The 70,763-nt window shown below is 48.5% G+C and overlaps 2 protein-coding genes across 7 annotated transcripts; one reads left to right on the top strand and one right to left on the bottom strand.

Moving 5' to 3' along the window:
* Positions 1-4,078: 4,078 nt before the first annotated feature.
* PIGG (phosphatidylinositol glycan anchor biosynthesis class G (EMM blood group)) lies at positions 4,079-50,600 on the top strand. Of its 6 annotated transcripts, none has more exons than XM_036094293.2 (13): positions 4,082-4,406; positions 5,267-5,472; positions 11,500-11,709; positions 12,977-13,165; positions 14,256-14,397; positions 23,544-23,756; positions 27,634-27,851; positions 28,218-28,499; positions 29,905-30,362; positions 33,015-33,206; positions 36,371-36,680; positions 40,419-40,582; positions 44,947-50,600. In XM_036094293.2, exons 1-13 carry the CDS (start codon positions 4,253-4,255, stop codon positions 45,158-45,160), a joined length of 2,952 nt encoding a protein of 983 aa, XP_035950186.1. In that variant the 5' UTR covers positions 4,082-4,252; the 3' UTR covers positions 45,161-50,600. The 6 variants fall into 6 exon arrangements, 5 of the variants coding, with proteins under 5 accessions (XP_077924393.1, XP_077924394.1, XP_077924392.1 ...); XM_078068265.1 differs by having other exon boundaries at positions 44,950-50,600; XM_078068266.1 differs by lacking the exon at positions 40,419-40,582 and having other exon boundaries at positions 4,081-4,406.
* Positions 50,601-61,692: 11,092 nt separating this feature from the next.
* Positions 61,693-62,871, bottom strand: TMEM271 (transmembrane protein 271). Its single transcript, XM_036094309.2, has one exon. The coding sequence runs from the start codon at positions 62,821-62,823 to the stop codon at positions 61,693-61,695; it is 1,131 nt and encodes a 376-aa protein (XP_035950202.2). The 5' UTR covers positions 62,824-62,871.
* Between the last annotated feature and the right edge of the window lie 7,892 nt (positions 62,872-70,763).

Raw genomic sequence — 70,763 nt, forward strand, 5'->3', positions numbered from 1 at the left:
GTAAGTATAGGAGCCAGGATAACCTTGATGTATCAGAAAGTAAGGAAGTACCAAGAAAAGAGCCACAGAGATGGACTGATGTCAACGGAAAACAGGAGCCAATGGAAAGCGCTCTCCATCACCAAAGCAGGAATGAGCCAGTGACCAAACACTGTAGTACTGGAGCATAACCTACTCTGGTGTCCACACTGGTAAAAATAAATAATTTTTTAAAAAGAACCCACAGGCCCAAAATGGAGTCACTTATGTCAAGAGACCCAAGCCAGTAAACCAAGACTTACTACCTGACCTAACTACAGTTCCACACACCCTTGCCTCCACGTAAACTTTAACCAGTCAACCTGGAAAATGAACTGAATGGCCCCTTCCGTTCCCCTTAGGAGGGGGACATTGCCTAAAATAGTGCATCCTTTTCTAGTAATTTCTTTTTTTCAATCCCCTCTCTGCCTTTAAAATCCTTCCCCTCCCTGCAGCTCAAAGGAGCCCCTTTCTTTTTGCTAAATGAGATGCTGCCTGTTTCATGAATTGTTCAATGAAGCCAATGGGATTGGGTTCTTTTAAGTTACTTGGTTGCATCTTTATTAACAAATTACATAGTTTTTTATGAGCGGGATTGAATAGACCTCTCCTATAAGAATTCCAAATAATAGATGTAGATACTCAACCATTCATCAAGGAAATGGAGCTAACTCTCCTTTCCTAAAGTGGGGGCTCAGAGCAGTGTCTTCCTGCACATGGGAAAGAGTAACTTCCTGGTGGGGAAGCCTGACCAATGCTGCCTCAGCCAGGTGACCAACGTTAACACGGACAGTGACAAGTGTTCCCTTGTTATAAAGTAATGACAAAGCACTTTACCTCCCTGATCTGCTTCCTCAAAACCCGTAATCCCAGTCTAATCAGGAGGAAAACAAATAAATCTCAATGCAAGACTTTCTACAAAATGCCTGACCAGTCCTCCTCAACACTGCCAAGGTCACTGAAACAAAGCTGTCTGAGAAACTGTTACAGCCAAGTAGAGCCTAGAGAGACATGAGCAGGAAAAGGGACACTGGAGCAGGAGAAGAGAGAACAGAGGGAACCTGAATAAAATATGGACTTTAGTTAAAAATAACACATCAATATTTGTTCATGAATTGTGACAATTCTGTAGAAGACTAGAAAGAAATTAAAGATCAAATAAAAGAAACTTATTGTACTAGACAGGAAACCCAGAGGAAATGGGTGATTCCTAGTAAAAATACACATTAACAAAAGGACCCTAAAATAAGGAAAAAATAAGCAGACCAATTATCCATCCAGGGGACTGCTTCCTCCTGCTGGTTCTCCGTTCACTCTTCAAGGGTTTTCCTCTCCCAGGACAGAGAAGGAACAGGGACAGAGCCGTTCTGGAGCTCTCCTGAGACCTGACCCGACTCAGTTTTCCTCTCCCCAGCCATGCCATGCCCAGTGAAGACACCGTGCACAGGGAGTCTCAGGGATTGTTGATTCTGATATGTCACCCGGGACTTTTTGGCTTGAAAGGAACTGGACACACTGACTGAAGTAAAATAAATTAATATTTTTAAATGGTTGGAAAAAAATTAATACTTGGAAGAGGCAAGTTAAGAGTGTGTTTGGACTTTGTAGGCCCAGGGGCTCACAATTTCAGAGTGTGACCTGGACCATCTCCAACCCTCCATCCTGCTAAGTGCTTCAGAGTGGGCCCATTCACAGGCACAGTCTCTCTCACTGCATCTGGGACCTCTAGCAACTCTAGGCTGACACCCACTCACTGTCCATTCTACTGGGAAGGGTTTCTCTTTCCCTTGGGTTCCATGAAAAGTCATGGCTTTAAGTGTCTTTGGCACGGCTTGGGTCACACTCTCATCCTTGAAGCCATCAGAGTATCCAGAGGACAGAGCATGGGGTTGGGTAGACTTGGATCATATGCCCATCTGTGAGGTGGGTGGAAAGTGGGGTCTGACCTCTGAAACTATTTGGATGGGAGGCAGGTGAGATGTGGTTCACAAAGGCAAGCTGAGGTGCTGGACTTGGACATGAGAATAGATGCCGGGCTGGGAAAGCAGCAGATTCCGCATCACTGCTGACTGACTGCGCGGCTGTGGAATCTGAAGCCCAAGGAAGGGAGGGGTCAACTTAGGGTCAGAGGCTGCAGCCGCCCATCCAGTGCTCTTGCTGTTCTCCCATAATGGCAAGACGCTCTTCCACTTGCTGAAAAAGCAACTTTGCTGTTGGTGGGAAACTCAAGCCTCCTGCCTTGGACATTGGGTCCTCGCATCTCAGAAACCGGAAGGCACACAGACCTCACTCGTGTCCCTGGGAGAAGAGAGGCCAGGAGTCACACCTGCCCCCCCCCACATTAATCACCCATCCCCAAAGAACAAACAGGCTCATTCTACAGTCTCTTCTCTCCTTTACAAAGAGCAGAGACCAAATACAATGATGGTTAGGAAATTATTGCTCAGTGAAGCAGTGGGAGACTCAAGATTATTCCACAGCACGGAATCCACACTTGGCAGGCTGTTCAAAGGCCACAGACCCTGGGTCATGCCTCTCTGAGACCATGCAGCCTCAGTGAGAAACTGCCTGCTGGGAGACACAGGTTCTCCTATATCCTTGATTCTTAACAAGTATGTATATCGAAGGTTTACATTATAACCAGGAGGCCAAAGGACTGCAGGGCCAGTTTGATGTATGGCTGCTGTAGCCAGGGCTACATTCTACGTTTGGAGGGTTATGACCTCTTTTGGCAGGCGGGCAGGCTGTGAGGGAGAAGGTGCTTGTCTCAACCACACAGATGTTGGCAATGGAACCAACCCAAGGGGCTGTCTACACTGTCCATGGACCTGTTAAATTGCCAGGAGCACAGTCAGCTTAAAAATTGGCCATGGGGGTTGTCAAGACCCAGGCTGGCCTGAGCTGGAGGACCACAGATGCCTGTCTGGACGGTCGGAGGCCAAGGACTGTCCTGTCTGAGACCTGACTGTCTACTGCTGATCATTCGGATGGGATGAAGGATCCAGCCAGTGCCAGGAGAGCCCCACCAGCCCCCAAAAGGCTGCACATGGGGGAGGGTAGGCCACTGAAACCAGACCTGTATAAACCCACATGTCTACCAAGTGCCCTTGTGGGTCAGGGCTGTACTAGAACCTGGGGCTTCCCAGGCAGTGGGGGGACAGCAGGACCCTTCCCAGATAGGAGAGCAGAAGAACTCTGCATGATCTCCGAGACCTTCCAAAATCCTTGACTGGGGTTGAATTGGAATTGAAATAGTCAGTTGCCAGGTAGATATTTCACTCTTCTTTTAGAGCCCAACACTGAGGGGCAAAAAAGCAATGCTCTAGCTCAACCTCTAAAGCAAGTATGACCACAGGTGAATCCTGTCCATCCTAGAGGTTCACAAACACAGAGGAGAGACAGAGTATCTGTGAGTTCAAGCCCTGTTGGGCTCCACACTGGTGGAGCCTACTTTTAAAAATCATTAAATAAAAATAAAAGAGCCTCTCTATAGTTTTGCTGCACCTTGCTGGTCTTGCGTTACAATTCTCTGCTATTTCCGAATAAACCTACTTGGCTGGTAAGATTACTGGCAGTTTTATTTTTAAAGTTAATACCTTATTTTGACTTATGTCTTTAAAAGCCCTATCTTCAAATACAATCACATTCTGAAGTACTGAGGGTTAGGATGTCAACATATGAATTTTGGGAAGGACAAAATTCAGCCATAACAAGGGAGGACGTGTTCTTTGTTTTTAAAAGTCAACAAAGTGTGGAGATTCAAAGCACAGGCGTCACTTAGCGATGGACTGGCGGCGCAGTTTGAAGGCGCCCTCGGCACACACGGGCCCATGAAAGGTGAGGACTCTGAGGGCGACGGCACCCGACTCAGCAGGCTGATGCGACACAGGAGAAAGCTTCTAGCAGGAGGCATGGCACACAGTAGGTTCAGCCACCGCCACAGACCCAACAGGTCCGACTGGAACGCGGGGGCGGGGCCTCGCGGGCCGGAGGGAATTCGCCACGGCACGCGCCGGAAGTACTCCCCAGGGATGCGGGGACTGTGGGGACTCCCAGCACCCGCAAGCGCCCTCCCTTTTGCGTATTTCCGGCGCGACGGCGGACGTGGTGACACCCTGAGCCGGCGCTGTTGTGGGGACCCGTTCACGCTTGTTCAGGAGCAGCTCCCGAAAGCAGCCCGGGCCGGGAGAGGCGGGGTCAGGGAATCGGGACCCTGGCCCAGCGGGGGGGCACGATGCGGCTGGGTTCCGGGACCTTTGCCGCCTGCTGTGTGGTGATCGAGGTGCTCGGGGTCGCGCTCTTCCTTCGGGGATTCTTCCCGACTCCGGTTCGTTCTTCTTCCAGGACGGAGCACCAAGCAGAGCCCCCAGCGCCCGAACCCTCGGCTGGTACGGACCCCTCCCCGGCCGTGTCCGCTCCCTGGGCCCCACTTTCGCCAAAGGACCCTCCTTCGGAGCCTCGCCTCTCGGACTTCTCGAGGCCCTCGAGTGCTCTCCTCTTCTCTTCTGGTCCCCACTCCCAGGAGTCCTCTTTTTACCGCCCCAGCCTCTTTCTGTATCCCACAACTTTGTGGCAACCACCACTACCAGCCACACTTCGATCTCTTCCCTGGTCGCCGCAGAGAGAGCTCTCCACACCCAGGCTCCCGCCTCTCCCGACGTCTGCTCTTCCAGTCACACCCCCTCCCCCTTCCCCGGACAAGCCTTGCGTCACTCCCTTTTCCAGACACCCTTTTTGCTCAATAAGACACAACAGATAAGATTCCTGCTGACCCCCTCCACCGCGTTTTCTTCTGTGACATTCTTCCAAGACCCGCTTTTTCCCCCAGTAACCCTCACCTGCCCAGCAGTACACACTCGGTAAAGGCTCTCCCGTTTTTGACCGGGTCCACACAATACCAGCCACCGACCTTGCAGACACAGTTTATAGACGCTTGCCCATCCCCTACCTGCTGCACTGTGTTTGGAATCAAGCTCCCTAAATGTCAAATACCCAGGAATCTCACGAAAGGATTCCCCTTTCCCAGTACTCACCATGCAAAGGGCAATTCATGCTTAATACTGGGGCTCCTTGAGCTTCCTTGTCATCCCCGCACTGTCTACCATTAACAGGTCCTTTTCTTTGGGTTGGGAGAGGTAGATATGACAGCATATGTGCTGGAGAAGTAGGCCAGAAGTAGTTTATAAGGTGCTTGGGTGCTAAATACAGTTTAAAATTCAATTTCCTTTTTCCTCTCAAACATTTTCAGGAGCCAGTTCCAACTGGACCAAGCTCCCACCACCTCTATTCAGAAAAGTTGTTATTATGCTGATAGATGGCTTGAGAGATGATTTTGTGTTTGGGTCAAAGGGTGTGAAATTTATGCCCTACACAACTTACCTTGTGGAGAAAGGAGCATCTCACAGTTTTGTGGCTGAAGCAAAGCTGCCTACAGTTACTATGCCTCGAATCAAGGTAAACATTTTGACTGAATGTGTTGTAAGTCGTGGTTTGGCTTTCTGGGAGGTTCGAAGGGGCTCTCTGTACTCTTACTTGGAGTCCCAATTTTAACTTGGTGGAAATTAGTTTAGTGCTGTCCATCTGGCTAGGGCAATAAAATGCTGATGAAGCCTCACAAGATAGGATAGAACTGAGACCCATGATTTGTGTCTCTGGTCAAGTAGCCCAAAGTTCACACTTGATGGAAAGCATAAAGTATTTAGAGCCCAGATCATTCAGGTCGGCCTAATCCAAAAGATAGTGTCCTCCTTGCTAACCTGGTCTCTTCTTTAATCATCAGTGGGTCCCTTACATTCCAGAAAGGAGCCTTTAGGGTTAATCTAGTTCAGTCTCTTGACTTTATAGACAAGAAACAAATTCAGATAAGTTAGATGACTTGTCCCCAACTGTGTGGTGTAAATAATAACCAAACCTGCATGATCTGGCCTCAATAGTTATCACTGTTTCTACTGTATAACTCACTTTGAGGTGTTCAGCCTAGTGAGTGTGGCTTTGAAGTGCATAGTGCTTTACTCATGAACTATGAGTGGGGGAAAAAAAAAAAGAGTAAGGCTGTATTGATTGGCTCAAGAACTATTTATTAAGCAACTACTATGTGTCAGTACTGTAATGGGTATGCAGTTGGGGCCAAATAGTATCTGCCTTCATGGAGCTTTTAGTCACTTATGAGATACATAGCCATTAAGCAAATGAGCGGCAAATTAATTTGTAGTTTTAAAGTGTGATTAATGCATGATGATGGGGAAGAGCAGGATGTGATGCTCATTACTGGGTGCGATGGGAGGGGGCTCAATTTAGCTTGAGGGTCAGAAAAGCCTGCCTGAGGAAATTATACTAGAGTTTAAACTGGAAGGATGAGTAAAGGGGAAGAGGCAAAAAGGGACAGAGGAGCTTCAAAGTTTGTGAATATGTTGCTGGCATGGTAAAATCGTCTCTGGTTGAGCCTTACATCTATGGCTGATTGTGTGACACCTTATTATTTGGTGAGAAGGAGCCACATCTTGATTCAGTATTTAGTAGGTACTCAGTAATTGTTTACTGGATGAATAAAACAGTCTGGGATTCAGAGGATTAATACTGCATCTTTCATTGACTTATTTTCTTGAGTTTCCCACTCTCTGCAACTTTTGGATGTCATGTGTCCTTCATTCAGCAGTATTTATTGAGCATCTTCTACGTATCACACACTGTTTTCAATAAGAGGGATTCAGTGAAGAACTAGACAGCAAGTGTCCTATCCTCATGGAGCTTAATTTCTAATTGAGGGGACAGAAAATATGTAAGTATGCAAATAATCAAGATAGTTTCGGAAAGTGGTAAGTGCTGTGGAAGGAATCAGGGAGGAGACTATGACAGTAATGAGGAACAGGGAGGAGTGGGGCACCTTTAGTCAAGAAGCTCAGGGATGGCCTCTCAAGAGTGCTCATTCTGCTGAGACCAGTCTTGTGAAAGCTAGAAGAAAGGCATCCAGGCTCCTCACCATCAGGAGCACTGATTGGTCTGTTCTAGCAAAGGTGTGGAAGGAACCCATTCCTCCTTCCTTCTGGTAAGGAGTCTGAGTAGGTTTATAAGAAAGCATGTAAATGGGTGTGCAGGCTCCAGGCTGTGTCCAGACCTGCATGTCGGCTGCTGTGCTCTGTCTCCAGCTTGTTTGTGTCCTTTCATGACACCAGTATTGTGCTTCATTTTGTTTATTTTGTTTTCAGGCCTTTGCAAGTTCTTGCTTCTCATTCCGCAGCAAGAGGGGAGCTAGAACAGGAAATACATGCTGGAGCTGGGGTTACACAGCTCTAGAATCTGGCGGGACTGGGTGGTGTTGGCTAGGATGTGCGTCCCTGCCCTGCCCCCGGCTCGGGAAGGGATGTGTTAATCCTGAGGTGTCGGTGCAGGTGTCACGAAACGCTGATCTTGACGCCTCAAGACTAGCAGCACTTTCGTAGCACTTCCTCGTGTTAACTGATTTGTGAACGCTTTTCCTTTCTTCAGGGGATGTATAGTAACAGCAAGGAGCAGGTACTGACCAACTGACTGCAGTGAGCACAGAGCACAGGCATTCTGTCATGTGCTGTCCCAACAGCCCCATGACCTAGGCTCCACGAGGCAGGCACTGCCGCCTTCTCCATTTTCCAGAGGAGGAAACAGGCTGGAAGTGGTAAAACCACACAGCTGGCATCAGAAATGGAACCTAGCCTGTGTGTGTCCGGTTCCAGAGCCTCTGTTGGTCACTGCTGAACAGGGTGACCAGGCCACATCCTCTTCCAGTAGTCTCTGCAGAGCCCTCCTTCAATCTCAGAAGGCAAGAAACCACTGTTCCCAAGGCCACAACAACCGCAGGACGACCTCCAAGGTGATGGCAGACTTGGGCTCTCACTTAGACTTCCTAGGGCTCCCAGCTGCCTGCATGCTTCCTGGGCTGAAGGGTACCAGGTAGTCCCCGCCCTCCTCGAAAATGTCAGTGGGAACACAGCCTAGTGTGAGAAGGAGGCAGGTACCTTATAAAAGCCCCTGGGAAAAGGATGGACAGATTAGACCACATGGAAACCAAAACCCTTCATATGGTAGAAGACACTATAAACCAAGTCAACTGACAAATGATAAACTGGAAAAATTATTTACAGTTGACATCACAAACAAGATGGTGAGCTCATGATGTGTAAAGAGAATCTGACCAAGGACAACAATCCAATGGCAAAGGATATAAAGAAATCCACAAAGGAAGACACTGAAATGGCGAGTAAACATACGAAAAGATTCTGTACTAGTAATCAGGGCAAGACGAACTAAAGCAATCTGTAAGCCCAGTTTTTGTCTATCACATTGTAAAAATGTAAAGGTTGATGATGACCTCTTCTTCATATGAAATGAGGTAGACAGGTACTCTCAACACTGAGCCAGCCCCTGCACTGCTGCCACCCTGGTCCAGTGGGCTATGGTCTCCAGCCAGGAATGTAAAAGTCTCCCAGCACCTCCTCGTACCCAGGCCCCGTCTTCAGACCCTGCACTAGTTTATATCTGCCTACTGACTCAGGCCTCAAGGCTGCATGGGCCTGTCCCTGTTTACCTCTTCATCCTCATCTGAGCTGCTTCCCTCTTCCTGTGTCATTCATCCACATAGATCACACATCCTGCAAGCATGCTGCCCTCTTTCAGCCTTGGGGCTTTCACAGTTTGCTGTGTTCCCCTGGAGAGTCCCACTGTACCTTCCTTCTCCTCCCCTAGACAACAGGTCAGCCTTCAGGTCTCAGCTCAAATGGCACTTGCGTTGCAAGCTTGTTAAAATTCATGTCCAATAAAATGGTCTTGGTCCAAATACTGGAGTACTTTGTAGCTGCTAAAAAAAAAAAAAAGAAAAGAAAAGAAAAGAGGTAGCTGTGTGTTTTCTGGGAAGAGAAGTTCAGAATATGTTATTGAAAAATAAAAGCAAGTTGCAGAATTGTTTATATAGTTTATTACCATTGTATATTTGTGATTATAACATACAGGAAAAATATGAAAGGGTACTTACCCAAAGTAACTGGTTAACTATAAGTAGTAAAATTTTGGGGTGAAAGAGGCTCACATTTAAAAAAAAATAATTTCATTGAGATAGAATTTTCATACAGTGAAGTGCAGACATTTTTATGTGTACAGTCTGGTGAGATTTAACAAATGTGGTATATCCATCAACCCCCCACCTCAACTCTGGATTCTGATCCTCCACCCCAGGAGTGGTGGTTCTTGCTATCATTTTGTTGGTTTGTCAGTGAGTTACTTGCCTAAACTCGTTCTGTAGAGTCTGTCTCCCCTGGAGTGCACAGTAACTGGTATCTGCTTATTTTTGTTTTTTAAATTCTGGTTTTTATTTTTAAGCTGGTCTTGCGAAAGGTCACCCCTGGGTGAGCATAGTTAGTGGGTAGCCAATGACTGGTGAGAGGTTGTGCTTAAACACCTAGGCCTTCCACCCTTTCCAGGGGTCTGTGTGTGGTTCGTACTCACTGTTCAGGCACCTAACACGCCTGCCCTGTCACTTTCTGTGTGAGTAGGGCCTCCTCTTCGGCTGGAAGGAGTGAGTTACTAGGCACGGTCTGATCTCTCCCGAGTGCACAGTCAGCCCCATGTGTGCACGCGGCTCTGTGGGCTCTTACAGAAATCTGGTATACCTGTCTCATTCCCAGACCCCATTTTTTTTTTTTTATTTTTTTTTTTTTTTAAGTAGGCTCCATGCCCAGCGTGGAGCCCAATGTGGGGCTTGAACTTACGACCCTGAGATCAAGACCTGAACTGAGATCAAGAGTCAGACACTTAACCAACTAAGCCACCCAGGTACCCCTAACCCAGATCCCTTTTTTTTTTTTAAAGATTTTATTTATTTATTTATTTGAGAGAAGGTGAGCGAGAGGGAGAGCACAAGCTGGGGGAGAGGCAGAGGGAGAGAGAGAAGCAGGCTCTCCACTGAGCAGGGAGCCCGACGATGTGGGGCTCAATCCCAGGACCCTGGGATCATGACCTGAGCTAAAGGCAGACGCTTAACCGACTGAGCCACCCAGGCACCCCTAACCCAGATCCCATTTTTTTTTAAGATTTTATTTATTTGAGAGTGAGCAAGAGAGAGCACAAGCTGGGGGAGAGGGAGAAGGAGAAGCAGACTCCCCACTGAGCAGGGCCTGACGATGCAGGGCTCGATCCCAGGACTCTGGGATCATGACCTGAGCTGAAGGCAGACGCTTAACCGACTGAACCACCCAGGTTCCCCCCAGATCCCATTTTTAAATGTTGGGCTTGTCTCTTACACAAACAGCATTGATGCCTTAGGCAGCTGTGATGTTGGCCTTCCTTGTTTTCAACACATCCCTGGCATGGGACTTCTCCGTGCAGCTCCAGGTCAGATGGACCCCTCCGGGTCCCCATGGCCACTATGTCACAGGGGGAGGGGGAGGGGGGCAGCCTCTGTTAAAACACCACAGATACTCACAGCTCTTACTGAGATTCAGTAGTTTGTCTTAGATAAGAACTTCTCAATTTGTTGTATATCCTTCGTAAGTTTTCAAAGTCTTGAAATGGTTGTTTTGGGCAGTTCTATCCCATTTTATCATTGCTCTTAGGGGAGAGGATTTGCCGAGCTCCTCTGACATTGCAGAAATCAGGTTAATTCCTATTTGCTATTTTTGCTGTTAAAGAGGACCTGGCGAAATTATGCCTATTGGCATGATACAGATTTCTGTTTATTTTCATTGCACAGGTCGGTCCCTGGATGCCAGTGTCATGGGTTGTTGGATAACTCTAGATCACAGGAGACACATGAACCATTACTATGGCCTCTTAGACTCTGTGCTAAAGCGAGGGAGGTTGTTGACAAAATTCTATGTCAGAAAGGTATGGGGATACGTCACACCCACCCTTTCCTCCCAGAAATTACGGTGCTGTGTCTGTGTGTGTGTGTGCATGCGGAGCAGGGGTGTCCCACCAGCATTCCTGGGCCAGTTTACTGTGAGAATTTCTAAGAGTTCTTGCTTAGAGACTGCTTTCCTTCCAGTGTGTGTGAGAGGCTGCTCGTTCACATGGCATGGACATTAGAATTGCTAGGTTGTGAGATGAGTACATGGAGTCTGCTCGTCACACAGAACAGATTTGAAGCTTAGGTGAGGACCTGATGGGAAGTGGAGTATACAGGTTTATGTTTTCAGTGCAAACCACACTTTGCCATTTTCTTCAGTTGCTATAACCTACAGCTTTTCTGTCCATCACGGTCGTCCAGCTGCCCACAGCCTCCACCTTCATCCTCTCATTGGCTGAAATACAGTCAAGTCTTTGAGATCAAGTTTGCTAGTTTGCCAGAATCTGTGTGCAGCTTTCCCCTCTGTCCTACCACTGACCCAGCTTCCAGTATTGGGGGTGTCCTAGTTTTATGCTCTCCTCTTTCATCCGTAATATGATCTTCGGTGCTCCTTCCCATGCTACGCTTTGGATTCCGTAGTCTAATTTCTTGAATGTTTCCTCCTGCAGGCGTTGATGACAGGGAGCCTCCCTGGCTTCATTGATGTTGTCAGGAACCTCAATTCCCCTGCACTGCTGGAAGACAATGTGATCACACAGGCAAAAGCAGCTGGGAAAAGAATTATCTTTTATGGAGATGAAACATGGGTGAAATTATTCCCAAGGCATTTTGTGGAATATGATGGAACAACCTCATTTTTTGTGTCAGATTATACAGAGGTCAGTTTTTTAAAATAAGAAAGCTTTGTCATACTAGATAGAGTCTGATACCCTGTCGGTGAGAGGCAACATTGTTTTGTATGTGGCTTTTATTAGTATACTGGGAGAGGTATGGAGAGATTGTAGACATTGTTCATTCACATAATCAATTACAACCCAGAGACATGAACCCTGATGGAGACGTGAGCAAAGTTCTCTTGGAACAGCTGAGCACCTGTTGATGGGGTATGGAGGATCAGGAAGGGCTTCCCAGCAAGGAGCCATTTAAGCTGTTTTGTTCCCAATGGACAGAATGGGGGTGGCAGCATCGGTACGAGGCAGAGCCTGAGGACTCCAGAGGATCCTTGAGGCTATTGGTTCTCCTGTTAGTGCAGCAGTGTCCCCAGTGGGGAGGTGGGAGGACAGATGGTGAGCTGGGTGGAGTCAGGTCCTGAGGGGCATTGCGCTGTGCTGGGAGTGCAGTCTCCAACAAGGAAAAAGGGTGTGATTAGACCTGTAGTTAGAAAATTGACCCTGGAAGCAGAGGGAGGCCACCCAGAGGCGCCGTGACCTCCTGTTAGTAGTAACAGGAGCAGAGACAAACCCACACCAGCTCAGTTTGCTGGGCCTGGTAGAGCGTTTGCAGTCTTGCTTACGTTAAAACCCTTTGCTAAAGCTGACCTCTGTACACGCAGCAGTTAATGTCCCGGAGTGAGTTTCCCCGTCCTCTGTCTTATCACTCAGGGACCCTTCCCTTTGCAGAGACTTTTCAGTGGGAGGGAGATGGGCCAGCTGAATGGTCAGGGCTGACCAGGCTCATGGCTCTGTCAGGGGCTGCTCGACCACTAGTTGCTCAGAGCTGTATCTCTTTCCTCCCAGAGCAGCCTTCACATAGGACACACTTAGATGCCTTCAACTTGACCCCACCGGTCACCTGAACATCTGCTTAGTGTTAGTTAATTCCCAGTAGGGGTCCCACAGAATGTTTTTGTCAGAACAACACTTCTCATTTAAGTTGCCTGTATGGTATCTGTACCTTAGAAACATGAGGACGGTATTAGTGACAGCTTAAACTAATGCTAATATTTGTTTACCTTTTTTATGACAGGTTTTTCTGTTTGTGTTTAGGGCTTTTTTTTGGCGGGGGGGGGGGGGCTGTCTTTTCAGATGAGTCCTGTTACCTAAAACAAACGCCTAGATTTTAAAAGGACTGTATCACTTTTCCTTGGAGAGTATAGATCAAGGGAAATAAAGGAAGCTATTCATACGTACTTTTCCCCCTTTACAGGTGGATGATAATGTTACGAGGCATTTGGATAAAGTATTAAAAAGAGGGGATTGGGATGTGTTAATCCTCCACTACCTGGGGCTGGACCACATTGGCCACGTCTCTGGGCCCAGCAGCCCTCTGATCGGCCACAAACTCCGGGAGATGGATAGCATCCTGATGAAGATCCACACCTCACTGCTGGCCGAGGTGAGGCTCACTGTGGTGCGCTGCGCGTCACCATGCCAGTGTCTCCTAGGAGATACCAAGTTTCTGAAGTGGACTTGAGACCTCTGTGAACGCCACGCCCCCCATCACTCAGCTCGCCCGTACGCACAGAGCGCAGGCCCAGCCTCGCAGCAGCTTTGACTGTGTCCCCCACTGACCCCTTCATCCCACTGCTAGTTCCTGAGTGCCCGTCCGGGCATCTGTAGAGCTTCTGCTGTAGCCAGGAAGGACAAATGAGGATAATCAACGAGTACGTAAGCATACTAGGAAAAGGGAACAGCAGCTGAGAGAGTTGTGATTTGAAACAGAATGGTGAGAGCAGCTGTCCTTCAGGACGTGTGACCTGGGAGCAGAGCCTTGAAGGGAAGGAGGGGCAGATGTGTCCTCTGTGAAGGTGCCTTCTAGGTGAAGAAGTAGCAAGAGCAAGGCAGAGCCTGCCCGGCACATCCAGGAGCAGCAGAGGCCCTTGGCTGGAGCCCCAGGCTGAGGGGCAATCCCACTTGACACATAAGGAGACAGGTGTGACAAGGCATGTGTCTAGGCTCTCATGGCTCAGCAGTGGCAAAGACAGAAACCAGGCCCAAATCCTCTGCCCTGAGAGGCCCTAAATATAACCCTCCTGTGCTCCATGACCTCATACGATTCTATTTGTTTTATTTATGATATTATTTGCCTTTCACCCTTTGATCTAGCTGTAAGCTCATAGGTTAAAAAAAAAAAAGTCTAACTCATTTATAAAGAGTTACTAATGGGGCGCCTGGGTGGCTCAGATGGTTAAGCATCTGCCTTCGGCTCAGGTCATGATCCCAGGGTCCTGGGATCGAGCCCCGCATCGGGCTCCCTGCTCAGCGGGGAGCCTGCTTCTCCCCCTCCCTCTGCTTCTCCCCCTCCCTCTGCTTCTCCCCCTGCTCGTGTTCTCTCTCTCTCTCTCTGTATCTCTGTGTCTCGAATGAATAAATAAAAATAAAAAAGTTACTATTTATAAAGGTTAAATCTAAAGTCATTTTCTCAACAAGATCATGTGTTCTCCTCAGTCTGAATGCAATTGAAATATTTTTCCTTTGCCTTATAGGAGAGAGAGACTCTTGTACCCAATTTGCTGGTTCTTTGTGGTGATCATGGCATGTCAGAAACAGGAGGTCACGGCGCCTCTTCCGTGGAGGAACTTAACACCGCCCTGATCTTAATCAGTTCTGCATTTGAAAGAAAACCTGGTGAGGATTTAGGAATGTTTACTATTTTAAAACTGTATTTTATGTATCTGTTTTCTGTAGACCAATTTTAATTTTAAAATCGTTTTTTGGAAGCTGTGTAAGTTTGAAATATCCTGAGCAATGTGAGGATGAAAATTAATGGGGCGAGGGGCAGCCAGGATTTGGAGTTTACATTTCTTGCCCCAATTTTTAAAGTACAAATATTCTTTTTAAGAATGTTGTTGTATGAATGTCACTGCCTGGGTATCTGGAACTATTGATAAAAATTACCAGTAGCTTCAAGACATCTGAACACATGTGAACTGAAGGAAAGAAACATTAAAAATTAAATTTTTTTTTTTAAGATTGTACTTACTTATTTGAGAGAGAGACAGAGAGAGAAAGAGAACACGAGCAGGGGAAAGGGGGAGTGGGAGAGGGACAAGCAGACTCCCCGCCGAGCAGGGAGCCCGATGTGGGACTCCATCCCAGGACCGCAGGATCACGACCTGAGCCAAAGGCAGATGCCCAACAGACTGAGCCACCCAGGTGCCCCAATAATTAAAATTTTTACAAACGGTCCATCTTTTGAAACTCTGCGGAGTCCTAGGATCAGTCAGCGCAGGACTAACTGAGGGCCTGTCTGTCGGCATTAAGACAGCCCAGCTCTCCACCCCAAGCACGGGCCGGCTTGCCTCACAGCCATGTGCCCTGTCTCCCTGTCAGCCTGTACTTCCTCGCCTCCTCACTTTGCAACACGCCCGCCTTCACTCGCCAGTTACTTCTGAGTTGGACACTCTCTGGCCCCCTCTCACATGACCCTTAAGTACCATTGGGCATTTCTGAACCCTAGTTCTGGTAGCTCCCATTTGTCTGGTTTTCTTCGCACCTCTCGCTTTGCTATCTAGTCTTTGCTAGCTTAGCTCCTGGTCCTTTCTGGACTGCCTCCTAGTTTCATTCTACATTCACTCCTAAGATGATCTCGTCCATTCCCATAGTTTTAAATGCCATGAATAGGCTCTGCACTTGTCCGATTTATCCCTCTAGCTGTCTCCTCTTTTTCGATCTCCAGACTGTCTTTTCAGCTGCCTGACGCCTCCACTTGAGCCTCCCAAAGGTAGAGCAGCTGTGACAGCTTCACGTCTAATCTGCCCTCTCGTAATGCCCTGCTAGCAAATGGCACCTTCATGTGATTCTTCCAGGTGGAAATGTGGACGTCCCACTTCACCCTCCTTCTCCCTTGCTCCCCACATTCCAGACCATCCCCAATCTGTACATAAAACCAGTAGCTGAACTTTGGATCAAGTAACAACCCTACGTGAGGCTTCTTTCTCACTTCGCAGCTTCATCCTGAACCATATTCACCATTACTCACTGTGTCCTGGCCTCTGCCCTTCACACAGGTCCTCCAGGTGACAAGCTCTTCCCCATGTGCCCAACTCCGTCATCGTCAGCCCCTCAGCCTGCTTGTCCATTCATCCCTGGTTTCAGCTGACATCACTGGCTCATCCGTGAAACTAAATTGCCCTCCCTCTGTTCGTCATTCACAGCAGTCCACGCTTACTGCCCTCCTTCTTCGCTTAGATTTTAATTACAGACTTATTTGTGTGATGCGTGTAACAGCCGCCTCCTCTCTGCACTTCAAGCTACAGTCAGGCGGCGCCAGATCTTTTTGGTCATTGGTACATGCCTGTCTCGGGCCTAAACATTGCCTGGTACGTGCCGGGTGCCAAAAAGGATTGTCGAATGAACGAATCTCCCACTTGAGCGAGGACTGGTTGAGGAAGAATCTCCGTTGATTTCTGTCGATCTTTTTGCCACACTTCCTCCTCTCAGACATCTCATCTCCTAAGATACGAGTCATTAGCTCTTGGGACCTGAGCCTTCCTATTCTAGGTGTCTTACTGAAGCCTGTCTTCCAGTGAGCGCACACACTGCCCACCAGAGCACCTGCCTTCTACACCTGGCTTTCCCACACTGTGTACCCAAAGCAGGGTCCCACGTGGCTCCCCTACCTGAGCGAGAGCCCCATGCCAGAAACGCCCTTTCCGCTCATCATCCAGAAGAGGTGTGCTACCTGCCGTGGGCCAGGCACTGTGCTGGGCACTGTGGGCAGCCTCCACCCTCAGGGAGCTTGTAATCTGGGGAGCAAAAGAGACAACTAAGCCGATGGTTTTTATTATAGGAATGTTAGGGTCGTTGTTGAACTAAAGTGCTGATGTTTCATCTCCAAGACGGGTACTTAAGAATGTCCTCCTTGGGAGGCCTGACTGTGTCTTCAGTGCCAGGAACGACCAGGGAGGCTGCAGGTGCAGGACACCTGACAGGGTGGTTCAGGTCACTGACCTCAGTGCCAACAGTGAGTTCCAAGTTTTTTGTCACTTGTTTACTCGTGTCAAGAATGGTTGTGTTCAGTTGTCTCGTTATGCTTATTTTATGAGCCAGGACGGCACTGCGAGTAGCTCGCTCAGAGTCAGTATTAATTTCAGGACAATATACCCCCACTTACCCCCCTACCCCTAGCTGCCAGCAACTGCTAATCTTTTCTCCATCTCTGTCGATTTGCCTCTTCTGGACATTTCCTGTAAATGGGCCCTGTGGCCTTGTGTGACTGGCTGCTTTCATTTGGCGTAATGTTTTCAAGGTTCATCCAGGTTGTAGTGGTGTCAGGACTTCATTCCTTTCTTTGGCTGGATTATGTTCCACGTGATGGATAGACCACATCAATGTATCCATTCATTAGCTGATAGACATATGGGTTGTTTCCACTTTTCAGCTGTTAGGAATAATGTTGCTGTGAACATTTAGGAAGTTTTTGTGTGGACAGTTTTTTTTTTTTTTTTAAGATTTATTTATTTTAAAGAGAGCCGAGAGTGTGTGTGCAAGCAGGGGAAGGGGCACAAGGAGAGGGAGACAAGCAGACTCCACGGTAAGCGGGGAGCCCGATGCAGGGCTTGATCCCAGGACCCTGAAATCATGACCTGAGCTGAAATCAAAAGTCGGACACTTAACTGACTGAGCCACCCAGGTGCCTCTGGACAGATGTTTTCATGTGGTGGTGTTTTCTTTCTCCAGTACAGTTTTGCCCCACCTACCTTCTCTGTGCTGTTATTCTCACATATGGTACATTTCTTTTTTTTTTTTTTAAGATTTTATTCATTTATTTGAGAGACAGAGAGCGAGCGAGCATGACTGAATGGTATCTGCTTCTCCCTCAAGAGAGATCACTGAGCAGGGAGCCCAGTGCAGGGCTCGATCCCAGGACCCCAGGATCATGACCTGAGGCAAAGGCAGATGCTTAAGCAACTGAGCCACCCAGGTGCCCCAAGTACAGAACATTTCTACTGTATATGTATATTTTATATAATGGCTTTTTAAATGTGTTCTTAGGCTGTTTTATAATTGTATAATTACTGATGCTCTTTGCTCGTTTTATGGATCAAAATTAACATCTAGAGTCACTTGTTTTCAGCCTGAAGAACCTCCTTTAGCATTTCTTACAGTGCAGGTTTGCTAGCATTAAATAGTTTCTTTTTTGTGGCTGTTCGTTTTTAATCTGGGATGTCTCTATTATGTCTTCATTTCTAAAAGATAGTTTTGCTGGGTAGAAGATCTGAGGTGACCGTTCTTCTCTCTTTCAATACTTTGGGTGCTCTGTCCCGCTGCCTTCTGGCTTGCCCGGCTTCTGATGAGACGTCCTCTCAGTCTGGCTGGGCTTTCCTTGTCTTGGCTGCCAGCACTTTCATTATATGTCCGTGTGTTTTGTGTGTATCCAACTGGGAGTTCACTGAGCCTCTTGGATGTGTAGATTAATGGTTTTCATCAAATTTGGGAGAGTTTCTGTTTTTTCAGATTGTGTAATTTTATCAATCTGCCTTTAAATTTGGTGATTCTTCTGCCAGTTCAGTGCAACTGTAGCGAATTTTTCATTTCGGTTACTGTATTTCTCATCTTCACAGTTTCCATTGATTATTTTCTTTATAATTTCTGTCTCTTTGTTGATGATCTCTATTTGATGACACATTGTCATCAGACCTTCCTTTACTTGTCTATGCATAGTTTCCTGTAGCTCTTTGAACGTATTTGCGGTGGCTGCTTGCAAGTCCGTCTGTTACCTCTAGGGGTCTGGGCCCTTTACTGGAAGGTTCTGTTGCTTTTTCTTCTGTCTGAGTCATACTTTTCCTATTGCTTTGCGTAATTGCTCATAGTGTTCGGTGAAAACTGACCATTTCAAATAATATATTGCAGCAACTCTGGATTCTGACCCCCAGCCCCCGCCCCCGGGGCCGTCGTCATAGTTGTTCCCTTGCGTATTTGCTGAGCAGCAGGGCTAGGCCACTTCGGTGCAGTCTCTCTCCCGCAGCACGGAGTCTGCTGTGGCTCTCTGCTGGCGCAGCCGCCCTGGGGTGACCGCGGTCTCACTGACGCCCTGTGCCTGTCTGTCTCTGTGATGGCTGTGCCAGGCTGATGCCTCTGCTGCCGTCACACCCAGCTTCAGGCTCCACTCATTGCCAGCCGATTGCCTTATTTTTGACAGCTTAGAATAAATGTGCTCCACAGTCTGATCTTGTGTTTGAGCCCCTTTGCAGGGTCATTTTCGAGGCCATTCTCCGAGGTGGTTCTGACCCTTCTCTCCTGGCGCTCTCTGTGAGCACCCAGCTGGCCTGTGGTTTAGCTTGTGGCTGTCATGAAGCTACCAGCCTCCTCTCTGCCGCCCACCTCCAAAATCTCCATTGTTCTCAAGAGCATTCCTAGGCTTGAATTCACCACCTGTTTCAGACAAAGTCAGTTCTTTTGTGGGGAGCTTTGCTCTGTTCTGCGGCCTGCCCTGGGCTAAATGAGCCACCGTTTCTAGTTATGGGCAGTGACAGTGGTCCCTTTCTCTTGGGGCCTCTGTGTAGTAGCCTCTGATCTTTTCCACTAGCCTCTTCTGGGGGCAGCCTCCACCCTGCAAGCAGACTGGGGTAGAAATTCTTTATGGGGCTGGGCAGAAAAAGAGAGTTCCCAGGCACTCAGCTGGGATTGAGCCTCTACACCACATAGCTGAGGAGGATGGGCAATGCTGGCAGCCTGTTCCTCCCCGGGAGAGCTCAGAGCCCTCACAGGGACCCAGGGGTGAGGGAGCCCCGTGTTCTTTGCTGTATCCTCTCAGAGCAGAGTGTGTCCCACGGAGCTACAGGGGGGAGGGAGGGAGTCGTGGTTCCTCAAATGCCTCACACTCCCCTGTTCTTACCAAGCTTTCAGAGATTTTCTTGAACAAAGATTTCTTCATTTGCTGTATGACCCTAGATGGTTTCCAGAGGCTATAAATCGTTGTGATGGTGGTGGTTTTTATAATTTTTGCCAGTTATGCTTGTTTTCCTGGCAAGCAGGCCCACAGAGCTACTCAAGCCACCCTTCCTGATAGGTCTTTGAAGGCTTATTTGTATCCTACAGATTCATGTAAATTTTTGTTGCTTATTCTAATAAAAATGAATCTTAAGGTGTTTATTATTCTGAAAAATAAGCAGTTTTGAATTGTATACCCTGTGATTTCAAGTACCCCCATCCTGCTACTATCCATCCCCAGAGTTCTGACCTCATGCCTCTGCTCTGCCTCCACACAGGGCAGAGCAGGTATATTTTATGGTCTTCCTCCTGCTAACAGGATGTAAGCTCCATGAAGGGAGGGACTTTGCCTGTTCGTTCATATTCTATCCCTCAAGCCCAGAATAGTGGCCTATAGTGGCTGTCTCATCAGTAATGTGTGAAAGGTGGCTTAGCTGGACAGAGCACATTGCCAGGGCCAGTGGAGAGGAGACAGGTGGGAGAAGACCTGGGTGCTGGATGGGGAGAATGATTTTCTGAAATGCTTTTCCTTCTTCTACAGGATAAAACCCGCTGGGTAATGTGGCCTCCCTTGTATTGGTATTACCGAATTACAGTTCTCAAAATATTGCTGGCAAGAGCTAGTCACACTAATCAGTAGAGCAAAATCAAGAGACCAAAAATAGACCCCAGTAGATCTGGGCATTTGGTGACGAATGTGGCATTTCATATTAGTGGAGAAAAGACAAGGCATTCTGGAAGTGATGTCAGGACCTTCTGGAAAAAAATCATGCTGGGAATCCACCTCATTCTTTGAACCTGTGTAAATCCCAGATCAAAACATTTAAATGTTTTTTTAAAGACTCCTTATTATGTAAATTTTCAGACATACAAAACTAGTCAAAACAGTGTAATAAACCCCCAAGCCCACCACCCAGTTTCAGTGGTTATGGGCCAGTTATGGCCAATCTTTTTATCTTTCTTTCTTTCTTTTTTTTTACGATTTTTATCTATTTATTGATTTGAGAGAGAGACAGAGTGTGAGAGGGAGAGCATGATACGAGTGAGGGGCAGAGGGAGAAGCAGACTCCCCGCTGAGTAGGACCAGGCTGATCCCAGGATTCCGACCTGAGCCAGAGGCAGACGCCCAACCGACTGAGCCGCCCAGGTGCCCTTGTTGTGGACATTCTTACATCTTCCGTCCTCTGGCTTGTTTTCCTCTCCTGTTTCACTTGGAAGCAGGTCTCTAGAAGTTATGTGCTTTTCTTACTTTCTTAATGTAGTCTTGATCCTGTTAGCACATTTAAAATACGCTATTAATTAATTCCTTGATTCATCAAATGGTCAGTGTTCAAATTTCCAGTGTCTGTCTCCCTTTTGAGTTGTTTGAGTTAAGATACCAATAAGATCCATGCACTGAGATTGGTTGATGTGTCTCTTTATGTCTCCTCTGTCTATAGGTCCCCACTCCATCCTCTTCTATTTTACCACAATTTATTTGTTGAAGAAACCTGGTTATTTGTCCTGGGGAGTCTTCCTCTGCACTGTCTGCTGTGATGTCCTCTGTGAATCCTCTCTGCCCAGGAGGCAGATTCAGATCCCTTTGGTTTGGTTGGTTTTCATAAGGCTGTTTCCAGCAGGATGCACACAGGATGCTTGCTGGACTGTGAAGCCAGGAGCCGTTGATGACCAACTAGTAATTCACTGGAGCTTGCAAACAGTGATACTTTAATTGTCTAATTCTTTTTTTCATTAACTGGACAGACTAATTCTGTAAGGAGCATCTTCCCCAATCTACTTTATTACCTAGCAGTACCATTTTTGTAACAGAGATAGGAGTAAAGATGAGTTATTCTTTCCACTTAATTTCCAGTTTCAAATCAGTGAATTAGTTCACTGTGAGTTCACTAGTGTGCTTCAACTATAACCAATTAGGGTTTTGTGTTGTTGGTGTTCAGTAGCATTGTAAACTCATGGATTTAAGCATAGTTTGTTTCAATTCAGTATAAATATTATTCTTTTTAATATTCAGATTGTCCCATCTTTGGCCAGTAGGAGCCTCTGATTCAGATTAGCTCCTGAGTCCTTCCAACTTGGAGGTCTCAAACACCTTCGTATCTCTGAGGGCTCTGTTGTTGCCAGGTCTGAAAAGTTGTTCCAGCCTCTCGTGCACAGTTCCTTGCCTAGACCTGGAATCAGCTGCTTTTCCAGGATTCCCTCGTTCCTTTCAGTGGAAAGGGATCTTTGAGGACCACCGTCTCAGAGCTAGCAGTACTCATGGGTATTTGCATAGTTATCATTTCTGGACAAAGCAAGGAAATCTTTTTAAGATAAAATTGGTCTTGAGCTTGTCTTATTACTTGCAATCCACATTCACTACTGTAAAATGAAATTCTTAGATCTTCCGTCTGTTCTCTCTTTCTCCCAACCTTAGAATCCTGGTTGTCTACAATAGCCTGGATATGAGTATCATATAATGACCCACAATAGTCTCAGTATAACACCAGCACCACCACCTTTATCAGTGCCAAAAGCAGTTTAAGGTGGGCTTTTTGCTTTGGGTTTTGTTTTGTTTCAGATCAAAGCTTAATCTTTGATTAATATAAGAAAATACTAGAAGAAAACAAATGATAATACTGGAGTAGAAGGTTCTTTCTTTTTTTTTTTTTAAAGATTTTATTTATTTATTTGACAGAGAGACACAGCGAGAGAGGGAACACAAGCAGTGGGAGTGGGAGAGGGAGAAGCAGGCTTCCCGCGGAGCGGGGAGCCCGATGCGGGGCTCGATCCCAGGACCCTGGGACCATGACCCGAGCCGAAGGCAGCCGCTTAACGACTGAGCCACCCAGGCGCCTCTAGAAGGTTCTTTCTAAGTATAACCCAGAAGCCATCAGTGGAGGGTTGGTCAAGAAAAGATTAATATATTTGACCAAATTAAAAAGAAAAATTCTATACAACCAAAAAGTACCATAATCAAAGTAAAACCTCTACAAACCCATACTAGAGTGTCTAAGGTACTCCCACCAAGCACCAGCTCCCCTGGGTAGACTTCCCTGGTGGCCCCCTCAGTTCCCCTCAGACCTATATTGTAGTTGCGCAGGGGGGAGGCGGGGGCGGCAGGGCGGGGGGATGCTGGGTGTTCTCTTTACAGATGAGAAAAGTCTAACAAAGTCGAGTTCTTGTCCAAGGCATCAGCTAGATAGTGGCAAAGCAGGAGTGTGAGCCCAGTGCCCTGCTGTGACACCCATTCTCCTTGCAAGGGTTAGTAGGGAGGCCAGCCATTGCTACAACTTGAAGCCCTTCAATTGCTGGGGCCATCAGTAGGCAGATGTCTTGTTTGTTGGAGTTGGTTATAGGACTCGGCCCAGCTGAATCCAGCCTCGTTCTACTCTCCCCAGTTAGAGGTGCCTTCTACTGCTCAAGAGCCGCTGAGATGCCTGTGTTCATTTCTCAGTGCTATGTAGACCTCTCTGAACCCACGGGGGTGGGGCCGCCAGAGATCCCACCGTCATCCTGGTTCAGGAGGTTGACTGTTGGCCTCACCAAAGCGACCATCCCTCAGCATCTGCAGAGCTCCCTTCTCTCTGCATGCCCAGCCCCGGCCCTGAAACTCAGGCCATATTGAGTTTCTTGTGCTGGTATCTCTCCCACATATTGTATGCTACTTTGAGGAAGGCCCCGTGCCCACACAGAATGAGTGCTTAGTAAGTTTGTTGACAGAAACACCAGTGAGGTGATTTCTTGATGAATGTACATGGAATGCTTTGAAGAGGTGCGCAATTCATCATAGCAGGTCAAGGGAAGGACCACCATCATACACATTTGAGAGCCTGTCACGTAAACCACTTTGTTTTCTCTAGGTGACATCAGACGTCCAAAGCATGTTCAACAGACTGACTTGGCTGCAACCCTAGCAATAGGGCTTGGTCTGCCGATCCCAGGGAACAGTGTCGGCAGCCTCCTGTTCCCTACCCTGGAAGGGAGACCGGTGAGAGAACAGCTGAGGTTTTTACATTTAAATGCAGTGCAGCTCAGCAAATTGTTGCAAGAGAACGTGCCGTCATACACAAAAGGTAACTCAGTTAATAGACTATTTCCACTGCACCTGGTGTTTTCCTGTGTTCGTCTCAGTCTTTGACTGTACTTTGGTTTTCTTAGAACCCTGATGGTCACCATTAGCAGCACCCACAGATACAATGATCTACATCAAGCTCTTTCATAAATGTATTCGTTCAACAAATACGGAATTTTTTCACTAAGTTCCTATCTGGCTGAGAACTGTTAAAGGCACCTGAGACATAGGGCTCTGCCCCCATGCGGAGAAGCGGCAGCAGCTATCAGATGGTGATGAGTGCCTCAGAAGAAGGGTGGAGTGGCGAAGGGATGGGGAGCACAGGTGGCTGAGGACTGTCGGGGCAGAGGCCTGGCCTTTGAGACTCGGAGTGCGTGGCAGATGCAGGACCCTACAGTGGGGACGTGTCTGCACATTCAAAGGGTGACCAGGGGACAGAGTGGCCGGAGCAGGGTGAACTGGGGCAAGGCAGAAGGAGATGAGGTCAGAGGGATATGGGGGCCTTTTAGGCCTGGAGGGGCTCTTCTGTCATGAGCCAAGTGGGGAGCTCATGCAGCCTTCCGTAGAGTCTGAAATCTTCGAGCTGCATCTTCAGAGGCTCTCTCAGGTGCCCGTGTGGAGGGTTCTGCCTTGTGTCGTAGGAGAGTCTGAAGGCTGCTGCAGTACCCCAGTGAGAGGTGTGGTGAGGGCCCAGGCAGTGGCGTGCTATATCCAGGACAGATGGCAGCATTCCAGGTATATTTTGAAGGCAGTGCAAGCAGGATTTGCTGATGCCCTGGATATAAGGTGCAGGTAAACCAGAGGCGTAAGGAACAACTTGGCGTGTTCAGCAGCGCAGTGGAAGAATGGGGTGACCATTACTGAAGTGTGGGAGTGGGGTACTTGCGGGGTGAGGGGATTGGTGTTGAGGAAGCCAAGTAAAGAAAGAATTTTAGGAAGGGAGGAGTGAGCAGCCAAGTTGAATGCTGCTCAAGGTTAGATGAAATGAGGAACCAAGACTTGACTGTTCATCTCGCAGGTGAGGTTACCAGCGACTCTGTCAGGAGCGGTGCCCGTAGAGTGCTGGGGGAAGGCTGGGCTGGAGTCAGGGCAGGGAAGGAAGTGGGGCGTGGAAATGGGTGTTGTGTGAGGTGGACGGAGGCCAACGCAGGGTGTGTTGTTTATGTATCTATTTTAAAGATTTTATTTATTTATTTGACAGAGAGAGACACAGCGAGAGAGGGAACACAAGCAGGGGGAGTGGGAGAGGGAGAAGCAGACTCCCAGCTGAGCAGGGAGCCCGATGCAGGATTCGATCCTGGGACTCCAGGATCATGGCCTGAGCCGGAGGCAGATGCTTAACGACTGAGCCACCCAGGCGCCCCTGTTGTTTATATTTTTAAGCTGGGAGAAGCTAAGGGGTATTTATATGCTGGTAGGGATGATCCAGAACAAGAGAGCACATCTCCCCAGGACCATCTTTTCAAACAATTTATCTGACCATCAAGGTGCATCAAGGACAACATGTTTGGTGCTGGGACTGGGGCTGGTTTCAACGCCTAGTTTGAGGCAGCATTTAATGTGATGTTGGCAGCTTTTCCTACTTGAGAAAGTGGAGTACTAGTTAGTAGAGTGAATGCCCATGAGTTTGAGCTGAGATGTAGGCTGGTCTTGACTTGCCTGTGAAGACCAGCAAGGACTAGTGGGGTGCCGGGTGTCCTGAATGGTGGGAGAGCTTAGGGGGACAGCCCCTTGTCGGTGAGGTGGCCCCTGTGAGAGCAACTGTGTGAAAAGTGAGGCTGGCCCAGTTGCACATTTCAGTCCAGGGGAGAGACAATATTTACTTTATTTGTTTTCAAAAGTAACTTGTGAGTTTGGTAGCTTTTGCAAATTTGTTATTGGTAATATGTCCTTTTTCCTGTACTAACAACCAATAAAACACCAAACAAAACCACAATGGGGGTTTTTTGCTTATTTCAGGAGGATCAGTAGGGAGAATGAAGCGCTGCAGTGCATGTGGCCAGAAAGAACCCTATGAGATGAGCAAAGGCCAGTCCCTGGCATGAGAAAGCCCTTTGTCTATACTATCAGTGATCCTGTTTCCTGAGACGAAACTGGGTACATGTCTGACACTGAAGTCAATTTCAAGGCCTCCCCTGATATCCAGCCCAATCTGATACAACTCTTCCATCGCTCCCCTGACTTTTATTACAGTTGTACAGACTTTTCTCACCTCAGGACCTTTGCACATGCTCCTCCCATAGACTGGATGCTCTTCCCCAGTTATCACCTGATGGATTTCTGGGCCACCTTCCACTTTAGCTTCAGTGTCAGACCTTCTTGTCCCCCACCCTCAACCCCGGATTTCAGTTTCTTCAGTGTTACCAAAAGTCACCCCCATTCCCCTACTTTCCTCCACAGCATTTTTCAGGATTTGTACTTACACACACATGTGAGAACCCAGCTAGATCACAGGCCCAAGCAGGCAGAACCGTACCTGTTTGCACGTAGCATGTAGTCAGTGCTCAGTAAATACTTGTTTGGATATGTACGCAGGCGTCCACTTCTTGCTGGTTCTGGGTGGTGGAGTATAGACATTGCTGCCCCTATGTCTCTGTGATTCTGGGCACAGCCACAGGTGCCCCTGCCTCTGTGACTTCAGGGTGGTGGGGTGTAACAAGGGTTCCATCCTAGATCCAGACTACTTGAGTTTAGATCCCCGCCGTCACCTGCCAGCCCATGAGCTGGTGTCTGCGTGCCTTCTCTCTGGGGTGGGCATGGTCGTCACCCCTATCTCGGGTCATGGGGAGAGAACAGGCGTGAGGGGCTTGGAGTGATGCCGGCCACCAGCACTGGGTCACCTGGTCTCCGCAGCACTGGCAGGGCTTCCGGCATCTGGGCTGTGCTCAGGGTTACACAGCAACCCTAACCCTAGTCCTGCAAGACGTGGCCTAGACCACCTCGGGATGGCTCTGCTGGAAGTCGGAAGAGCACAATAAATACCATGGAGTCTCAGAAAGGAAGTTCTTGTTTTGCAGACTGGTTGAGTCACCAGTAAGTCTGGTCCAACTCCAGAAGGAAGCAAGGCAGCTTCCTGATGCTGAGCTGCCTGCCGTTGCCGTCCCAGAGTGGGAGCCAGCAGCATTTGGGCCTGGGCTTCAATCCAGGAGCTGTTCTGGCAGCCCTAGCTGTGCGTCGGGTTGGGTCCTCTAGCTCGGCATCATGGCAGGAGGGGTCAGGCCATGTGAAGAAGGGAAGCAGGTCAAAGGTGGGAAATTTGTAACACCAAGGGCCTATTAATGTAATGCCTTTCTAGGTTGTTTTTGGTTTTGTCTTTTAAACATTTTATTTACTCATTTGTCAGAGAGAAAGAGTGCACACAAGCACGGGGAGCAGCAGAGGCAGAGGGAGAAGCAGGCTCCCCGCCGAGCAGGGCTCCATCCCAGGACCCTGGGACCATGACCTGAGACGAAGGCAGACACTGAACCGACTGAGCCACCCAGGCGTCCCTGGGGTGTTTCTATATTGCATATTAAAGAAGAAAAGCTTGGAGAGAGACTGAGAGAGAAGGGGGAGGAGGAGGAGGCAAGGGCAGGTGTGGGAGGGAGAGAAAGGACGGCAGAGCAGTGGGCAGACACCTGCATCCATGCTGTGTGCTGCTTTGTGCCTCGGGCCGTGGCGGGCTGGCAGGCAGGCAGGAGGTCCGAGGATTCGTGAGCACCATTGGCTGTTAGTTTTACTGAAGGCGTTGCTGGCCACCCCCTAAGGAATAGTTCATCTTCATTAGGTAGCAGGCTTTCTGCTCACACCACGTGCTGTGAATAACTGAATACTTTGAAATGATATATGTGCGTGAATGTCTGTGATCTGTATGTGTAACCTTGTCCTCTTCTTGTTAGAGCCTGGATTTGAGCAGTTTAAAATGTCAGAGAGGTTGCATGGGAACTGGATCAGACTGTACTTGGAGGAAAATAACTCAGAAGTCCTTTCCAACCTGGGAGCCAAGGTTCGAAGGCAGTACTTGGATGCCCTGAGGACCCTGAGCCTGTCCCTGAGCAGACAAGTGGCCCAGTACGACATCTACTCGATGCTGGTGGGGACTGTCATGGTTTTAGAGGTACGGGAGCTTGTGTGGAGTTATGGCTCAGCCGTTAAACTGATTTGATATCTCAGCCAGAATATTGTAGTTTAAAGCATATAAAATATTATTTTTTTCTGAAAATGGGAAAATACCAGTTTCTTTGTTTGTTGAACTCTGATTGTCTGTCGTCACGCCCAAAGTATCGTCAGGCGTCAAGTGGCTGTGCTCCACATGGCTGCATGTGTACGTTCTTGGTAGGTCATCAGAAATCGTGTTCAGTGGGCTTTCTTCTTCTGTTTCCAACATTCGAATAGCTGGCACAAGGTCAGGAGACAGGCTTTTTCTGAACAGTTCTCTCCAAGCCCAGCAGTCGTGGACACTGCTGCTGTTTTCCTGTTCCAGGTTCTAGCCCTGCTCCTACTCAGCATCCCGCAAGCTCTGAGCAGCAAGGCTGAACTGGAGGTTCCTCTCTGGTCGCCTGTGTTTTCTCTGCTCTTTTATTTGATGTTCCTGGTTCTTTCTGCTCTTCACGTCATTGTGTGCACCTCGGCCGAGAGTTCCTGCTATTTCTGTGGCCTCTCGTGGCTGACAGCAGGCGGAGTGATGGCGTTGATCTCTGCACTGCTCTGTGCAGTCGTGTCTGCTCTTGCCAAGATGTTTGCCGATGGAAAATTCCTGAGCAAGGTAAGGCTCGTTCCTACACATAGGACACTGGCTTTCTGAATAGGCCATTTTCTCTTATTTCAGCTGATGTTTCATTCATCAGACACTGGCTAAACACCAGGTGTGTATCAGGCGGAGTCAAGGAGCCAAGGAAAGGAGCCCACACTTCAGAGGGGCCGACGTCTGAGCATCCTGACTTCAGACACTCAGATCTGTGTTGTCAGGTCACGTGCCTCATTTCTTTATGGGAAAGACAGGGTCCCTGTGACCGTAAACATGACACTGTACAGAGCTGTTGGTCACAGAAGAGTAGGCAGTTGGCTGATGGCGCAGTGTGTGAATCAGACATCTCTCCGAAAGAGTTTGAGCGGCAGCCAAGGGAAGAACATTACAGAGAGAAAAGAGTCAGCTCGTTAGACCTTCTAGGAAGGTCAGCAGGAGGCCGGGACCCTGTCCTCATCCTGCCCTCCTTGGGAGTCCATCCTGCCTTTTGTTTTCAAGACTGATGTTTTCCTTTAGATTTCTTAGAATCTTTGGCCTCTGACACCTTTATTCATGGTTGTGGTGGCAGACCAATGAAGCAGAGGTGGACAGCCACGGTTGGTCCATGATGCCAGGAGCCCAAGGGACTCAGGGAAGTGACTCCAGCCCCCCCACCCCCACCCCCAGTGCAGCTGCCTCATCTTGAAGCCATCTGATGCCCCTCCCTGCGTGCGTGTGTCTGAGGAACTCACGGGTTGTTGTTTATAGCACATTTCTGTTCCCCGTTAGAGAGCATAGGTTTCCCTAGAGCCATTTGATTCCCTGGGGCCTAAATAGATTCATGGCATCTCTCTTTCTTTCTTATACCACTGTACACGATAAATAGAGTAAATATTATTAAGTAGTTATCAAATGACAGTCATTAAATCCTCATCTTTAATTTTAAATGCTTTCAGTTAGTATATTTAAAGGATAGTACTGTGATGCCAACTTTCTTGTTTCAATAGAATTGACCATTTTAATGAAAACTGTCTGGATTTCTGGAAAAGTCATGGCAAAATTAGATGTCTGCTTTGGTGGAATGTATCCTGGGGGTTCTTTGGTTTCAAATAGCTGGAACTGACTGTGGACCACCCCTGAAGACCTCAGGCTCCCCGGGAAAGGGTGAGGGTTCCAGAAGGGCTGGTAGGTGAGCTCTCTGAGCTGCAGCACTGCCCAGATGGCGTGCGTCGCTCAGCTTAGGGCTCGCAGTCCAGGGAGACAACTGCCCATGCCCCAGGAGGATAGGCAGTCCCATCAGCGCAGGAGATGGGTGTGGGGCGTGAGGAGCAGCACGTACCTGTCACAGCAGGTTATGCTCTGTGAGCCAAGAACTTGAAGTGCATGTGGTGGGATTTGTGTAATTTTTATATTTTTCCTCACAAAATGCACTTTCCTTTTACAGAATCCAGCTCATCCAAAGGCACGATGGTCGGAGTTAGATGTTCTTATCTTACTCGGGACCATGGGCCACGTACTGAGTCTGGGTGCAAGCAGCTTCATCGAGGAGGAGCACCAGACCTGGTATTTCCTCATTAACACCCTGTGTCTGGCTCTGTGTCACGAAATCTACAGAAACTGCTTTCTGAGGGACGACTGTGAGCCCCAGCAATGCTCACACGTGGAGGAGGGATTCGTCAGCGCTGCACCAGCATTACAGGACAGGAGCATCCGCTGTAACATGTTAGAGCCCCACAGAGGGTCTAAGGACCCCACTTCCCTTGACACGCTCAGAGGCTATGAGAAGTGGATGGTGTTAGCAAGCCCATGGGTGATACTTACCTGCTGTCGGCTGCTGCGGTCACTAAACCAGACGGGCGTGCAGTGGGCCCACCGGCCTGACCTGGGGCATTGGCTCACCAGGTGAGAGCATGAGCTGTGGCCTTAGGCCAGACCTTGCATGGTTGACTGACCACACAGTCTTCTTTTTCAAAATGTAGGCCTATTTTTCATATTCAGAACAGAAGTGGTATTTGAGATCTGAAGAAATGGAAACATAGACCGTAAGCCATGATTTGATATTGAAAGATGGATTTCTTTGGGTTTTTTTAATTGCTGAATCACTGTAATTGTTTATGTTTGAAAACCTTTGAGTTTTAAAATGACAACTGCAGCAAGGATGTAGTTTTGTCACTTGCTGCCACCTCCCTGACAAGGCCGGGCTGGGACGGGGCCATGCTCCCTCTGGCCGCCCACTCCTCTCTCCCCACCCTGAATCCAGTGGCTGGACAGCCTCGTCAAAAGTACAGCAGGTGGGGAGGATCAAAGCAGAGAGAGGGAACTGGGACAGAAAGAGTCAAGATTTGGCCGTATCAGGGCGCCTGGGTGGCTCAGTCATGTAAGTGTCTGACTCTTGATTTCAGCTCAGGTCATGGTCTCAGGGTCGGGCGATTGAGCCTCATGTCCGGCTGCACACTCAGCATGGAGTCTGCTGGAGATTCTCTCTCTCCTTCTGCTTCTGCCTCTACCCGCCCGCCCCGTGCATTCTCTCTCTCTCTCAAAAAATAAAAAAAAAGTGACTATATTATATATATATTTTTTAAGATTTATTTATTTATTTATTTGAAAGAGAGAGAGAGAGAGTGCCCACAAGCAGGGGGAGTGGCAGAGAGAGAAGCAGGCTCCCCGCTGAGCAAGGACCTGATATGATGCGGGGCTCAATCCCAGGATCCCGGGATCATGACCTGAGCCAAGGACAAGCACTTAACTGACTAAGCTACCCAGGCACCCCTATGTTATACATTTTAATTGTCTGTCAGTGAAGACTTAGAAAACTAAAGTAGAAGGAAGAGAACAGAATGTACATTTGTTTCCTGTTGCTGTGAAGGACTTACATGAAAATTACCAGCAGGAGGGGGGCTCAGGACAGTGCCAGACATGTTCCTAAAGGGGGGAATGCCAAAAGAAAGAGAAGGGACATGCTTGCCCTCCTGGGGATCGGGGAGCTTTGGGTCAAACAACAAGGTGTGATTTTACTCATAGTCAGGTAGACACACAGAAGGAAGTGATAGAACCCACTCCTGGGTAGCAGCAGAGGACCCCTGACCATACACTGCCATGGTCCTTTGGGAAGATACCTGGAACTATCCATCAAAAGCTATAAAAATCCTTCCTCTGGTCAAATAATTCTGGTGGGAAATTTTTCCCAGGTGTTCACTCTGTTAGCAAAGCCCTGGCGACCACAGGAACCACAGGCCGCTTTTTCCAGGGGCCTGCCATGTGCCTGCTCCTTTCATTTTCACAGCAAGCCTGCAGAGAGGTTGCTGGCCTGTCCCACCTCAGAAGAGGAAGCAGAAGGGAGTTGAGGCACCTGCCCAAGCATGTGAGGTTGGGAGAGCCCCAGGACAGCCCAGTGGCCTCACTTCTTATTTTTCTGGAGAGTTGAAGCAGTGCAGGAGAATGTGCTGCTTCCCAGGCCCGATGCCTCATGCCTCCCCCCCACCCCGCCCCGCTCCTTAGTCTGGACCCTCCTTCAGCACACTCTCCCCAACAGGATGCCCCCCTCCTGCATCACAAGTCTTCCCTGTGCTGCTGAGTTACTCCTGTCAGTTTGTGAAGAGGTGGCAGTGTGGCCCCATTTCATAGCAGAGCTTCTGGGGAGGCATGTAAACTCACCTTCCTTATTGCTGTCTTTCAGTTGTTATAATTAACAATCTAGGAGAGTGCACAATACACAGTTTAAAGGGCAACAGTGAATGGACACCCAGGTGACTGCCTCCCAGAGCAAGGACCAGGGCAGGGCCAGGCCCCAGCATGACCCCTGTCACCACCTGCCATCCCTGGGCCCACGTCTTGACACTGGCCACATCTTTCCTCTGAGTCTTTTCCATGTAGTTTTTCCACTGATGTGTGTTCACTTGGCAAGATAGTCACTCATCCACTTAACAACTCTGAGTGTCTGAGCTTTGTGAGCACGAGCTGTGGTGAATGACACAGAAAAGAATCCTGCCTTCCAGCACAGCCCTCCCTGAGGTAGCAGGATGGTGGGCCAGGGCCAGGCAGAGGGGGGGGCCCAGCTCTGCTGTGACAGCTTCGTGCTCCAAGCGGAGATGCTCAGCCCCTCTGCAAAGTCTCCCCGCCTGGGAACGAGCAGACACTCTTTAAGTGAGTCAGTCTGTGCCAATGAGTGAATGAGAGAGAATCACGCCGGGACGTGCCTGTCTCCCTGAGCAGGGTGTTCGCTGGTAAATGCATTGTGCCCAGAGTCTCTTCACCTCTGGGTGGGGAACATGGGGCTGCCAGGGGAGCCAGTGGATAGTGTTTTATACAGATCACTGCGCTGGCCAGTGAAGGCCTGGTGGCAGGGGCCATTTGGGAATGGAAATGAGAGTTCGGGGTAGCCGTCCTTCATTTGTTACATTTTAAGAACCTTTGAATTTAAATCACCGATGATTTTCTTCTCTGTTTTGCTTTTCAGAAAAATCAGCTAAGTTCTTAGAAAGCCACTTGATGTAGACCCATGACATCGCCAGTTACACTTGTTAGTAATTTGGGGCCTTTTCCATTTCATTTCAGCTCTGATCACAAAGCTGCACTCTCTCTTCTGGCTGCCCTTTCACTCATCGTGATTTTCGCACTGGTTCAGAGGAGGTGCTCTCTGACGTCAAAAGTAGCCATGGCACTTGGCCTGCTGGGCGTCTATTGCTACCGGGCGGCCATTGGAAATGTCCTATTCCCATGGCAACAAGACAGCAAAGACATTTCAAAGTAAGTGCACTGGCAAATCGATTTCATGTTTTAGGTACTAAAGCAGGCCGTGCAGTCTTGAGAACTTTGGAGTTGGTTCCTGCGACTTGTGATCTCAGCAGTTACTGGAGCCTGACAAGGAATGCCTCAGTGAACGGATTCTTTTAGCCTCTTTGTTTTGGGAGGAGAGAGACATATAATGCAGTAAGGCCACTGAGCTTTCTTTTTTAAAATAAGGGATTCTCTGAAAATAAGGAATTTAAAGGGTTTACTTTTGCTCAGTTAAGACATAGTAACAGGAATCACAAAGAGTGGATGCTTCCTAGCAGTTGGGAAATAAAGGCACACCAGAAAAATCAGCTCTCCCATAATTTACGGTGAGCTCCGGGGGTGGGGAGGGCCCCCTCATGCTGAGTCATGAAGGCCACTTTTTGTCACAGACTGGCAGCTTTTCTTTTCTTAATGGTGATGTGGGGTGGGGTGAGCAGAGGCCATCCTGGCGGCTGTTTGTAAAATGTGCTAAGAACCTTGAGTGTGTCCAGCCCTCTGACCTGGGCGCCCTCTTACGGAACGTACCTCAGGAGTCCACCCAGAGACGAGGCCTGATACCGGCACACGGGCAGGCTCTCGGAAAACTGATTTACAGGTGCACATAATACAAAACAAGGTAATTGGCCAACAGTGGTGGGATGAGCCTCGGAATGATGTTAAAGCTCTGTGCTGACTAGTGTGCTTTCATAGAAGACATGAAGATGTGGATCGACAGGCTGTAAAACTATTGTATGACCCCATCTTATGAAGTATGTACATATTTTTTTTTTGTTTGTATGAAAGACTAAAATAGGTAATTGGTTGTGATTATATTTAGGACGTGGAATCACAGGTAGCTTGTGATCTTCCTTTTCATGCATTTTTTTATTGCTTTTCTAGTCAGAGAAAGAAAAGCAAATGTCATCTTCTCTGAAAAGGTCGAGGTGTAAGCTGAGGGCTGTGACCAGGCTGTGTGGGTGCCCAGGAGCCATGGGCACACCTGGAAGCAGGACCTGCCGACGGTAGGGGCAGTTGAGGTGACGCCAAGAGCCTGGCTGAGGTGACAGCAGGGTGGCAGGCCTTCTGAGGCAGCGAGGTCAGGTAGGGGGCGGATGGTGGGGAGACATCTCAAAGGCTCCACTTTGGAGCCTGAGACTCTGAGCAGATGTCAAGGCTGGGCGTCACGTTTGAGGGTGAAACATGAATAAATTCCTCATTTCCTCTCAGATCAATGCACCTAATTTCGTGATCACTCATCTCAAGACTTGAACCACTTGCCTTTCGTGGATGCCACAGCATATACCTTGTCGGTGTCCAGAGCAGAGACCAGTGCACCCTTTCATTAACCTGCGGGGCTTGCCTCACATTCTTCCTGGGAAATGCTTCCATTCCCCACCTCCATCTGTCCTGGTTCTAGCTCCGTCTGCTTCTGGATCTGCTGCAGTACTAGAGCCATCCTGGTTCTAGCTCCCTCTGCTTCTAGATCTGCTCCAGTACTAGAGCCATCCTGGTTCTAGCTCCCTCTGCTTCTAACTCTGCCCCAGTTCCGGAGCGTCAGGTTCTAGATGGCTCTAACAGCTGCTTCCCACTGTTCAGTCCGAAGCTGTCCATCGGTATTCTAAAATCTTCTTCACCACTCTGAATCCCAGGCTTGGCTGGAGTGGAAGGCCAGATTGCCATGGTCCTGGACGTGCGGGAATGGCATTGCATGGTTTAGGGCAAGCAGTTGGAGCCCTAGAAGGCATCCGCTGCTGCTCTCTTTCCTGTTCACCACCCAGACTGCCCCGGCATTCTTCCGCTCTGATGACTCGGGACCTTGGCTGATTGCTCCTTCTTTAACCCTTGTGGGTCAGTCATCAGCTCTCCGTTTAGTACACGCCTTGGTGACGGGGTTGCACCTGACCCCAGCTCCTTGGCCAGTGCGTGACCCCATGGCAAGTGTCTACACCCTGGAGGAGGCACACAGCAGACAGTGGTCTGACTGTTCGATTTAAACTATGCTGTAATAAAAGGGATTGTTTTTAAGTGCATAAACCTTCCTAAGAAAATCTGAGATAGGAAAATTCAGTTTTTCAAAACAGATACATTATTATGGTGATGATTTCATTTAAAATTTAATTTACTTAGCATTACTTTAAATGATTAGCTTTTCTTGTATATATAAAATATTTGATTTATGAAATTTATTTAAAATGTGTTTTAGGGATGCATGTGTTTCATAAGATGAAATTTTTTGATAGAGTGTCATAAATTATATCCTTTACAAATAATTGGAAATGAAGTGCTAAAATAATTCTCTTTTTTTTTTTTTTTTTTAGATTTTATTTATTTATTTGAGAGAGAGAGTTAGGGAGAGAGCACAGGCAGGGGGAGGAGCAGAGGGAGAGGGAGACGCAGACCCCCCGCTGAGCAGGGAGCCCGACAACGCAGATCTTGATCCCAGGACCCTGAGACCATGACCTGAGTGAAGGCAGACTCTTCACCGACTGAGTCCCCCAGGCGCCCCTAAAATATTTCTCAATAACCCTTAATACTTGTCCTGTGCTGCGCACTTTACCTGGGTTCTCTTGTTTAATCCCCAGGACAGCTGATGAAGTGTAGGTACCATTTCTCTTCATTTTAGGAAGGATGAAGCCTTACCTAACTTCCCCCAGCGGCAGAGCCCTGGCTGACCTGGCCCTGACCTTCTCTAGGCCCCACGGTGCGCACTGCACTTGGTTGCTTGGTTGCAAACATGTCCAAATGTATCTTAACGTTATAAACTCGGGGACGTTTCTGACAGAGCTTGGCCTTGTCCTGCTGCAGTGGTCTGTCAGACACCGTGAAGCAGCTGGATGGTTTTTCCAGCACCCTGCAGGGGATGGCTCCAGTCTTGCACCAGGCTATCCTTGGGCCAAATGAGCGAGATTTCCCAGAAGCCAGTTCCACCACAGAAGTGCACAGAGAGAGGACAGGCCTGCCAGCCCCTGGGTAAGGGGGCTCCTGGGGGGCTGATACACAGAAGCAGACACCCCCACTTCCACAGAGTCACCCAGGTGGGCAGGTGCTACGGCTTATTTAGTCAGCTAAGTAGACACGTGGTTTTCATGGGAAGAATATGTATGAGTTTTTTGAGCTGGTGCTAACGAATCAAACTTGTTTTGCTTTTTTTTTAGGGGTGTTATTGAAGCTCGTTTTGTTCATGTCTTTGTCCTTGGCATTCTGTTCACGGGCACCAAAGACTTGCTTAAATCTCAAGTCGTTGCAGCAGACTCCACAATCAAGACTGTGGGTTTATGGGAGATATATAGTGGATTCGTTCTTCTGGCCGCTTTGCTCTTTAGACCACATAATCTGCCAGTCTTAGTGTTTAGCCTCTTCATTCAGACTATAATGACTAAATTCATCTGGAAGCCTCTGAGGCATGATGCAGCTGAGATCACTATAATGCATTATTGGTTCGGTCAAGCATTCTTCTATTTCCAGGTAGGTTTTCATTATTATCGTGGATAGAAATCTATTAACTTTTTATATGTCATTTATCTTTTTTCTTTGAGAAAATTTACCATAAGTTGGGAAGTTAGAAAGGTTGTTCGGTGAAGGAACTTTAAGTGTGGTGTGGGGAATGATGCTCAAATCCTGTGTGTATTTGATAGGATAAAATGCACTTAGTTATCTAAGACTGACACCTTCGCTCTGGATCCAGGAGTGCTTAAGACAGCGTATTAAGCACTATACGTTGTGTATTGGATCTGTTTACCATGACCCGTTAGGGACACCCATCACAGTTCCATTGCTTTACCTGATGAGGTGATGACTGAACTCTCTCTGCCCGTTCCCCTAGCCATGAGTGCTGAGTGCTGTTGGGTGTCCTCACTTGGTCCTCAGTCCCCTGGGGCCCCGTGGTCATCATGTCTTCTCTCCAGTGTTAAAGGGCCCACCAGAGGCAAGTCTAAGCTGCCTCTGGGATGGATCTCAGTATTTGCCTACGTGCTTGGAGCGGCACCTGGACAGGTGGACAGAGGGACCAGCTCCTGGTCTGGGAGGGACTCAGTTCCATCCCAGCCTTCCCGCATCTCTGCCCTGGTTCAGGGGGCCCCACACTCCCCTACCGGCTCCGCACCCTCTGGCAGAGGAACTGTGCACAAGCCCCTGAGCATCTCTGTTGTGTTTTCCCATCTTTAAGGTGAGGATCTGTACTGTCTCTGTGCACCAGGTTCTCCCTCTTTCAGTCCCTGGGGACTTGTGTGGTCTGTGTGTCCCGACAGGCGGGCCTGGGGCTTCTTCCCTGCCCTTCCTACTTCTCCCTACATTGCCGGCACTCCTGGTCTCACCCACAGAGCAGGCCCCCCCACCCCACTGTTCTCTGTCTGTTCCCGGAAGCCCAGAGAGGGGTGGGGTGGGGGGAGTTCTAGAAATCCATGTCCTGGAGGATGTGACCTGACCCTCAGACCCTCCTTACCGTCCGTCTCCCCTGGAGGACCCCCGTACTTCTCAGTCCAGCCCTGCACGTGGGTGGCTGGAGCCCCGACACTGGTGTCCGGCACTTCTGAGCCAGATGGCCTCTGGCAGCACCTGCTGTGCCCTGGTCTCACTATAAAATGGGCTACTCCACAGCTGTCTCCCCCTCGGCTGCTGTAAGGATCGAGTAGTGACAAACGGGAGGTAGGCATCCTGTGTAGTCGCTCTCTGTGCTTGCTGGTGTTCCGCAGGACCTATAGGGAAGGTGTGACTGGGGTCTGTAGGACCTGGAGAGGGACCACACCTCCCTGGAGTTGCTGCCCATCCCGGGAGGTGTTGGTGACTGAGGACCACACTGGCGACCAGCACACGGCGCCTGGGGACGTGCCGGTCAGCTCCGCCCCGGGCAGGCTGGCCTCTGTTGAGCCTCACGGGCTTTCAGCTGTGTGTGTCCCCATGGTGTCAAGCAGCCCCATCTCAAAGGCCACACCTTTTCTTACCTATCGGAAGAAATGTAAGAGGTCACCAACCTTGTGGATGTGAGGGAATGCAGTTTGTCCAGGAATTCCAGAATGCCCGCTGGGAAGGGGATGAGGATAAAGGAGGCAGTTGTAAACACTGTACCGCGAGCTGCAGAGGAGAGAGGCACGGGTCTGGAGTCTGCTTCTGGGTGAGACTTGCTCTGCCTTGTTGGTAGCGACACACCTGTGTTAAGGTTCTTTCACGCTTGGCCATTCAGTGTAACTGATGTGTTGCTGCAGAAGGACTTCAAGCTTTGCTAAGCATTCCAGCAATTTCTAGATGGCCCGTCAGCCTCACAGTCCTCTCTTTGAAAGTCATGCACAGACCTCTTCCGGTGGTGGCCTCCGTCTCTGACCACGAGTGCCTGGGTGGGGAATGGGAACGCCATCACCGTGGAAAATCACCACGCCCGTCTCCCTAGTCCAGGCTCCCGGGCACCGTGCTGGACAGCGACCACGTCCAATGAGCACAGAGGGCACCAGGGTGCGGGGATGGCCAGGGCTCCTTGTGGGCGTGGTCCTGGCGTACCTGCAGCTGCGGCCTGGTGCTTGCGGACTGGTCGCGTGGTAGACCCTGCCGGCACATGTGCTGAGAGTCCAGCAGGCTGCCTCTTAGTCCGGAAGAAGAAGGTGGCTGCCGGTTATGCACCCTGGCCCGCGCTGAGGCCTTGGTGTCAGGACGACTGACAGAGCCACGGTCATGCCCTGAGCGAGGAGACCGCCTCACGTTCTGTGTGCTCCTCTGTGGCACGTAGCCACATTCCACGGGGCGGTGACGAGGCATCCATGATGGCACACGGTGCTGGTACTTGGCAGCGGAGCGCACGTGTCCGATCCCACCGGTGCCCCTGCAGCGGCACCGGTCCGTGCTGGGGGTCTGTCGGCATGCGAAATCAGCACAGACCGTGGCGCTTCAGGCAGTGACCAGCAGCAGTGCGGGCCTCCCTCGTCTCAACCCTGCCCATAGCCCTTCCGTCACGCTCAGGTTTCCTGGGAGAAGACCTGCAGGCTTGCTGCCCCTCCTTCCTGCCCTCAGCTCGGGGACGCCTGGTCGCACGGGTCGGGAGTGTGGTACCCAGCTGGCCTCCTCTGGGTCTCCGCACCTTAGTGTCCCACCAGTTCACTGAGAGCCACAATGGCACCACGTCAGGACTGTGGAGGATTAAATGAGTAGATGCAAGTAAAGCCCCAGAGCAGGCGACTTCACAGTGTTGGAACCGTGTGTCTGTCGTCGTCATGCCTCCCCTTGCTGCAGCGCTTGGGGCTCTTGTTCTTCCCTCTTCTCAGCAGCTCTGGGGTCTCCTCAGTCTGTAGCGAGGGGCTTCTAAGTAGGAATTAAGTAATCAGGAGAGAGCCCAGGCAGCCACGGGCAAAGTGGCTGGAGGGGAAGCTGCACAGTGGAGGTTGCTGTCAGGGGAAGGGCCCTCTGTAAGAGGTGGTGAGGATGGGAGTAAATGCATGTCTTCAAGATATTTGGGAGGTCTGCCACCATGACCCGGTGGCCACCTGCAATGACACAGCAAAGGAGGAGGCAGTGGGGTTCCACTGTCACATTTGTGAAGCCATAAACACCCAGCTGGAGTTGTGTCCTGGGCCATTGATAAGTGGTTCCAGGAGGGGCCTTAGTTGGACTGGGACAGACAAATGTCAAACTTACAAATGTCCGGAGTAGCTGAGGAAAAGGACACCAGCAGTGGTAAAGACTGAAAGTGGAGAGAAGAGCTGAATCTAGGAGAGGTTTCCCTTGGATGCAAACCCCACCCTCCTATGCAGGACGAGCTATGCATTACCCCCGGGGCTGGGCGGTGACCCACCAGGGTCTCCGGTCTGACACGCCAAGCCCTCCCCGTGACCAGCGTGCCCTGTTCTGCCTAACAGCAGTGTCCACCCATTGAAGGAGCCATTTGGCAACACCACCCCCAGCCTCCCCTTGGCCACTTTGCCTCCCAAGGCCAGGCGCAGCCCTCCAGACAGGTCCCTCAGCACAGGGAGGTCAGCGTGTCTGTCTCAGGTAGATAGAGCTGAGAGGAGTTTGGAATTTGCCATAGTTCATCATAAGACTTTTATTTGTTTAGTTTCCTGAAGGTAGAAGACATTTCACTTGTTCCTCCCCACCTGGAAGCAAGGTGGGAAAGGGGTGGGCGGGCATCTGGGGCTCCTGTGTGTCCATGTCACCGTGACCGCATGCGGCTATTTGTGGTTGCTGGTGGCCGTATCAGTGCTGCTTCTCCCTGTGTTCCAGGGAAACTCCAACAACATAGCCACGGTGGATGTCTCAGCGGGCTTCGTGGGCCTGGACACCTACATGGAGGTCCCAGCTATGTTCCTGACAGCGTTTGCCACGTTCGCGGGGCCTGTGCTGTGGGCCAGCCACTTAGTGAGCTTCCTAAGCTCAGAAACCAGCAGGTGAAGCTCCTTCTTTGTCTTTCAGCACAAAATCTGATGGCAGGTTGACAGTTTGAAGAGAGCATCTTACTCCAGATACAGGGTTCCAAACCCCAAGGGCCAAAAGGTCTTCATCAGTTTTCTTTTCCTTAAATAAGAGTGGACAGTCCAGCATGTGGGCCAGAGGCAGGTGTAAGTGCAGGTCTGTGGCCACCCTGTGTGAGATGGCTGGGGAGGCTGTGGGGGTATCTAGCTTCAGCTGCTCTCTTCCAGCTCCTACCACGATGTGGTCGCCTGGGGCACAAGAAGGAAAATCTCTTCTGGTTTCCCTGCTTGCTGGTGGCCTCGTTGGGTGGGGCAGGCAGGGAGGGATCTTCTGTTTGGGGCATGAAGACAAGGCCTGCTGGCTCTCACCTCCAGGGTCCCTGCTGCAGAGGAGCCTGCACAGGCCCAAAGGGCTTCAGGCTTGGTGGCCGTGCCCTGCCCTGCCACTGAGAGGCCCCCTCAGGCTCCACGTGGTCCCCCAAACCAATGGGGCAGCCTACGCCACGCTCCTGCCCATCACGCTCCTTGGTGCTTTCTTACTTGTTTACACATTGGTCCTCCCAGAAAGGCGGCTTCCTAAGGTGGGGCCTTCGCGGTCTTTGGGCACCACGGTGACTCAGTGCCTGGGTCCATCCTGGCAGAGTGTGGCTTGCGTGGTATGTGGGCTGTCTGATTCTGTAAAATGGGGTGATGGTGCTGCCTCCTGAGCTGGAGGGGCCTACGTGAGGAGTCCCACAGGCTGCAGGTGTGTGAGCAGCCATGCCGGGTCTGTCAGGGCTCCCCCGGTGCCCCACTCCCAGAAGCACCTTCGCACTTCTTAAGCTACTTGGTTAACCCACAGGCGTGCCTCCCCACCCCCACCCCCGCCCGATGCCAGCATCTTGCTCAGGTGCAGGACCAGCCTCCACATGCTGAGTGGTCCGTGGAACATGCAGGGCGCAGCCAGTTAGGGAGACCCCAGGAGGACACTGTTCCTGCCAAATGTACCCCTGTGTCTCCAGTCTTCCAGGGGGGTGTCACCTAGGGGAGGGCAAGGCTTCCTGTCCCTATTACCCCTCTGGCCCCCACTTCTCTGCCCCCTATTAAAAATGCAGCCCTTGTTGTGGTGACTGTGGACCCCATGTTTGAACCTCCCGGGACATGTTCAGGCCCCACCTCTCAGGATCGCACTTGGGGGTTCCCACATACTTCATGGGATTCCTCTCATCCTCGCCCCAGACCAGCTCCTGGGACCCAAGCCTCCGTGACCTTGACTTCTGCCCCCAAGTTCATGTCCACAAGCCACCATCTTCTGCCGTTGTACGGTTGCAGAAGGGGTGAAGAGGAGTGTAGGTGTGAGTGGGGTGACACTCTCAAGTCAAAGTTTAGAGCAAGAAAGCTAGTCAAGGCTTCAGCTGTGGAGAGCAGGCTTCCTGCTCTAGAGACCTTCTGGCCTCCGCTCTAAATTGCCATGGTTGATTCTCAGCCTCTCAAATGTGAGAGTCTCTCCTCCAGCTGGTTTTCCTGAGCACAAGGGAGATGCCTACGAGTCACTGTGTCCTCCTTGGGCACACACTTTGGGACCGTCTCTGATAGACTCCTCAGAGTCGCTGCTGGTCTGGCGGTCGGCACCTCAGAGTCGCTGCTGGTCTGGCGGTCGGCACGTGCAAGTCAAGGTGCTGCCGGCCGGGCGGAGGGTGCTCAGGCTCTCATTCTGTGAGCCCACGTGGGCCGCAGGACCACCGCTGAGCCGTGGGTTCTCCCCCCAGCAGGCTCCCCGACATCTCTGTGACGGGGCTTAGGTCAGGTTGGGGGGCCTCAGTCCTCGTCAGTGCCATCATGTGTTGAGGACTCGGGGCCACGAGTTGGCCTTGGAGAGCTTATCTGCCACAGCGCATATGGCTCTGCTCGGCACACCGTATCTGCAGCCTACAGAGCAACGGAGTGGGTGCGCTGGGGAGGATGAGGGCCGGGTAGGGAGAGCCTGGGCTTCTAGGAAGAAGAGCTCCCTTGGTGCTGAAATCACAATTCGATTTTCCTTGCACTTTCCATCTGTTTATATGGGGGAGAAAAAAAGACAAAGCATTTTTTTGTAAGTAAGCTGAAAGCATTTTAACTGGCCGGAGAGTATTATATGATGTTTTCTTCTCCCTAGTATGATATGATGTTTTCCCTAATTAAGGAGTGTTTCTCTTTTATTTTAGAAAAGGGTTTTCTTGTTCTTTTTTAAAAGCTTAAAACATCAATTTTTACTCATTGGTTTGGGGGGCGGAGGGTTCCAAAGTCACGAAAACTAGAGCCAGATAAAAATGGTGGAAAAAGAAAGTATTTCTAATGGCTCAAAAATTGGGCCCTGGGTGGTCCATGACCCTTGGCTTCAGTTCTGGAGCCTGGTGGCATGGACAGCCATGATAAGCCAGGCTGCAAGGCCTTCATCCATTTCCCTACAGTGCACGTTGTTCTTTGCTGAGGTTGTGGGAATGGTGACCCTACTGGGTGTTGCTATGGAAGGAAGAAACCGAGTCTTCTAAATAGGTGATGTTTGCTTTGTGTGAAATTGAAATGCCAGGAGGGGCAGGGTCCTGGGAGCTCCATCTCCCTCACTGTCTGGTCAGCAGGCTCTTGGCTGAGCACAGACTCCATGACACTCCCCAGGAGAGGGGTGGCAGTGCCATGAGCCACAAGCTTCATCCATGAAGCTTTTCCCAAGAGTTTCCCTCACCGGGTATTGTTGCAGTGGCCCTTGAGGGAGTTAATAAATAATGCCCCAGGGCCCAGCTCCCTCGAGGTCATCTGCCTGATGGACTGGATCTTGAGTGGGACCCAAGATGTAGGTGCAAGGATTCACCCCAAGGAGCTCATGGTCTGGTGGCGGTAGCAGAGAGATGAGTCAGTTACCTGCTGAGCATGTCACAGAGATGAGGTCAGAATGGCTGAGCCCCTGAGTCTGCTGGTGTTGGTCAGGATGGCCTCCTAGGGAAGAGCATGTGGGTAGAAGTAATCACAGCCAGTCAGGGGAGCAGGGGAGGAGCACGTGCACAGGGACGAGGCCACAGGCTGGTATGCAAGTAGAAGCAAGCAGAGTATGTTCCCTGCCAGGGGCCGATGCAACAGCTGGAAAACCCAGCAGGAAGAAAGAATGGACACCAAGGCCCAAGATGGGGAGCCAGTTAGGGCAAGGTGAGGGCACAGCGGGGGCAAGAGCTGTGAGCATGAGGGGCCAGGCGCCCTTTGGCCCCTGAGCGGCTGTTGGCACCTTTTGCTGGACATGGAGCACACCGAGGGGATCTGAGTGGCACCAGCTAGTGGCGCTGGGTCGCTAGGCCTAAGGAGCCCCTTTGTGGAGCACATGTGTGCACACACACCCATGCACACGCACACACGCTCGCTCTGTACCTCAGGGTCTTCGCTCCCCCTACACAGAACTCCTCATTGCTCACCCTTCATGTCCAGACCCTTCCCAGTGTGAGCATGGTGCCCCCCAGGCTCCCCTGAGCACACAGACCATCTACTCCCCACCCTGGGACTCCAGTAATCCCGGGTCCATGTCCCCATACGCGGCCATGCTGATGTGAGTCCTACACAGTGAGGATGGCTGCGCGTGTAATGGGGGTCATGCTTCAGGAAAGGGTGGGCAGCGGTGACGTGTGGCATTTACCGGCCCCAGAAAGGCCACCTACACTCATGCAGTGTTTGAGGGGAAGCGTCAGAACTGGAACTTGGCTTTAACCAGAGCCTGGAAAGCCTGGCCTCTGAGGATTTGTGAGGTGAAGTGAGTGAATGATAGAACTTGTCATTTGGAAGGAAGTTGCCTTCAAGAATAGGTTAGATTTATGTAATGATTGTGTCGATGGTTTGAAAAGAAAAAGAGGGCATGCGTGTGCTTTGAGGGCTTGCGCATGCTTGAGAATGCTCTTTTCTGTTAATTTGCTTAGCAAACACTCTCGGGCCAGTGTCCCCAGACCAGATGCTCCACTGGGCAGCACAAAGCAGAGCGCAAAACGTATATCTCATCCTGTGTGATTTTCTTTTCATTATGTTTCATAACATTTGTGATGCGTTATGTAGTGGTACATGCACATGATTTTTAAACATATCTATTGCAAAATTTGGGGATGCACTTTTCACAAATATTTTGCAGGTTGAGGCACTAGAGAGTGACAGGACAGCCGCCTGCAGCTGTTGTCCCCTTGGGTGGGTGGGCTCCTGCCCACCAGACTGACCAGATTGGGTGGGGGGTGTCCCAGGAACAAGAGTTACCATGGTCATTTTCAAAATAAAAATATTGATTACGTGTATGTTCATGCCTTACATGATGCAAAAGTGGCATATACTAATACACATTCCCTTTTTATTAACAGCAGTTCTGCACTGGGTCATGCTTGCTTCTGCTATGCACTGATCTGTTCTTTTCCAGTCTCTGCGTATATCATTTTGGTGACATCCCTGCGTTACCATTTATTTATATGGAGTGTGTTTTCTCCAAAACTTCTTTATGAGGGGATGCATATCCTCATCACAGCTGCCATCTGTGCATTCTTCACAGCCATGGATCAGACCAACACGAAGTCTTAGACACTGGAGAAACAATGTATTTTTAAAGTCTACTATTCACTTCATGCATTTTGGTAATGAAAAAAAATCTGTCTAAATGCAAGGACATTCTAAAGAAAATTGTGAATTCTACAAAGTTGAATAGTTGCAGTTTCTTTCACTGCTGTACTTGAATTTAGATTAAATAGTAGTTTAAAAGGTCACTTTAAAATATTTAGTTTGAATATGAATCATATTCCCCTGTTGACAATCACTCCATAAAGTTCTGAACTTTTAATTTCCTCTGGATAATAAGTCACTCAAATATCTGTGTTTAAATTGATGAATAAAAAGGTCTCAGGTTTATTGTGGTGTTTGTGGACTTCAGAAAGCCGGGGAACTCTGGGAGAAGGCTTACCTGCTGCTGGAGTTTACCTCGAAGAACCCAGACCCCTTAATGACCCTAGAAACCACTGGAGGTCGCAAGGAGCATTAGTTTGTGTTACATCTGTCAACATTAAGACATTTCAAAAACTATTCGTTGAAAGTAAAGACATAAACTCATTCCATCTTAACATAGAATATTTTTAAGAGAAATAACTTTTCCAAAACAAGAGTATCTACTGAGGAGAGTGGCATTGTTTTACATTTTTGCACATATCTTTAGTGTCTTAATTGAAGATTAAGTTCTTCAATTAGAGTAGGTTAGATTCTGCATTCAGTCTGTTGTCATATGTGTGTTTGAAGTAGTCACATAGATATGTAGTTGGGAAAGGGAGGAATATTTTATTTTTTATTTAAATTCAATTAATTAACAGTGTATTATTAGTTTCAGAGGTAGAGTTCAGTGACTCATAAGTCTTATATAACACCCAATGCTCATTACATCATGTGCCCTCCTTAATGTCCATCACCCAATTACCCCATCCCCCACCCCCCTTCCCTCCCGCAACCTTGTTTGTTTCCTATGACTAAGAGTCTCTTATGGTTTGTCTCCCTCTCTGATGAAAGGGAGGAATATTTTAAAATCCTTTTTCTAATCACCGTGGATGCTCTTTTTGGCACTGCACTAAAACATGACAAACGATGGTTCCTTAATGGTTAATTGGAGAAAAAGCAAGTGCATGCAAAACAGGTGAAGCCCCATTAAGGTCTGCACCTGAGGTAACAAGATTACCTGGTTGACAAGTTCTCTGTCAGTATAAGATGCCATTGGGGGGAGCTGGGTGACTGTACGTGGATCTTTCTGTATGATTTTTGCAACTTCTTGTGAGATTCACGCTATTTGAAAAATGAAAGTTATTTTAAAAAGGAAAAGAATAGTTGCAGTGTGGAATCTGAAACCGTGTCAGTGCACTTTGTGTTCTGCTTTATTAAAATTCACTGCTCTGTACTGCTCCCCAAATGGGTCTATTACCCAGGTAGGATTCTGTAGTATCATGTGGAAATAACACTTCTCTGCAGATGTTGACACCATACAATATTCAGTACCAAAAATCACTTGTTACATTGCCAACAGTCTCCTCAGAAAAGTCTTCCAGCATTGGAAGCTCACAGTGGCAGATGCAAGTTCTCCAAAACTCTTTAACTTACATCTTTTAACTTACGTAATGATTTGATATTTGTATGCAAAATGGTCACCACTGTCAATCTAGTTAACATCCATCACCACACAGTTACAATTTTTTCTTGTGATAACAACTTTTAAGATCTACTCTCTCTGAGATACATAATACAGCATCTTAAACTGTAGTCACCATGCTGCATGTTATACCCCCAGGACTTATTTTATAACTGGAAGTTTATACCTTTTGACCCCCATCACCCATTTCACCCACCCTCCACCCCTGCCTCTCTGGCAACCACCAGTCTGTTTTCTGTATCGATGAGCTTGGTTTTTTGTTTGTTTAGATTCCACATATAAGTGAGATCATACAGTATTTGTCTTTCTCTGTCTGACTTATTTCACTTAGCATAATGCCCTCAGGATCCATCTATGTTGTCACAAATGGCAAGATTTTCTTCTTCTTTGTGTCTGAGTAATTTGTGTGTGTGTGTGTGTGTGTGTGTGTGCGCGCGCGCGCACGCGTCTACATCATGTTTTCTTTATCCATTCATCCATCAGTGGACACTTAGTTGTCTTCATATCTTGGCTGTGGTGAATAATGCTGTTATGAATGCAGGAGTGCAGATATCTTTTTGAGTTAGTGTTTTTGTTTCCCTCAGATAAATACCCAGAAGTGCAATTGGTGTATTATATGGTAGTTCTATTTTTAACTTTTTGAGGAAACTCCGTATCATTTCCACAGTGGCCACATCAATTTACATTCCCTCCAACAGTGCACAAGGGTTCCCTTTCTCCACATCCTCATCAACACCATTGTTATTTCTTGTCATTTTGACAGGAGAGTGTTTCCTAATGTACAGATATTTAATATTTACAAATATTTACGTTTTTTGCCACTTTCTAAAATTGTTTTTTCTAGTTACAGTACATCTCCCACTTAATAATCCATTCTGAAAATCCATTGTTTCATGCTAAAACACTAACTGGGGATCTATTTTCCATTAGTTTAAATAGAAAACTATGAGAATGCAATACATGTCATACCCAAGCCCCCAGCCAGTTCCCTAAAATGTAACTACACATAGCAAAATGTCTACATGTAAGTACCATGCTATCATGTTAGGGAGCAAAATGCTTAAAACTGGTTCCTGGTCATCAAATAGTTAATATGGTTATTAACTGGTGTCTTTTTTCCTAGCTTTTTAAAATAGAAACTTAGAATCATTTTAAGTCATTTTCCTCTCCAATATAAGCATTTAAAGCTATAAATTTCCTCTTTTATTTTCACTATATTTACAAATTTTCATATGCTGCATTTCTATTATTTCAGTTTGAAATATTTCCTGCTTCACTTTTATGGCCTAGCAGTTGGCTCGTCTTGATGAACAGTCCATGTGCAATAGGAAAAAAAAAAAAAAAAGTAGATTCAGCAATTGTTTGATGTGATGTCCTATAACTATTAGGTCAGAGTACTTGTTGTCAGCCAGACCTTCTACATCCTTACTGATTTGTTTTCTACTTATTCTTTCAATTGCCAAGAGGATAGCTAAAATTTCCAGCTGTAATTGTGGATTTATGTGTTTCTTAAATCTGTTAGTTTTTTCTTCATGTATTTTGCATTTCTATACACTAATAATGAAATAGCAAAAAGGAAAATTAAGAAAACAATTCCGTTTCCAGTTGCACCAAAAGAGAATAAAATACCTACAAGTAAATTTAACCAGGGAGGTGAAAAACCTGTACTCTAAGAACTATAAGACATTGATAAAAACAACACAAACAAATGGGAAGATATACCATGCTCATGAATCAAAGTAATATTGTTAAAAATGTCCATATTACCCACCCTCCAATTCTACGGATTTAGTGCAATTCATAACAAAATACCAATTGTATTTTTCACAGAACTAGAGCAAATATTCCTCAAATTTGTATAGGACCACAAAAGACCTCAAATAACCAAAGCAATTTTAAGAAAGAACAAAGCTGGAGGTATCACAATCCCAGATTTCCAGATATATTATGGAGCTATAATAAAAGAGTATGGTACTGGCACAGAAATAGACATAGACCAATGGAACAGGATAGAGAGGCCAGAAATAAAAAGTTTATATGGTCAATTAATCTATCACAAAGGAGGCAAGAATATACAATGGTGAAAAGACATCTATTGTCTCTTCAATAGATGGTGTTGGGAAAACCAGACAGCAACATACACAAGAATGAAACACGACCACTTCCTTACACCGTCCACAAAAATAAATCCAAAATGGATTAAAAACCTAAATGTGAGACCAGAGGAGAACATAGGCAATACTTTCTTTATTGGCTGTAGCAGCATTTCTCTGGATATGTCTTCTCAGGCAAAAGAAACAAAAGCAAAACTAAACTATAGGGACTGCACAAAACTAAAAACCTTTTGCACAGTGAAGGAAACCATCAACAAACAAAAGGGCAAGCTACTGAATGGGAGAAGATATTTGCAAATGATATATCTGTTAAGGGATTAATATCCAAAATATATAAAGGACTCCTACTACTCAATACCAAAAACAAAAAGACTTTATTTTATTATTTTTTTAAAGATTTGTTTATTTGAGAGAGAGAGAGAGTGCATGGGGCGGGGGGGAGGGGGACAGAGTGCAGATCCTGACACAGGGCTCAATCTCACGACCCTGAGATCACAACCAGAACCGAAACCAAGAGTCGGATGCCTAACCCACTGTCACACAAGTCCCCCCCACAAAAAAAAAAAAAAAGATTTTAAAATGAGTGGACATTTTTGCAAAGCAGAAACACAGATGGCCAACAGTCACATGAAAAGATGCTCAACATTGCCAATCACAGGTAAATGCAAATGAAAACCACAATGAGATGTCACCTCACACCAGTCAGAATGGTTAAAAAAGACAAGAAATAGCAAGTGTTGGTGAGGGTGTGGAGAAAAGAGAACTCTCATGCACTATTGTTGGAATTGATAATTGTTGCAACCACTGTGGAAAATATGGAATTTCCTCAAAAAATTAAAAACAGAAATACCATACGATCCAGGAATTCCATTCCTAGGAATTTACCCAAAGAAAACAAGAAACTAATCCAAAAAGTTATATGCACCCCTATGTTTATTGCAGCATTAATTGCAGTAGCCAAGATACGGAAGCAACCTAAATGTCCGTTGATAGATGAATGGATAAAGAAGATATGGTATATATACACATTAGAATATTACTCAGCCATAAAAAAAAATGAAATTCTGTTATTTATGACCTAGAGGGTACTAAGTGAAATATGCTAGCAGAGAAAGACAAGTACCATATGACTTCACTTACATGTGGAATCTAAAAAACAAAATAACAAAAACAGAAACAGACTCATAAATACAGAGAACAAACTGGTTGCCAGGGTGGGATGTGTAGGGACAGAGCAAATAGGCAAAGGAGATTAAGAGTACAAACTCCCAGTTATAAATGAGTCACGGGGATGAAAAATACAGCATAGGGAATATAGTCCAATAATATTATAATAACATTGGTGACAGATGGTGACTACACTTACTGTGGTGAGCATTGCATAATGCGTAGAAGTGTCAAATCACTATGTTGTACATCTGAAGCTAATATAACATTGTATGTCAACTATACTTCAATAATAAAATTTTTAAAAATATTATTAAAACCTGTTATTAGACACGTACACATACATTGATATTTGTTCTGTCTTCCTGATATATTTACTTTATATCATTGTGAAATCTACTTTATCTCTGGTAATACTCTGTCTTAAAGTCTATTTTATCTGGTATTAATACTGCTACTTCAACTTTCTTTTGATTAGTGTTTGCATATAACTTCACCCTTTTGATTACAACCTACTCTGTCTGTATTTAAAGTGTATTAAAGGCTCTTTAACTCAAAACTTAGGTCCTCTTCTTTTACCCAGTCTAACAGTCTCTGCCTTTTAATTGGAATATTTAGTCCATTTACATTTAATGTAATTATTTGTAGTGTTGGATTTAGAGCTGTGACTTCTCCATTTGTTTCACTTTTTGTCATTGTTGTCATTTATTTCTTTCTTGCCTTCTTTAGATTAATTTAGTACTTTTTAGTATTATATTTTATTTTCACCATAGTCTTTTATAAAAAAAAAAAAGGCATCTTTTAGAATAGTTTTAGATATACAGAAAAATTCATTGGGAAGTACAGGGAGTTCTCATATTACAGTCCCCCCACACATAGCTTCTTTTATTAATATCTTGCCTAAGTGAGGTACACTTGTTACAATTGGTGAGCCAATGTTGATACATTATTATTAGCTGAAGTCTATAGTTTACATTAGGGTTCACTCTTTGTCTTGAATATTTTATTAGTTCTGAGAAATGTGTAATGACATGTATCCACCATTATATTATTATATAGAATAATTTTACTGCCCTAAAAAATCCCCTGTGCTCCACAGATTCATCCCTCCCTCCCGCAAACCCTTGGAAACCACTGATCTTTTTACTGTCTCCATAGTTTTTTCTTTTCCAGAATGTCATACAGTTGGAATCATACAGTATATATGTAGCCTTTTTTTTTTTAAGATTTTATTTACCTATTTGAGAGAGAGAGCATGAGCAGAAGGAAGGGGCAGAGAGAGAGGAAGAAGCAGGCTCCGTACTGGGAGCCCGACGCGGGGCTCGATTCCAGGACCCTGAGATCATGACCCGAGCCGAAGGCAGATATTTAACCCACTGAGCCACCCAGGCGCCCTATATGTAGCTTTTTCAAACAGACTGGCTTCTTTCACTTAGCAATATGCATTTAGTTTCTCTGTATCATCTCATGGTTTAGCTCGTCTCTTTCTTTTTTTTTTTTTTTAACAAAGATGATCCATGTGCCAGGAGGATAAGATGACTGCCCGTCTGTTTGCCTGGCACGGTCTTGGTTTGTCTTATTCATTCATTCATTCATTCATTCATTTTTGAGAGAGACGGGGAAGAGGCAGAGGGAGGGAGAGAATCTTAAGCAGACTCCACATCCAGCGCAGAGCCCAAGCCCAATGCAGGGCTCCATCTCACAACCCTGAGACCATGACCTGAGCTGAAATCAAGAGTCGGGTGCTTAACTGACTGAGCCACCCAGATGCCCCTAGCTCATTTCTTTTTAGAGAAATATTCCATTGTCTGGAAGTACCACAGTTTATTTATCCACTAACCTATTGAAAGAGCTCTTGATTGCTTCCAAGTTTTGGCAATTATGAATAAAGCTGCTGTAAACATCTGTGACTGGCCAGTGTCACTTAACAAGAATTCAGCCCCACTTCCTGCCCATGAAGATCTTGGGACATAGTGTGCAGCTACATGCAGGGACCTGAAAGGAGCAAGGGGAGATCCCCAATATTGACTTGCAGAGACCCACAGAGCCCATGTCAGGAGGGGATGAGGACTTGGGAAGGGAGGCCCATATGAAAAGGAAGCCTGGATTACTTGCCATGTTTGAATACATAGAGATATACTTTCACTTTTGTCAAAAGTTGGGGATGACTTGGCCACAGGTTCATGGAAAACATCAGTCAGTTGTTAATTTCAAGGAAAACAAGAAAGACACTGTCATCATGGAACATTGTATACTTCACCTGTGGACAATGTCTATGATCTTATTAAAGTAGAATACTAATTTGGCAAAAAAAAAAAAGGGAAAAAAAAGCCAAAACTCTACTGGCGGTGTGGGGAGAAAGGGTTGTGTATCGAGTTGGGGGTGTAAGTTCAATAGTAAGAAATCAGTAATCATGCCCAAAATTGAAATAATGAGAATTTCATTGTAAGTCATTGTTTTCTATAAATACAGAGGCATATTACCAAAGAGAGTGGTTGTTCATAGGGGTGGAAATATGGAGTAGGAGAGTGAAAAAATAGTACAACTGACTGAAACTAGATGCATTATTAGCTTGATCTGAAATTGAAATATATGAGTGTAATTGACCACAATGCCAGATTAATCTGGAAAAAAATGACCATGATGATGAGACAAAGATGCTGATGGAACTCAGTACCCGTTTATACAAAAATAAAAACAAACAAACCAAAAAAACCTCTTAGCAAACTACAAATAGAAGAAAACACCCTTAATGTATTAAAAGGTATCTACCAAGATCCCTGGTAAGCCCCATACTTAGTGACTTCAGTCCTGTCATCCCCACCTCTATTCAAGTTTGTGTGGGAGATCTTAGAAAGAACACTTGGGACAGAAAACATGCAGAGGGCTTGGAGAGCAAGAAGCAAAGCCATCAATAGTCCCAGATGATATTGGAAATAGACAAGTTATTAGAACTGAGAGGAAATGTTCGCAGTGTTGCTGGGGACAAGATCTGCATGCCAGGTCAACAATTGTCTTTAAACCAGACAAGTAGAAAATGTAGTTTTCAAACACCATTGACAATAACCACAAAACTTGAAATGCATCTCAGGGAAAATCTGACAAAAGTCATGCAAGGTATTTACAGAGAAAAATATTAAACTTTATTGACAGACATAAAGGAAGACCCAAATAAGTGAAGAGATAGACACAGTTAAAGAAGGATGGATGGGCTCACAATTGGCAGGGTGGTATTCCGCCCAAATTAACATGCAGATCCAACAGAGTTTTAGTCCACATCCTCACAAGGCTCTGCGTGCCACGCAACAGTCTCATCTGTGGAAAGGTCCAAGAACAACGCAGAAGACACTGAACAAGCAAATACAGATGCCTCCCTAGCAATAGTGGAAATGCAAGTGAGAACAGCAAGATACCATTTCCCAACAAAAAAGACTGAGAGAGGGGGCCAGGGCGTTTACTGCTCAGGGCCCTGTAACTCTAGGAACCCTGTCTCCACACTGCACGGTGCAGAGTACCCAGCAGCTCCTGGCAGAGCTGAAATGCACATGTCCCACGATCACACCTAGGTGTGGGACCCACAGAAACAAGAGGACAGGTAAAGGATTTCGTTGCTGTGTGGATTATGAAAGTGAAAAAGGAAGTAATCCAGGAGTGTCTCAGTAGAGGAATGCTAAAGAAGCTGCGGTTTATCTACACAACGGAATACAACACGTCAGTTAGAGTAAATACGCCAGAGGTACAGGGAGCACCACGAATCAATTTCAAAAATGTAATGCTAAGTGCAAAACAGCATATTGCATGAAGATTAACTATAGTATGATACCATTATATGAAGTTTAAAAACATGCAAAAACAGTACTGTGTAAATGGTGCGTGGACACACACTTTTGTGGTAGAAGCACTAAAATGTTCCTGGGAATGACCAACAGGAGATGAGGGGTGGTCCGAAGGTCAAGGGGGAAGCTCTGGCTGCTCCTGTAATACCTTATATATTTAAAAATAAAAGAGAAGGGGCGCCCGGGTGGCTCAATCTGTTGAGCATCTGCCTTCAGCTCAGGTCATGATCCCAGGGTCCTGGGATCGAGTCCCATGTCGGGCTTCCTGCTCGGCGGGGAGCCTGCTTCTCCCTCTGCAGCTCCCCTTGCTTGTGTTCCCTCTCTCTCTGACAAATAAATAAAATCTTAAAAAAATAAACAAAAAGAGAAATATGGACCAAATATGGGGAATAACATTTTAAACTATTAAAATTTAAAATTTGAGGGTTTTGTTTTGATGGCAATGCAAACAATCCAAATGGTGGATATACGTGTGTCATTTCTATGCAATACTTTAACATTTTGCCTTATCAAAATAAAAAGCGTGTAAGAGAAGAGGCTATTCTAAGACCAGTAGGCAGCCATTCTACACATGCAGCTATTGAGCATTTGAAATGCAGCTGATCCAAACTAAGATGTGCTCTATGTGCAAAATACAACCAGATTTCCAGACTTAGTGTGAAAAAAAACAACGAAGGTAAAATCTCTACCCTCTTGTTCTCCCCAGAACGAGCACAGGCACTTGAATCAGGGCAAGTGGCAGGTTAGGGAGGGTGGGGCACCCTCTGGAATTCGGCATCTGGCCCGGCTGATGGCTGTTGAATGAAACACCAGATAAGCTGAGTTAGCAGGGTGCTGAGTTGAAGAGCTTGGAGATGGGTGTGTGCAGGGCGTGTGGACAGGATTCCGGGGTGAGTGAGGGGGTGGGGGTGAGGCCACTCAGCCAAGAAGGGAAGATGTCGAATTTGGGGGAAAAGCTGAGCTGAGGGCCCTAAGGGACCCTGAAGGGGGTAGAGAGCAGGCCTTTGGCTGTAAGCACCCAGAGGTCTGGAAGGACATGTCATGCTACCCACCCCGTATCTGGGTTTACAAAACTCCCACAAATGCTGCTTAGAAACAGACCCTTGGGCCTGCCTTGCAGTTAGAACAAGGCCGAGGTCCCAGGCACCGGGAGAGGCTGAGTCCAGGTGGCAGCTCCCACGCCGGCTCCATCCGGGGCAGAACGGAGTTCCCCAAGTCTCAGTTTTCTCACCTATGAAGTCACTGTTCCCAGGGTTAAAGGGCAGAGAACCTAAAGTGCCCAGCCCATGCTGAGTGCTCCAGACAAGTTAGCCATTAATCAGGCGGTGCCCACACCACTGACAGAGATGGTGGTGTGTACTCCAGCTTCCCCGTGGAATCCCGGGGGCCGGGCTGCAGTCTTCAGAAACCCTTGTTGGCTGGGCAAGTGAGGGTGAGGCCTCTGGCAGCTGGCAAGGCCTTCTTCCCACCCCCCACCCCCAGCCTCAGGAATGGATGGGGTTGGCAGAGAGGTGAGGGAGGGCAGTGAGCTCATGGCTGGGGGCGGCTCCACAGTGGAGAACTGAAACAATGCATTTAGGGAAAAATAACCCGAGTTACACCAAAAAGGCAAGAGGGACTCTCATGGGCATGCCCAATGGGATAAGTGTAGGAATGCAGAGCAGACACTGTCCTGCCGGTGAATTCAGGGGAGATCCCAGCAAAGGTGATGTCCCAGCTGAGCCAGGAAAAGGGAACACAGGGTCAGGGGACAGGGGACCGGCATTCTCACAGAATGAGAACCTGTGAACCAAGGCTGGAGGTGAGAGAGTAGGCAGAAAGAAAGCTCCTAAGATGAATAAGACAGAGGCTGACCCAAAGTCCTGCAAATGTCCTGAGGTAGAGAGGCCTAGAAGAATCCCTGTCAGAGGGGGAAGGTCACTTTCAAAATAGCCTGGGGTCCTGAACCCTTTGTCTCCCAGCTGGACTGGCAGCCCCCCCCCCACCTCCCGGGCACTGAGGCCACTCCTGCCCCAACCCTGCATAGAGGGGAGAATGACATATGCCTGTCTGGATTTGCAAAAGAATGCAGTTATTGTGGCTGTTATCTCAAAATATTTGCAAATATAGCACATATAACTTATTTTCAGAAAGTTTTTCCCCTTGGGCAATTAATTTTAATGTTTCAGCTTTTTTTAGAATATTCATCTGGATGATCTATTCAGGTCTGATGAGGGCTCCAACAGCTTCATTCTCGCACAGCATGTCCCAGGCAAGGAGTGCTGGTGCTCTGAGGTCCTCAGCAGCTAGCCCCGCACAGAAAGCCATAAATGTTTCCTGCAGGAAAGAATGAGCAAACCGCAAACCTCAACTGAGCTTTGCACTGAGTTCAGTATTGTCCCCCCAAAAGTTTGGTCCACCCAGAGCATGGCCTTATTTGCAGATCACACTGGATTACAGTGGGACCTAAATTCAATGAGAATCCAATGAGAATGTCCTTGTAAGCCACAGTGGAGGGCACACGGGGACAGACGGGAAGGCCGCATGAAGACGAGGCAGAGATTGGAACACCAGGAATCGCTAGCAGCCACCAGAAGCCAGGAGAAAGGTCTGGAATCGATTCTTCCTCGGAGCTTCCAGGAGGACCCAACCCTGCCGACACCTTGATCTCAGGCCGCAGACTGTGAGAGAAGGCACCCAGTTTGTGGTGATTTGTGATGGAAGCCATGGGCAACGAATTCGCGCTCCAGGGGCCTGTGGTGGTCCAGGCCCACAGTACCAGCCCCGCACTTTGCTCAGGAGACACACCCTCCTTCCTCTCCCGATCAGCTCATTCTGCTTTCCCTACTGCACACCCAGGATCCGATGTTTGCCACACTATTTATTCATAGAGCCCTACCAGATAGGAGCCTCTGGGCAGGTTGTCCCCAGCCCCTGGTAGCTCACAGAGAAGGCTGAAGGGTCAGGCTGGGCCAGGTCCACCAGATTTTTCTTCCTTCAGGAAAAGGGCAGTTCTTGAAGAGCAGGTTCTGAGTAGGATAGCATGATCTGACCCGTGTTCTAGGGAAATGATGCACCGGGAGTTGAGGAGAAAGGGATCAGGCTGGTGGTTTAGGAAAAGGGTAAGGACCACAGCAGGTACTCAAGGCCAAATCTGGGGCCTGGGTGTTGGGGAGAAAGGCAGGTGAGGTGGGGTACCCTCCAGGTGCCCCCAGCAGAACCAGGGCTGAGGCAATGCGGGGCCAGAGTGGTCTCTGTCCACCCACCTACCTGTTCTGCACATCCCGGGGAGATCTGGCCACGCTCGGCCACAGTCTTGAGGGTCACGACAAGACCCATGCAGAGACAAGGAGTAAAGGGCTGTTTGTGTGCTTAAAGGAATGTGTTGTGCTTTAACACAGATTTTATTGATCCCAAAGTGACAAGACATTTTATTGACATTCTGTTGATAAATGGCAGATAAAAAGGCAAAACAGAGATCCGGGCTTCTCTAGATGAAACTCCCATGTATAAATAGAGTCCCCTCTAAACATGGAGATTTTAAGACAACTGTTATAAACACAGCTCTGGGAACCACCAGGTTTTCTCCTGCCACCCCAGGAAATCCTTAGAGAATTCAGATTGGGGACACAATGATTCATGAATACTCTTTTCCTAAGTTCATTTTTTCCCCATTTTGTTGGTGTTCTGTTCCTGTCAGTCACTGTGTTAAAGAGTGGCAAATCAAGCACATACTGGATCACCTGGAAAGTCAACCAGTTGGCATTAGACTGCTGCTCTGCCTCATGTAAGAAATAGGTACATAGGTATATAAAGTTTATACATAACTATATGCCAGAATTCACTTTTCCTAAGGTTTCTGTCATTTATTAATTTTCTTTCTTGATGAGAAAGCCGTGCTTTGGGGCAATAATAACCTTGAGGGCACCCCAGGACAGCGTGGCATGCAGGCAGCCCTCACTCAGAGGGGGAGTTGAGCTGAAGGTGACATCAAAGAGGTCAGCACCGACAAGCCGGGGCAGGTGTCTATGCAACACAGACCCACCTAAGCACCTAGGAGCTCAGCCTTCCCCACCCACTGGCACCGATGCCAGGGCAGCTCACGTGTGGCTTGCTGTGCTGTGCTGGCAGCCAGGTGAGGGCCCACCCCCCTCTCCCCCTGATGCAACAGAGTGTGCGGGCCTCCATGCAGCTCAGCACCCACCAGCTACCCTCCAAGGCATGCTCCCCATGTGCAAATCCTACAACACTGCAAGGGGTTGTGCCAGTCTGCAGCCCGGCCTCTCCCAACTCAGACAGGCTCTACCTGGAGCCCTGGATGCCACGGGCAGGGCTGCTGGTCTGGCCCTCAGACGCTTCTCATGAGGCAGTGTGTGTCCGCATGCATGTCTGTGCATGGGTGTGTGCACACGTGTATGTGTGTCCGTGTGCACACATGTAATGTGTGTGTGCACATATTCATACACGGGCATACACATGCATTTGTGTTTGTGTGCACTTGTGTGTGTGTTCATGCGTGTATGTGTGTGTGTGCGTGGTCAAAGTCTCTGCCTGTACTGTGCCAGGACTAAAATCTTTAAGCACCAGCTGCATGATCTTCATCACAAAGACTATCTGACTGGTTTTTAAAATCAAATGATTGTTTAATTGAATTTCAGTCAAAAATTCAATTGTGTGGTTCAGATTTGTGTTGCCAAGGGCAGAGCACCCCTTTGGACAAAAGAAAGATACCTGAGACCCTGGGAAGGCCTGCTGATCAATCTAGGTAAACGTGCCTTGTTTGGTGACTACCTCACGTGTTACCTTAAAGTGTTCCCTTAAAGACAAACAACCTTCACGTTAAAAATAATAACTTACAACTCAGCACTAAGCCATGGAACAACTAAAATGTGTTTTGTTTCATTCTGGTACTTGGTCATAATCATGAACTCCACCACTAGACCAGCCAGGAGTTCATTATTATTCGGAGAAGCAGAGAAAGACCCATTTTAAGAAAGTTCCAAGGACTGGCATTATTTTCTAAGGAGCATAAGGAATCGATTTTAAAAACCTAAAACTTACAGGAAGTAGAATGGACGTGCATGAGAAGTGAGTGCCGCAAGGCAGGTGCCCGTCAAGGCGTGAGAGTGGTCCCAAGGAAGTCAGTCCTAATTCAAAGGAAGCTCAGTAGCTTCATAATTCCCCACTCATGTCCCTGAGTACATCTTTGGAACAATGTAAGTTTAGGGAGACTTGATTTTATTTCCTCTAATAAACTCTAAAAAATAAAACCCTGGTATCCCACATCATTATATCAGCCTCTATAAAGTGGAGTTAACAATATTTGTGGAGTTAGAAACACTCGCACCTTGAAAAATCTCATCTAGTCTATTGGTCACATAGAAGTCCGCCTTCTGTGGGGAAAAGCAGCTGCCGGCACACCCCCAGATGCTCCCTGCTGCCCTGGCCAGATGACCACACAGATGGTGCGATGTTCCGGCTGGCTCCTGCGCTGGCCTCACCCACCTCACCCCCCTCTGCCTTCTGTTCTATCCCAAGAAATGTCTGAAACTTTAGAGAGGTCACTGGTTTTGATTGCAAATTTGGAAGATTCATAAGGCAGATAACATTTTAAGGTGTACAAATTAGTTTAAGATGGAACACTTCAGAAAATAAGAAGGATACTGGGAGGTCTGACATCTTGTGTCCATGCTGTTTGCTCTGTTGGGGTGGTCTCTGCCCAGGCCTTCCCACCGTGTGCCCGCCCATCCAGGGTACACTGGCCTAGCCACCTCTGCTGTGTAAGCTCTGGGGTGTCAGCCTGGCAGCTGTCTATGAGACCTCTGCTCCAGGAGTGGGGAGCATTCCTGCTCAGGAGGCAGGAAACACCTGGCAATTCCTTCTTGATCTGACTTAGGTAGATGGGAAAAAGTATCTCAAAACCCACTTTTGCTGCCAAGTATCGTATTTTCTGCATAAGGTTGATGGTCAGTGGGCTGGTGATGCAGGGACATGAGAGGGACCAGGCTGTGAGGACCAGCAGTGGGACTAGCTGGGCCCTGCACTCAACCTGACTGAATCCAGAGGCTGAATATGGGCCAATATCTGAATAGAACTGTGGGTGAGAACCTACTAAATTGGCTGTGAATCATCCTCTTTCCTCAGGTGGCATCAACATAACAAGGAGGAAACACTGGCCTGTTGCCTCTGATCAGACCCCCATGTTACACAGGAATTGCCCGAGCATCAGCGTGATGGGTTTGCCACCTCCATGGATCAAGTGCTGACGGGTGACAGGTCTCCACTCTTCTGCATGGATGTGGGACCTCCTCTCTCCAGTAGCCTCCGCTGCAGCTGGGCAGCCCAGCCAGGTCCCAGCTGGGATGGGGGCCTTGGTTGTCTAGGTATAGGGAACTCTGGTTTTGTGCAAGATACCAGTGAGCTGAGGAGAAGTCTCATCCCAGAGCCTGGACCTGGAAACTCCGCCTTCATCCCTAAATCTGGCTACATTCCCACAATTAGAAGTGAACCCTATACACTATAAAGATATTACACACGATTTATTTAGCTTTTCTCACCTAAAGTGTTTTGTGTGGTGCTCACCCCCTGGCAGAGCACTGGGTGGGTCCACACCTCCCTTCGCAGGAGACACACACTCTTCAGGCCAGGGTGGGGCTCTGCTCTGAGCACCTTAAGAATTATCGGCATTCCTGTCTGGCGCCACAATTCCAGCACATACAGTTGAATTACCTTTTCCCCAAGACTCTGAGCCAGCCTGGCTCCCAGCCAGCCCACCAGACTGGATGGAAACACGTTTTGCTGTCACCTAGAATGCATTTCATATCGTGTGTGTAAGTATGCACACATATGTATATCCTAAGGATATAAAAGTATGACCTTCACATCAATTAAGGCTATTTAAGGGGTGTATTTTTAAATGAAATGCTATAATATGCAAAATTACCAGATTAATGAATTAATTAACAGGAAAATAATCTTTGCCAGAAAAACTATGACTGTGATTTTCCAAAATAGGATTGGATTGTTCATATATATTAACCAAAAATAAGCTCAGCTTTGCAGTAGAAACCCCACTGCCAGTTTCCAAAAAAAGAAATGTCTGAAAGTTAGCTTTAGGAAGAGGTTGGATGGAGTCAACCACCTAGCAGAATACAACTGTTCAAATTCAACATTTGACCAACTTCAACCATTTGCCCCAAACTGATTTGTGTGTCGACACCCCCTAACTCCAATTTGATGAATATCTCCAATAACATAGCAATCAATTTAACAAAGGAACTAACCAATTTTAAATTGCAATAAATTTACCAAACATTTTCACTGTTTATGGAGAGCTTTACAGTAAGAAAGTATCAACAAAAGCAGGCACATCCGTGTACAAAGTGTTGCTGTTGGGTGCTTTTTCACTTCTGCCAACCCTAAAGTACCAGCTGCTCTGTCTTTCTGTCCTCTCAGCGAGGGTTCCTCCCGCGAAATCACCCTCGCTCTCTGAACTCTCTCACCCTGGACCGGACTTGCCAAAGAGAAGTGCGATGGGGGCGAGGCAACCCCAAAACATTTATTGTAAACTTTAAAATGGAATCCGGATACGAACAGACACAGAAAAGAAGAGAAACCTCCCAGACACAGAAATGATAATAGTGAAGGACCAGTCTCGCGGCGAGGAGCCCTCGGCGACGCGAGGCCAGTCCGCCCCTGAAGGTGCAACGCCACGCCAGCCCAGGTCCTCCCTCGCTGCGGTGGCCGGGCGGGGAGGCGCGCGCGGGCTCGAGCGCGGTCCGTCTGGGGTGGGCCCGGGTGGGAGTAGAAGGCGCCGGCGGCCGCCCCCAGCCGGACTCAGCAGGCCCGGCTTGGCTCCCACGGGCGCCCCGCCTCGCAGGGCGGCCGGCAGCAGTAGGGGTAGGAGGCGTTGAGGTCGGGATCCGAGGGCGCGTACCCCGGCAGCTCCACCGACGGGTGCCCCCCGCAGCACACCTCCACACCCGCCTCGTCGAACGCGTGGAAGACGCCCACGTTGATGTAGGAGACTGCGTGGTGCGCCGCGAAGCCCGCGCAGTCCCCCGGGGCGGCGAAGTCCGACTCCTCCGGGGACAGGATGGAAGCCTCGCTCGGCCGCGGCTGCAGCCGCCGGCCCCGCCGGCCCCGCCGGCCCCGCCGCGCCCGGGAGGCCGGCGGCTGCGCGCGGAGCCCGGGGCCGCCGCGGGGCCGCGCCAGGGCCCGGCCTCCCCTCCGCCGGCCGCGCCGGCCGCGCCGAGCCTGCGACGACCTGTAGTTCTTGACCAGCAGGAGGCTGAGCAGGCCCAGGAGGCACTCGAGCGAGTTGAAGACGGTGGAAAGCACCAGGCCACGCTGGTAGTCCTTCAGCTGGCGGCACTTGGCGGACGTGGCGCTGTCCAGGGTGCTGCGGGCGCGCGGCGCGCCGGGGGCCGGGCCGGGGGCGGCGGCCGCGGGACCAGGGGCAGGGCCGGGGGCCGCGGCCGGCGCGCGGGGAGGCAGACAGTAGTGGGAGTACTTGCGTTCTACTAGGGACACGGTGTCGCCGTCGATCACGGCGCCCGCGAAGGCGCTGAGGACCCCGAGCATGAAGACGAGAACGCCGAGCAGGAGCAGGTTCTGGCTGTTCACTGGCCCTGAGGGCCCGGCTGCGGCCCCCGGCTCTCCCGGCGCAGCTTCTGGAGCCCCTGCCTGGGCCGCAGGGACCCCAAGCCCCGGGCCCGGCCCCGGCCCCGCGAGGGGCGCGTCCCGGGGCCCGCAGCAGAGCAGGGCGGCGCCGAGCAGCGAGAGGCCGGCGGCCAGCAGCAGCCCCGAGTAGAAGGCGCCGGCGGCCGCCCCCAGCCGGAACGGCTCCCCGCGCAGCTCCGAGCCCAGCGAGAAGCACTTGAGGCCGACGGCGGCGGCGCTGAGCGCGCAGGCGAGCAGGAGGCAGGAGGAGAGCGCGGCGCAGGCCCCGCGGACGCTCCACTTCATCCTCCGCGCCCGAGCCGGCCCGCACCCCGCGCGCCCGCCGCCGCCCGCCGCCGCCCCCGCCGCCTGCGCCTCCTCCCGGCGCCGCGCGGCCGGACCGCCGGCCTCCTCCTCATCCTCCCGCGTCCTCCCTGGCCCGCGCCGCCGCCGCCGGAGTCCGCATCCTCCGCCTCCCGCCGCCGCCGCGGCCCCGCGCCGGGAACCGATGCGGCGCGGAGGACCGCAGGGCGCGCGCGCCCCCTCCCCAGCCCGCGGCGCCCCTCCCTGGACGCTCCACTCCCCCCACCCCACCCGCGGCCCCGTGAGCCTGGCCCAGGCACCGCCCTCCTCCGCCCCCCCCAGCCCCCGCAGCCCCTAGGACGCCCCTCTGCCGCCTCCCCAAGAAGAAGTGCCCCCTCTCTCGTCTCTCCGCCTTCCTCCCACTATCCTGGCCGCTTTGGGAACACCACCCCCCACCCCAGGGTTCTCTCCCCTACCCCCGGCTCCCCCCAGGGGTCCACCCCCCAGTACCTCCCACCTCTTGTGCCCCTAGGTCTGCACTTCCCCGAGGACCAGGTTCCACTCCCACCGGCCTGCCAGCGGCCTGGAAGCCTGAGGAAGTTAGCTTGGGGTGCAGGGAAGGGGGGAAGAGGGGAGCCGGGTGCTGAAGGGGTATGAGGGAGAGCCTGAGTGCAGGAGAAGGGCAGGGGGCCAGTCTGCAAATCAGGGGAGGGAGGAGGACGCAGGAAGGGAGAGCCCAGGTGGGAAGGAGGTTTGGGTGAGAGGGAGGGGAGATGGGAGCCCAGGGAAGAGGTGAGCTTGGGTGCTGAGAGGGAGGGTAGATGGGAGCCCAGGGAAGAGGTGAGCCTGGGTGCTGAGCGGGGGGGGGGGGGGGGGGGGATGGGTGCGGGTGTCTGGATGCCAGGGAAAGGAGAGAGAAGGAGACCAGGTGCTGGGACCCTCCAGCGCAGCCTGGGAATCGCCGGCTCGTGTGCGTGAGGGTGGTGGGGAGGTGGGTAGAGGTGCTGCCCAGCTGGAGGTGAAGCCTCAGGCAGAACCTCGGATGAATCTCATTTGGACTTTAGCCTAAAAAGCCCTTCTCCGGGATCATGCAGGAATTTTCCTCAGGCTCGGGTACGCGTGAGTTAATTCATCAGAAGGCCGTTCACGGCCTGAGGGCAACGGTGGGGGGTTGGGGGGCGGTAAAGCGCCTCTTTCTGACCCCGGGAACTCAAGGTGGGTGAAGGAAAGCGTGGGCATGTGTGGGGCGAGGGAGATGACCTTCCCCCCGGTCTCTCTGGGCCCTCCATCCTCTTCCTGAAAGGAGCCCTGGGATGGGACGTCTCTGGAAGGCCCTCTGAGGTCCCACCAGACCGAGCGGCTGGGCCTGCGCCGGCGCTTCCTTCCACAGCATCTCTGCTGCTGCCGCAGCGAGGCCTGGACAGCCCATGACTCACTCTGCCGGCTAACTGCAGCGTTAAATAACTTTGCGTTGCATCCAGGAGAGGCAGGCGCGGCTGCCGCTAGGGAAAGAGCTGGGGAGAGGCAGCGTGCTTTGGAGCACACCTCCGCTCCGGCCACCGACTTAGCCAGTTCTGGCCTACGGAGACAGCCCCTGAGCTCACAGCTTCATGCCCCTTCCTGGGCAGAGTGCATGTCCACTGGTGCTCGGTAAGTACGGGCACAAGCCCCCAGAGGTTCCTTGCGTCTGGAGAAAGCCGCACCCACATTCGCAAGGCAGCCCGCGTGCAGGAGCCCCTCGCCCACATTTCACGGAAACCATCTGCCCAGTAAATGTAATATGAAGGCCCTTCATGCGGCTCTCTGGACATTTGCGTGGGATTGACTCGAACTGCCATAGCTGTGAGGAGAAGGAGCAGGTTTCACTGTATTTTTAGCAGGGAGTGCAGATTTTAGAACATCAGCTGAACCTCCTCGTTCTGTCCTGCTCCTCATGCAGGATGACTTGCCAGAAAAGTGGGAATAGTGAGCCTTCTTTCACATTTATGGTGTATAGGTTTTAAAAGGACAGTGTGTAAATCAGCTTGTATAATAATCGTGGCACCCACGCGCGTGAGCGGAGCTGCCATGAGCTTACTTCCAATGATTATTCCGGTTTCCAGGGAGACGAGGTTTGCAGCCACCTCCGTGGAGAAGGATGGAGCAGTCTCTCCATTCCCCGTGCGTGCTGCTGCAGCCAGATTGATTAGGCTTTGGGGGCGGAAGTGAACTGACGTTGGCTCTTCCTCCGCCTGCCCCGATCCTGGGAAGGAGGCCCGGAGTCCTCGCGGTGGGGGGGGGGGGGGGATGGGGGCGGGGGGGGTCTGGAAGGGGGCTGTGTGGTAACTACTATGAAGGTCAGAGGCTTAGGATTTTTTTGAGGTCTGGCCTCCTCTCTCCTTCAGTGCCCCCCCATCAACCCTTGGCTAGACACTTCCATCCCCCTGACAACCTCTCTGTTCCTTAAACTCATCATGCCTCTTCCTGCCATGGGGCCTTTGCATATGCTGTTCCCTCTTTCTGCTGTATGTTTCCCTTGCCACATCCTCACCTGGATTCTGCCTTCTCATTTCTTAGATCTTAGCTTCACCTCACTAACTTTTGTTCGGTGTCTGCTGTCCTCCAAACACTGTAGAGTGCTTTGCATGGGTTTTCTTATTTAATCCTTGCAACAAACCCTGAGTCGGGTGGCCCTGTTATTCTCACAGAGGCTTTCCATGAACAGGGCAGTTATTTGTGGAGTCAGGGTTCAAACCCAGGCTCTGTGCACAGCCTCCCTACCCCTTCACCTCCCTCTGCCCCACTAACCTCCCTCCCTGCTTCCCCTCCTTCCTGTGTCCCCCAATTCCCTGCCCCCCAGCTCCTGGCAGAGGGGCCCCCATAACAGGTAGGAACTCCTGGTGGTCTAAATGTCTGTCTTTCCCATCAGATTAGTTGCTCAATGCAGGCAGGGTCCATGTCCAACTTGTCCCCCCGCTCCTCCCCATCAGGATGGATTCAGTCCTGACATGGCTGTGTGGATTCAGTGAATGAGTGAATGAATGAGCTGTGACCAGCCACCAACCTTGGGTCACTCTCTCCTGGGACAGAATCTAAATATCTGTTTGTTCTGCTCACTGGGAGAACAGGCCAGGCCAGCAGGCAGAAGAGGCATTCACCTCTGTGTGGAGGTAAGGGAAGGCTCTCTAGGAGGGAGCCACGAGGGAGGTGGGAGCAGGCAGCCGGAGGAAAGGCAAGGACCTGAGGAGAGAGCTTGGAACTCCTGGACCTCCAGAAAAGTTAGGGGCAGAGAGCAGGTGACTTGTCATGAAGGGTCTTGAGCCGTGCCAGTTTGGAATTCATCTTGAGGATGAGGAGACCCTAGAAGGGCAGGCGCATTGCTGTGGTGCGTGTTTTGGACGAACACTGCCCAGGGTTCAGCCCAAGACTGGGTTGAGGAGATGAAGGCATGTGGGGTTGGTGGGAGCATTTGGGGTACAGGTGGAAGAGTCCTACCCCATCATGGTGCTCATTGCAAGCATTGTAATCTCCCCTATTTGCTGCCTGGCACTCAGCAGATAGTCACCTGTTTTCCCCTCTGTCTGCAGGAAGGAGGGGCAGCAGTCTGTGGTCCCTGTTATTGTTTTTTTAAAACTTTATTTTTATTTGAGAGAAGGAGCATGAGCAGGGGGAGGGGCAGAGGGAGGGGCAGAGGGAGAGGGAGAAGCAGACTCCCTGCTGAGCAGGACCCTGGGATAATGACCTGAGCTGAAGGCACTTAACCCACTGAGCCACCCAGGCACCCCTGTGGTCCCTATTATACGGAGCTTCCTTTTAGGGTGACCCCATAACCATCCCTCTCTCATGGGAAGGGCCTCTCTGCACCTGAAGTGATTTCTGACACCTATAACCAGGGGTATGAATTGGAATGACCCACGCACATTTTGAAAACTGATTCTGTTGCTTTCTTACGGAAGCCTTTCCCCCAACCCCTGCCAGACTCAACTGTGAAGCCCCTTCCCTCCCAGCCACACAGCATAGCCAGAGGGGCCCCCTGGGAGGGAGTAGCTGTGGTCCACAGTGGGGTGATTTGGGGCACTCAGAGGTCAGGCAGGGGACCCACTCTGGAAAGAAGCAACACCTCAGTGAGCGATGACTTCAGACAGGTTGTTGGGGAAGGAGGAGTGATTTTAAACATCACAGAGCCCACCAGGTGCCACACGCTTCCGCAGGGACCAGCGTAGCACCTCCAGGCGGAATGCATCACTACCTGATACCTAAAGACAGGGAACCAGAGCCCAGAGATGGTGACTCAAACCGTCATGTGTTGTTTGTTTGTTTGTTTCTGACTACAACAGTAATCATGCTTCAAGTGAAGAATATTTTCCCTATCAGCTTTAAATTTCATTTTAATATTTACATGTTTATTAGCATTTGAAATCCAGTCTCCTAGAGAATTGACTTCAGTTAATTTGTCTGATTATAATTTTTTTTTCTAATTTATCATTTAACTTTTCAGTATTTTTATCCTTTATCTTTTTAACTGGCTAAATAGTCAAATTTTTCTTCTTTATTAATTCTCAACCCCCTTTTTCTAGGAACAATCAGTACTGGTCTTCACTTATGGATGTTGTGTGTGCATTTATGTGCCAACTCTGCATAGGTATGATTAATCTAAAGAACTCCCTCTCATGAAACCAGAGCCAGTGAGTTCTGCGAGACACAAGAATGCACCTTAATTATTACGTTAAATGCTTGTATCTTGTGAAATATAATAGATCCACAGAAAAAGTCCATAAAATACACATGTAACAGCTTAATGACTTATAAATGAGCATCTAGATACTTGCCACCAAGTCAAGGAGCAATATTGCAGGACTTGAGCACATGGCAGGCCCCTCCCCAATTGCTGCCTCCCTCCCAGAAAGGTTCTGCCAACTTCATTTGAAACCACTTCCTTGTGTTTATTTATACTTTTATCACCTAGGCATGCACTCCTAAACATTTTAGTTTGGCTTTGTGTGTTTTTTGAACTTCATATAAGTGGAATTATAGAACATGATTGCTCTGTGTCTGCTTTCTTTCATCCAACTTGATATCTGTAAAATTTATCCCTGTTGACTGATGTGTCTGTAGCTCATTCACTTTCATTGCTGGATACTAAGCCATTATAAGAATATGCCACAATGTATTTATCCATTTTACTGATGACTTGATTTGATTGTTTATAGTTTAAACAAATAAAGCTCTTGTGAACTTTCTTATGTGTGTGTACCACTATGCTTTGGCGTGCATTTTGTTGGGTCATGAGGAATATATCTGTTCAGATTTTTGTGCCCTTTTTTACTGAGACACAATTTATGTGCGATTAGCAATCACTAATTTTTTTTTTAAAGATTTTATTTATTTATTTGACAGAGAGAGACACAGCGAGAGAGGGAACACAAGCAGGGGAGTGGGAGAGGGAGAAGCAGGCTTCCCTCCGAGCAGGGAGCCTGATGGGGGGCTCGATCCCAGGACGCTGGGATCATGACCTGAGCCGAAGGCAGACGCTTAACGACTGAGCCACCCAGGCGCCCAGCAATCACTAATTTTTAAGTGTACAACTGCTGAATTTAGACAACCGTACACAGTGGTGTAAGTCATCACCACAGTCGTGATACAGGGCTATTCCAGCTAAGCACAAAGCGCCTCCTGTCAGTCTGTCTCTCCTCACTCCAGCTCCTATGCACCTGCTCATCTGTTTTCCGGGCTATAGCTTTAGCATACATTTTCATATACCTAGAATCATAAAATATATATTCTTTTATGCCTGGCTTCTTGCATTTGGCATAATGCTTTGTTTTTATCCATTCATTCATATTGCTGAGCCTAATTCCACCAAAATTTGTTTATCCATTCACACATAGTTGGATACACCTATCGTTTTTGCATATTATTTTGTTGAAGATTTTTGGGTCTGTGTTAATTGGGGTATTATTTATAGTTTTCATTCTTGTGATGTTTTTGTCTTGTTTTAGTGTCAGAGTGATGCTGACTTCATAAAATGAATTGGGAAATACTCCCTCATTTCCTCTTTTCTGTGAAGGTTTGTATAAAATTGGTATTATTTCTTCATTAAGAAATACTTCAGAAAACACTTCCTTAAGTGTTTGGTAGAATTCACTTGTGAACCCATCTGGGGTTAAAGTTTTCTTTCTGTGATGATTTTACCTATAAATTCAAATACATTCAAAAAAATTTAAAAAGAGTTTTAGGGATATTCAGGTTAAAAAATTTTTTAATGAATGCTAATAGTTTGTGTCTTTCAAGGAATTTGTCCATTACATTTATGCTTTTAGATTTGTTGGCATAAAGTTGTCCCAATGTAAGTGGTTAACTTATAAATTGGCTTTTCTTTTTCAGTCTGTTAGTATGGCAAATGACATTCCTTGAGTTTCAATATTAAACCAACCTTGCATTCCTGATATAAATCCTGTTTGGTCATTGCAAGTAGCATCTGTTGCCTGTTATCAGGAGGAGAAGTACAAATATTTCTGCCCTCTACATCTTGGTGTTAGAGCCATCAAAAAAACCACAGCACAGTCAAGCACTGAAGGGAGCAAGCTTCCTCACACTAGAAGTCACAGACCAAGGTCAGCTTTAGTTGTGAGTGTTGGTCCCCCATGGCCAGTGGGTCCCTCCCAGTGGCTGGTGCATGGCCATTAGCCTGCATGCACCCTTCTTGGGCTGCAGCAGAAAACTCCAGCCCTCACTGCATGGACAGGTAGAGCAGTGGCTTGGTCAGGTGCCACATGGTGTACACACTTAAGCAGAACAAAGGAGCACACACTGAATCTGAAAAGTAAGATATTCCCACACAAGGTGATAAGCCCAGCCAGGCTGTGAGGTTTTGTTTTGTTTTGTTTTGTTTACCTCTGGTTTAGTGGCTTAAAATAACAATGAGTGAATCAAATCTCTTAGTTTGAACTTGAATTTATAAAAGAAAATTTCAATAAAGCTGAAAGAATAAAATGTGGAAAAATTTTTAATTCCTTAGTGTCTGTAGGATCTGTAGTGAAATTCCTTTTTTCATTCCTGATATTGGTAAATTGTGTGATTTTTCTTGATCAACTTGACTAGAAGTTTATCAGTATTTTTGATCATTTCAAAAAACTAGTGGTCAGTTTCATTATTTTTGTTTGTTTTCTATTTCCTTGATTTCTGGTCTTTTATTAGTACCTTTTTTCCTGCTTACTTTGGCTTTAGTTTGCTCTTCTTTTTCTAGTTCTGATTTGAGACCTTTCTTCTTTTCTTATATAATCATTTAATGCTATAAATTTTCCTTTAAACATTGCTTAGTAGCTTAAAATAACAAGTGAATTGAACTTGAATTCCTAAAAGAAATTTTCACTTTTTCTTTATACTCCCCCACAACTTTTTTAAGGTGCTACCTGATGGAAGATACTAAATGGGAGTACTCAAACTTGCATACAAGAACTGGGAGGACAGATGGATGGTGGATGGATAGATGGATGGGGGGTGGGGGAGGGATGCAGGATGGATAAATAGGATGGATGGATAAAGTAAGATACAAGAGAGGCCTTGCATGGACCAATGATGATAATGGCTCATGAACCAGGGAACAGGATTAACTCAATTCTGCATCTGTGGTTTAAAAAAAAAAGTTAACTTCTTGCGTTATGCTGAGGTAGTACACAGTCTTAGATGAGCATGGCTTACAACAACCAAAGTACCCTCACTCACATCACATGGTTGCTGGACAGCTGCGCTGTGTCCTCTTCATTATGGGACCCCACATGGGGAAACAACCCTTTTGGGGATGTGGTGTTTTTATGGAAATGGGATAAAAGGCAATGGTGAACCTACATTATGGCTATTTAGAAGTAACTTTCTCACTTCCTCCCACATTAGCCAAAGCCACAGGTCAGTTGCTTAAGGTTAATTGCAGGGATGGAGGGGTGGATCTCAATCCTGTTACTAGA

The sequence above is a fragment of the Halichoerus grypus genome, chromosome 3, assembly GCF_964656455.1.
Source record: "Halichoerus grypus chromosome 3, mHalGry1.hap1.1, whole genome shotgun sequence".
Taxonomy (NCBI): Eukaryota; Metazoa; Chordata; class Mammalia; order Carnivora; family Phocidae; genus Halichoerus; species Halichoerus grypus.

Coding starts and splice junctions, on each gene's coding strand:
- PIGG (XM_036094293.2), top strand. CDS start 4,253: ATGCGGCTGGGTTCCGGGACCTTTGCCGCCTGCTGTGTGGTGATCGAG. Junction 4,407..5,266: donor AGCGCCCGAACCCTCGGCTG/GTACGGACCCCT, acceptor AAACATTTTCAG/GAGCCAGTTCCAACTGGACC. Junction 36,681..40,418: donor AAGCATTCTTCTATTTCCAG/GTAGGTTTTCAT, acceptor CCTGTGTTCCAG/GGAAACTCCAACAACATAGC.
- TMEM271 (XM_036094309.2), bottom strand. CDS start 62,823: ATGAAGTGGAGCGTCCGCGGGGCCTGCGCCGCGCTCTCCTCCTGCCTC.